Here is a 72,089-nt window from a genome sequence, read left to right on the forward strand (position 1 = left end):
AAGATGGTATCTCAGCTCAGTGAAAACTGTGGCAATCTAGCCCCCTATAACTACAACCATGTGTGGTTTGCTAATTGTCTGTTTTATATCTGCTTCAGTCATGTTTCCAATTGCTTCTCACGTCCATGTTTTGTTCTTCTAGTTAGAAGTGTAAGTTCTTTGAGGCAAAGAGAATTCCTAGTAGGTGCCAAGCACTTTATACATACTACTTTATTCTGAATTCTTTCAAAAACACTGTGTGATAAATTATTCCCATTTCACAAAGAAATTGAGGCCCCAGGAAGGCAACTTTACTTGCCAAAGTTCCTCCAGGCAGCTTAGTAGTGGAATCAGGATCTAAGCTCAAATATGTCTGACTCCCGTGTCCTTTCTCTTTCAACCGTGTCATCCTGCATTGCTATCTCAAAGTCATAAGTCAGGCCTTGGTATTGCTTTTGGATTCCCCATAAAGCTTCTTATCATTCTATGTACAGGGCAGGTGCTTAACAAATTCTTGTCAATTGAGAGAATGATTTCTGTCTCATGTCCTTTTTTAGAACAATCCAAACCAGCCTGTGAAAAGCTTTGATTTCTATTTCCTCTCTTTCATTTTGGTTCAACCTCTTGGATGCCATGGTTGTGTTGGAGCTGCCAGAAACAGGGGAAAAAAAAAAAAAAAAGGGCAGAGACTTCTTAACGGGCAAATCATGCCTTTTAACTCCTCCACTTTTTGTTGAAAGGGTCTTCTTGCTCAGCCCCGGGGTTGTACGAGTAACTCTCTGCAGGGAGGAGGGGGTGGGAGTCTGTGTGGTTTTGACAAGGGTGGGCTAGAATTTACCCTGGAAATCTTGACTAAAATGTTTTTGTGGGTCCAGGGCACAGTTGGGTTCACACCTAGGAAACTCTCTGAGGGTAAAGCCACAGCTTGGTTAAATCGGGTGACTCACAAGTGTGAAGGTTCATATTTTAGCACCTGGCAATCAGGGGCAAAATTGAACCACTTAAAAATGAACACTGATGAAAAGTCAGAACCAATGCAAGGCCTCCAGGCCACAGCATATGTTAGAATTGTAATTGCACCTAAGAACTGAATTACCTTGTAGCTCATCTTTGATTTACATTAAAAGAAAATGAAGCAACAGCTCTTGGCAGGCCCCGAGTCTTTCAGTCCTGTCTAGGGGTCATGTTCTCTGCTTGAACACATTTGTTTTCATGAGCCCTTTCCGAAAAGAAGCTTCATTATGGTATTTATTGGGTAGTGTTGGAACAGCGCAATTCCAAGGTCCTAAAAGCTTTAACATAGATTTCTAAAAATCCAAGCGTCAGAAAATTGCAGGGTAAGAAAAGACAACCATAGTTGTACAAGTAAGCTTGTAATTCAATTTCTCTTTTGTTTGAAAATTGTTCTTTATTTTCTTCAGGTAAAAATGCAACTGTGTGTGTGAGGGGATTAGGGAAGAGAAGAGGGAAAACGTCCTACTATGTCTTGGTGTTGAACTCTACACAGCCATGTCACTGAGCAAAAAGGGAAGCTGGTGACTGCAGCTGCCTCGCTTCATTATTTCTCTGCCTGAGAGAAGTTACAGATTTCTTAGGAGTTTTGTATAATTTTTAGCATTCTTTTAATGTTTTTATGATATTCTTTTTGGGATCCTTCCAGGACTAACAATTTATAGACATGATTACAGTAACACAAATGGGAATATCTTATGCAGGGGAAATGCTGGCGGTCGGTATATACTTATAGTTCATCTGATTACTCTGCCCCCTTTAACCAGCTCTTTGGCCCCTTCATTTGGCTGATGTTTCACAGATTTTTTTTTTTAAATATGCTATTTCAATTTTTCACCTTTTACAGCTTTTCAGAATTTTGTTTTTCCCCAGTTTGAGACACTTTTGCAGTAAATAGTGAAAGTTATGCAATAACTAAAGGTTATGTGTTAATAATACAAATGTTGGGTAACCACTTTATTAACTTCCAGACTCTGTATAAGGTGGTGGAAGGTATTGGTGCCTGGAATCAGAAATGAAAAAAATAGGAATTGGATCCACACTAAACCTAACCATTTAGAGCTATTTCTTCCCACTGGACTTCTCTGTGAAGAGAATTGTGGTTTTGTCTACCATTGGATCCCCAGCTCCTCTCCATGCCTGGGGCATAGTAAGAACTATATAAATAACTGGTGAATGAACGAATGAATGAATGAGGCAAGAAAAGAACTGTGCCTGACCATAGTACTCCCAGACCGTAGCATAGGACTCAATACTAGTACGTGCTCAATAAACAGTTATAGACTTGAATGTCTTCCTGGAGCTTAAAACATCAAGTTGTTGGGCTTTGTGAAATTCATAAATTATTTATTACATGATTAGATTGGTTTTTAGAGAGTAGATAATATTTCAAATTGGTGATTCCCAGACAGGATAAGATCTGGCCTTGTTTACTCTATGAAACACCCATGACAAGCTAATTCTTGTATAGGAGCTGCCAGCTTGCCTAGCTTTGAAGGGGCTAACTCTTGACTTCTTTACTTTCACACTTACACCTCTTTTTTTTTTTTTTAAATTGAAGTGTTGTTGACTCTTATAAGCCTTTTTTAAGTATATTCAAAAATCAAATCCATCCTTACTTTGCTAAGGAATAGGATGAGGTGGGGGAAGTCCCCATTATGAAGCCATGTTATAGAAATTAGAACATCTGGTAGTACCTAGAATATACCCCCCTGGACACAGTGTAATAAACAGTGGGGGGAAATGGATTGAAAGTCTGAAGGCTCTGGTTTTGGCATCTGTTTTGCCAAAAATTCTAATCACTTGCTTAACTTCTCTGAGTCTTTTTTTTCTTGCCTGTAACAGGGACCTCTTTTGAAGAAACAATATCAAAGAAATCGTGCCCAGAGTAGAAAAAATTATAGCTGGATGGTACACATATCTGTTTTAAAACACACAGTCACACAAAGAATACCAATTTGCTCATAAGTCAGTTCTTAAGAATGAATGTCCAATGTTTTGTTAGAGAATTTGGAAATTCAAATAGAAGTATTTCCCGTTCCATCTGTTAAAGGAACCTAAAGATGCAGAGTCTAACAGAATTACCTGATGTATAAGAAAATGTCTTTTAAGTTCATGATTTGTTCTATTTCCCCCATTTTCTTCTTATTCCAGGCAAAATATTTGCCAACTCAATCCTGGAGTTGCATAGGATTCCTTTGCCACCTTATTCATTCAATATGTGGCACTTTAGTTAAAATATTTTCTCAATGTTCTATGAAAGAAATTCTAATCATTACACATCAACAGGAAACCACCATCTTGATGTTAGAGAAGAAACAGGAAGCACTGCTTATCTCTGGTTGTCAAAATTTCTGAAGCACTTACCTATTCTGCTGGGCCCATACTTAGACATCAAAGCTGTCAAATCATTTATGGCATTTCCCAAGACTTAACCTAGTTCACCATAATACTTCCAGGTTGGGAGAACTTTGCCAAAGAAAACATTCTCACTGCAAAAGTTCACACACATGCCAGGAAAAAATGGTATATGTTTTCAATTTTGGCAAACATGCCCATAAATACACAAATACACACATGCTGGGGAAGAAGATGGAAGGAGATGCAATGATAGCCATTGCTCTCTTTAGGTGGTGGGTACAGGACCTCCCTGTCTTATCTAAATTATATCCAATAAGCATGTATTACTTTTGTAATCAGAAAATGTTCTGTTTTTTTCCTCTTATCTGTGTTACCTAAATTATATCCATAGACATATGTTACTTTTGTAATCAGAAAAGGTTATACAAAGAAAGATTATTGAAAACTACATTAAATGAACTTTAGTCTTTTGAAGACATTCCATATTGATAATTGTAGACTCTTGGGATGCCTGGGTGGCTCATTCCATTAAGCATCTGTGTTCGGCTTGGATCATGGTCCCAGAGTCCTGGGAACGTCCTGCATAAGGCTCCTTGTTCAGTGGGGAGTCTTCTTCTCCCTCTGCCTGCTTCTCCTTCTGCCTGCTGCTCCCCTTGCTTGTGCCCCCCCCCCACCTCGGGCAGATAAATAAATAAAATCTTTTAAAAACTACTTTATAAAAAAAAATGAACAAAAAACAACAAAAAAGAAAATTATAGAATCCTGAATGGAAGGGACTCATCTAGTCTAAATACCATAATTTAATGGAGAAACCAAGATTCAAAGAAGCAAAATGACTCACCTGTGATCTGAGGGTAGAGGTGGGCAGGGGAGGTGGGGAAAGAGTGGATTAGAAGCTCAGGTAGGAGCTCTCTGAGCTACTGTTGCAGAGTCCTTTAATACATATGCTGTAGGGGGTCATTCTCCAGATTAAAAACGACTCTAAGATCTTCTCCAAGAGCTCATAGAAGGAAAGAATTTTTTTTTAAAGCTATAGTCAAATATCCTGTCCCACTTGACTTGAATATGTTCACTCATAAGAAAACAAATTTTGTCATCTCTAGGAACAGGTGAGCTCACTCACACTACACAAGTGGTTTGCTCTACAAGGCAGATTCAAGGTCCAGCATCTTCCCTCTCCACCAACCTAAAACAGATACCAACTATTGAGAAATGCCTTTACCCATAGACAGAAGGGAGTCTGACAATGACTAGAAAAAAAGAAAGCCAGATTTTGATGCTGGAAACAGGAGTCAAAGCGGAAACATGATAATCTGTGGGAGAGGTTTTTTAAAAATTTCATTTACTCCTTTCCAGGAAGAAACACATATTGAGAAGTGAAAATATTTGTCTAAGACGATAGCCAGTAGATAGCATAGGCAAAATCTGAGCCCAGCTTGCCTCCTGCTAAACTAGTTTTTTAAAATCTTTCCATAGCCATGAAACCCTCTTTATTAGGACGTATAATACCCACTGCATAAAATGAGTGTAACTGAATGTTAAATTGGAAGTTTTGGCCCAAGTACAAGATGATCTCACAGACTAACGGATGGAACTTTCAAAGTAGCCACTAACCTGTTAAGAGATTTGAGATGGGTACTGTTTGGTGCCCCACCCATGGCCCATTTTCTGGGCTAGTGCATCCCTCTCCCAGCTGCTACAAACATTTGAGTCGTAAAGGCTCACAGCTGCCGCCTTATCTGGAGAATTGTCCTCGGCTGAACTACCAGTCTGCCCCAACTCACCTGGGAGACAAGCCCTACCTCATGATTGAGACATGGAAGTCCAAGGGCTGACCTTAAGGTACAACTCAGGTTGTATACCACCCAGAGCTACCCGGAATCTGGTCAAAGCCTATTTCCAACTGAGATCACAATCTTAGTTAGATTCTCCTTCACTGCCCCATTTTGGTTCCCCTCTTTCCTTTCTTCTGAAAATACTTCTTCAGGAAATCACTTAAAACAAACATAAAGGGGGATGCCTGGGTGGCTCAGTTGGTTAAGCAGCTGCCTTCGGCTCAGGCCATGATCCCAGCGTCCTGGGATCGAGTCCCACATCGGGCTCCTTGCTCAGCAGGGAGCCTGCTTCTCCCTCTGCCTCTGCCTGCCATTCTGTCTGCCTGTGCTCGCTCTCTCTCCCCCTCTCTCTCTCTGATAAATAAATAAAATCTTTAAAAAAACAAAAAACAAAACAAAAAAAACAAACATAAAGGTTGCCAGATTTTAGGGAAAATAAACAAACACACAAGATGCTCAGTTAAATTTGAACTTTAGGTAAACAGGTAATAATATTTTAGCATAAGTGTGTTCCATGCAATATTTGAAACATACTTTTACTATAAAATTATCCATTGTTTATCAGAAATTCAAATTTAACAGAGCTTTATCTTATATTTTATCTGGCAACCCTAATAAGAATTTGTATTTCAGACTCTGCTTCTTAGGATCAATAGCATGTCATTCATACCAAATATATTAAAATATCCAGTCATGGAGATTGGAAGGGTTGGGTAGAGGATTTCATTGGTATTCCCTCTACCTTCCCACATACATAAGTGGAAGGGTGTGGTGTCCTATCCTCTAATCCCAAGCGAGAGGGAGAAGGCTTTTAGCAGGACTCCTAGGAGTTCTTCACTCCTATTTCTGCAGCTGTGGGTCACAGTGGAACCCCTTACCCAAGACTTCTAAACAGCTTGAGACAGCAGGGTTGTTGGACTCCGTTGGGAAACAACTGCATTGCCTCTTGGTGGCAGTCAAGGAGTGTGAATTTCAGGGACCAGATGTGGAACTCCTGGGAGGAATATGGAATAGGGATAATGTTTTAAAGGGATCATGCACTAGAGGGTGGGCTGCTAGAGAAGGAGACCCCAGTAGGTTGTAAGGTGTACAGGGGGTGCTTCAGAAGCAGCCGGCCAAAAGGAAAACATTGCTTAGGATAGGAATTGTAAACCTTCTCTCTAAAGGGCCGTATGGTAAATATTTTAACTTCTGGGGGTCATAACGGCTCTACTGTAACTACTCAACTCTACCACTGTTGCTTAAGGGCAGCCAGAAACGTTGTGTACATGGTTAGGTATGGCTCTCTTCCATTAAAACTTTATTTATGGGGCACCTGGGTGGCTCAGTGGGTTAAGCCTCTGCCTTCAGCTCAGGTCATGATCTCAGGGTCCTGGGATGGAGGCCTGCATCGGGCTCTCTGCACAGTGGAGAGCCTGCTTTCCCCTCTCTCTCTGCCTGTATACTTCTCTGCCTACTTGTGATCTCTCACTCTGTCAGGTAAATAAAATCTAAAAAAACCAAAACCAAACCAAAACAAAAAAACCCTTTACTTACAAGAACAGGCAATGAGCAGGATGTAGCCCACCTGCCATAGTTTGCCAACTCCTGGTTTACGACCAAAAAAAAAGAAGCAATTAGAAGGACTAGTAGGGGATACAAAGAACCTATGAATTCCTCCATAAGAGAGTCCACTTTAAGTGTCTATGTCTGTAGCTAGTCAATAGCTAGTGAAATTATTTCTGTTTTCCTTCCAACTTTTTTCTTCCCACACTGCAGCTTTTGAAAGGTTAGAAACTCAAATTGGTAAACCAAAGAAGGGTGGGGGAAAGAGACTCAACTTTAAATAAAGCTTGGAATTTTGATAAAGGCACTGAGCATTTTTAATGTTGAACTGAGATGGTCATATATAACGTGACTATGGAATTTTTTGTTGACTTTAAGTAACCAGAAAAGGCAGGGTCTGGTTAGTTTTCACCCAGTGACAGAGAAAGTATTCTCCTTTAAATAAAGTTTATTTTTAAAAATTTGTTTGAGAGAGAGAGAGAGTGTGGTGGGGTGGGGGACAGAAGGAGAGGGAGAGAGTGAATCCTCAAGCAGACTCCCCACCAAGTGCAGAGCCTGATCTCACGACTCTGAGATGGTGACCTGAGCTGAAACCAAGAGTTGGATGCTTAAACAACTGAGCCACCCAGGTGCCCTCCTCTGAATATATTTTAAAGGGATAGTGAGAAGCAGGAATAAAGAGCCTTTCTCATGCCTTGTATATGCTCTACTTGCTCAAGGTACCTCTTGCATTTATATTTGTTGGTCCTTATCTGGGATGTAATCTGTAATGTTCTCAATGTTGGGGAATCTCCAAGGAACCCAAGGAACCAAGGTCGAAAAACGGAGACAGGAGCGCACAAGTAAAAACATTTCTGCCCTTAGTTCTCTGCACTCTCCTCTGCTCCAATCAGAAGAACAGCATAAAAAAAGAAGCAGAAATAGGAGCCTATTAGGGACATGTGGAGAGCAGGAAAGGGGAAGGTGATGAGCATCCCTTTCCCTAACGGCAGTAGTGGGCTGGTTGGGGGAGGTTAGAAACCTCACCTTTGAAGGGAGATTTATTTTTGCTAAGATGTGACTTAATATTCTACATTTTAGTCTTTGAATTAAGATTGTTGGTGATTTAAAGGGGCTGCAGGACTCTCTGGTAACTAAGATGGAACAGAAAAGTTACAGCCTGCCTTCCTTTGCATCCAGAGGTGGGAAAGAACAATTATCACAGAGCTAGACTGAGAGATTAAAACTAATTTCTGTGATACAAACCAGCATGCTAGAAAAACAGGTAAACGTGAAATGGGAGGGATTCTGAGAGTCCTGTGTGTTGGCCTTCCATCAACTCAGCTGTCTCCCAGCCCCCAGGAGCTTCCTAGGAAAGTTGGGATTTTTTTTTTAATTTTTTACTTTTTAATTCACATTCAGTTAGCCAACATATAGTACCCATTAGTTTCAATGTAGAGTTCAGTAATACATCAGTTGTGTATAACACCCAGTGCTAATCACATGACCTGGCCTCCTTAATACCTGTCACCCAATCACCCCATCCCGCAACCCACCATGCCTCCAGCAACCCTCAGTTTATTTCCTGGAGTTAAGAGTCTCTTATGGTTTGTCTCCTTTTCTGATTTCTTCTCATTCAGTTTTCCTTCCCTTCCCCTATGATCCTCTGCACTGTTTCTTATATTCCACATATAAATAAAACCATATGATAATTGTCTTTCTCTGATTGACTTATTTTGCTCAGCAAAATCCCCTCCAGTTCCATCCACATCAGTGTAAATGGTGGGTGAGTGAGCCATCTCCTTCTGATGGCTGAGTGATGTTCCACTGTGTATATGGACCACATCTTCATTATTCATCCATCTTTTGATGGACATCTGGGCTCTTCCCTCAGTTTGGCCGTTGTGGACTTTGCTGCAATAAACATTGGGAGCAGGTGCCTCTTCAGATCAACACATTTGCATCTTCGGAATAAAAAACTAGTAGTACAATTGCTGGGTCGTAGTGTCACTCTAGTGTAACAGTATTGAGGAACCTCCATACTGTTTTCCAGAGTAAAGCCAGGGTTTTCAACACACCGTTTGCTAACCACTACAGCACGTCTACTACTTCCGCACCTTGGAGGCCTAAAGAACACAGCTTAAAACTCCCTAAAAGTGTGATTATCCCAGTTAATTACTTCTTGGCATTTCATTGGGAAGTGCCACAAACTGACATCAGAACCTATTCCACAATGAGGCTGTATTTCAGGGATCGGCAAACTTCTCCTTAAAGGGTCAGATAGTGACTATTTTAGGTTTTGCAGGTCATAGAGTGTTAGTGGCAGCTCTGCCCATCTGCTGTTCTAGCTTAAAAGCAGCGCATACATAAACAAATGTGCATAGCTCTATTCCAATAAAATTCTGTTTTAAAAAAGCAGGCAGTTGGTTTGTGGATCAGAGTTTGCTGATTCCTGCTATACTGTGCTAAAGCATGCATTCCCTGTTTTTCCATAAGAGCCAGAACCACCCTTTCTGCCAGCTCTGTTCCCTGGCTTTGTGGTTTGGGTGGTTCGGGCCCCATTTTTGATCCAGGGCTGGACATGTGGCCAGGGTCTGGCTAAATATCATGCATATCCTATATCTACTATGATTGTCTTAGGGGTGAACACCTGAGTCAAGGCAGTCAGAGTCAAATTAAATCAAATTAAGGAACTTTTGCTTGGATTTCGGTTAAGAAAGATGTATGACTAGGATGTTTGGACCAACATGTGACAAGAGTTCCTGTCTTTGGTGGGATTCCCCTCATACAAGGATTTCATTCCTAGGAAAACCTGAGGGGGTATAAGGAAGTCAGTCTGAGAAGGTAGGGAAGCCAAGCAAGGATGCAGTATCAAGCCAAGCCCTGTAGCTTTGGCTGAGTTCTGTGGGAGGTGAGGCGGCTCCGGAAACAACGTCAGCTGCAAAGTCATTCCTGTCGGGGGTGAGGGAGTTGGAGTATTTATACCTTGCACCTATGAGTTGTGGTTAAACTGCCCCCGGGGAGTTTAGAATCCCAGGAACATCTAGCTCTCAGAGCAGCAGCAGGCAACGCTAGCTCCAGAGCCAGATGGCAAGGAAGCACAAGTCTGTCAGAAGCGAAAGGACAGCAGGTTAGGGTGTGTAAGAGCCATGTGTAGTAAGCCAGCAGTTTCTGCTACGCGGCTAGGGAGAGAAGTGGACAGAGAAAGGAGCAAAGGGAAGACATGGGGAAACATGACGTCTGAGGACATTTTTGAACCTGTGTCCGGTATTCCTAAAAGCCTAATGCACCCCCGGTGACTTGCACATATTTGGTGGAGGTAGGGGCACTCTGAGTTTTCTATTAGCTCTCTGGATAGAGACCAACGATTCATTAGTTTCCATAACACGAAGTGGGAAGAAAATAAACCTCAACAGAAGGTATATTGGCCTTTGGATATCTTTGGAAATATCTTCTCTCAGCTGAGCTCTTGTATCTCCATTTCTGTTTTTAATAACAGCCCGACTGTAGAATTGCCAGGGTAGGAGTCTTTCACACCCTTCTAAAAATCCAGCCTCCGAGAATGAGGGAGGGTCTGGCAAGTCTGACCCCAGCTGGGGATGAACCCCAGGTGCACTCAAGACCTTAATAAATAATGGAGCACAAGTAGAAGGAGCAGCAAGAAATGTGGGAAATGTGATATCTCAGTTCTGAGGCCCGGTGGACCGATGTGGCCGTCCTGGATAGAAACAGATTAAGTGTGAGAAATCACTCATCCCTAATATACAGTCGTTTCATAGACTTTGCTATCGTGAGAGGCATTCAGCTTCAGTAAGTCACAGACAACAAAATGTGCATTTTTTCACTTCAGAGGATTTAGCCAGTTGATTAACTATAAAAAGGGGGAGGCTGGTAGGTAAAAGACTAAGCTTTCACTTCAGGGAATTCTGGTGGAGCCCTCCAAGAGACTGAGTTCACATGGCAGCTGTGGGACTCTCCTGGATAATAGCTCACATCAGAAAACCACCGTAAAGGATTTGGCAAGCAGGGACTAGCACAGGGGTATGGTGGGCAGGGAATTTACAGGAAGTCTCTCCTCCTATCCTCACGGTTAGGGGAATTCTTAAAGCCATGGCAGAATAAGTGGAAGTCCAGCACTGGGTCTCATCTGAAGTCACCTCATGTTTTGGGGAAAACAACAAACGTATAGTGCTACAGAGAGAGATGATGGTCATGGAAATACTCTTCCTCACTAACCCGGTATGTTTATTCCTCTTTTTCTTACTTTTAAGTAAGTCTGCTTGTCACCAGGAGAGGAAATCAGGAAGACATTCAGAGATTTACTGATATCACTGTAATCTGGGCTGGATTTATCAACAGGCTGATTGGATTAGGTGTAACCCTGTTACATTGCTAGTGTCAATGTCTGTAAGTTGTTGTTTTTCTAATGTTACTATTCCAATAGAAGATCCCAACTTTATTACTCAATAGCTGTGTGACTTAAGCAAGTAACTCCTTAATCTTTAAGCCCTAATAATCCTATTATAAAACAATAAAAGCATATATCCCATAGGGGTCATTTTGAGAATTAAATGAGATAATCCATGTAAGGTATCTTCACATGCTAAGCACCAAGTAAATCTGAGTTAGGATAATACAAATTATTATGGTTATTATCATTACTAGGGCAGGTCTGAAACTGAAAAAGGTGGAGGGCATTTTCCATTGTCAGTCAGACTTCCAAGTTCACCTTTCATCCCCCAAATTGGCATCAAAGAAAGAACCTGAACTTTGGAGTTGAAGATCTGGGATACATTCCAGCTATGTAAACGTAGACAGGTTACTTGAAAGTCTCACTTTATCTACAAAGTGAGGAATGCCCATCTGGATGGGTTGAAGTAGAGATTAAACTTAAAATGTCTATACTGTGCCAGGTGCACAATAGGCACAGATTAATATTCTACCTCATGACTGCAACTTCCTGGGTGTCTAGTGGCTCTGGTTTTCTTGGGAGGCTTAAACCTCTCCCTCCCCAAGTAAAAACCTCAGTTCAACAGATTCTGGGTTTTGTTTTGTTTTTCTTTAAATTTGTTTTTTTAAACACTATTACCGTTTTTATTATTTTTTTCTTTCAAAATTTTATTTAAATTCAGGTTAGTTCACATATAGAATTTTATTAGTTTCAGGGGTAGAATTTAGTGACTCCTCAGTTTCATATAATATCCAGTGCTCATTACATTAAGTGCCTTCCTTAATGCCCATCCCCCACTTACCCTATCCCCCCCACTTCCTTCCAACAACCCTGTTTGTTCCCTATAGTTAACAGTCTCTTATGATTTGCCTGCCTCTCTGTCATTATTTTATTTTTCAACAGATTCTTTTTTAGTTAATTAACATAGAATGTGTTATTTGTTTCGGGGGTACAGGTCTGTGAATCATCCATTGTACCCAATTCATAGCACTCACCATAGCACATACCCTCCCCAGTGTCCATCACTCAGCCACCCCATATTATCATTATTTTTAAGTAAGCTCTAGGTCCAATGTGGGGCCTGAACTCAGGACCCCAAGATCAACAGCCGTATGCTCTATTCACGGAGCCAGCCAGGTGCCCTTCCAGAGTTTGTTTTACTCTCTTTCAATTTTATAGAACAAAGCTGTAAAAGTATTAATAATATTCATTCAAGAGTTGTTTTTGATTACCTACTAGGTGCCAAGCACTGAGTGTACAACAGAGAATAAAACGGATGAATGTCCCTGCCCTCTGAGAACAGGTCTTCCGTTGACTTGTCTTTTACCAGCAGAAAACTAAGTAAATAGAATATACAGCATGTGAGATGAGGATAATTCTTAAAAAAAAAAAAATTTTTTTTTCATTTATTTATTTGAGAGAAAGAGAGAAAGGGAGGGAGCACGAGCAGGGGAGGGTACAGAGGGAGAAGTAGACTTCCCACTAAGCAGGGAGCCTGATGTGGGGCTCGAAACCAGGACCCTGCCTGAGCCAAAGGCAGACACTTAAACGACTGAGCCATCCAATTGTCCCAATGAGGATAATTTACTTAAGGGTAAAAAAAATAGAGTAGAGAACAAGGATAGGAAGCCCGTGTGTGTGTGTGTGTGTGTGTGTGTGTGTGTGTGTGTGAATTCTAAGGCAAGAACCCAGGAAGGGCTGACTGAGAATTTGACTTTGGGTACAGACTTGAAGAAAAAGAGCAAGTAAAACATGAAGGAGATAGGCAGAGAGAGGTAGGTAACCTCCAATCCCACAATCCTTTTATGTAACACGTAACCTATTTGACAGCATTTTTATATCAAATTCGGCATTACTAGCTTTCACTCCTAAATTAAGGCTTACTCATCTTTGGCCAGGCTTCTAACACTGCAGATGGGATTCAAAACTGCTATTGGAGGAACCAGGTTAATACCTGTTTCTAAGATGATAGCACTGGCGGAAACATTCACTTCCCCAATAACTATAGCTGAAAGCATACTGATTTTCAATGCTTTCCCTGTTCTCCGAACTTTGGTCAAAAATCTTTCCTCTAAAAAATGTCCTCAGTTGTATTCAACCCAGTTTGATACCCTGAAAGACCATGGTCCAGAGGCACAACCAGGAATTAGAATGATACCACATCACTTACACAATACTTGGAATGTTCCAGGCTCTTCAAGTGTTATATATTGTTACCTCATCTGTCCTCTCAACAGCCTGTGAGGTAGGTTCCTTTATTATCACCATTTTGCAGATGAGAAAACAGAAACAGAAGATTAACTTGCCCAAAGTCATGCACCTTATAAAGTAATAGATGAAATTTTGAGTCCAGTTGTATGTTTAAGAGTGATTTTCAACCTTTAATATGCAGTCGAGTGGCCTGAAAAGTAAGTTAAACCCAAATGGCTGGGCCCCACCCACAGAAATTCTGATTGAGTCGGTCTGGGCTAGGACCTGATAATTTGCTTTTCTGACATGTTCCCAGGTGGACCGCAGTTTGAGAACTATTGTGTTACGTTACACCGCTTCAAGATGGAGGGGACTCTTTTCAAGAGCTATGACAGAAGAAAAAAAATGCTGTCCTTAAAAAAGCATCTCCCTTCTGTCTGTGGGTAACAAACTGGGGAATCAATGTTTACATCAAATTCAACTGAATTGGCCCCGAGCTCTTTTTAGTATCTCCCAGCCCAGTTTACCATATAAGACAATGGTACCTATAATTTTTAAGGAAGGAGGAGTCTGATCAGAGGTATCTGAGAGTTTTGAAGGTCCCAGAAGTGCATACATAGAAGGTAATTAAAACAATAACCCGCAGTTAGTCAGTCCTCTGGGTCTACACCTTCTCTATGTCCATGTCCCTTTGTGATCTGATACTGCCCCTCCTTCCAGTGAGAATTGGGATCTGTTTTCCTGCCCCATTGAACAGGAGCCAACCTACTGCTTTGACAAGTAAGGTGTTGCAGATATGGTGCTCAGTTTTGGGGCCTTGGTCTTAAGAAGCGTTGCAGTTTTTGCTCTTACCCTCTTGGAACCTTGAAATCACTAAGCAATGAAGAAGCCCAGTCGAGTTTCCTGGAGGAGGAGTGGCTTCCCCAGAAACTGAGATGCTCCAGCCTAGAGCCAGGAGGAGGGGCCACAGACAAGCTGACAGCAGAAGTGATTGAGAAAGTTTCCTAGGTTTTCTTTCCATTTGCTGTCTTTGCTTGCTCCAGCCCTACTCACCAGCGACTGCTAAGAAACTTCAATCGCAGATTCTAAATGTAACTACTTGCCTTGGTTTTGGAATGTTCCATCTTTATCTGCAGTTGGTTCTGGTATCAGGCTATCCATAAGCCCGAGAGCTGTGTTTCCCTGTGTGTAGTAGGCCAAGAATTTAGGCCACGACACAGATCATCAGTATGACATGGAGCTATTCCTTTTTTTTTTTTTTTTTTTTTAACTTTTGTTGTAACCCTTCTGGTTGGGTCAAGAATAATTACACTTGCTAACTGAGCTTCAGATTAGTACAAAGAGAGTAGACTTTAGACCAAGAACTTTGAGAGCCAATTTATCTAACTAGGATTTAATAGCATTATTTTGTTTCCCGTGAGTGTGCGTGTGCATGTGTGCACATCACCTGTTTTATAGAATGATCCTGGTTTTTTATTCGTTTGTCATATAAAATTTTATTTTCACATAAATGTGATCGTTTCAAAACCATATTCACTTGTAGAAAAAAAGTAATAGCAAATGATAGCACCAGAAGCAAATACATGTGGCAGAAGCTGTGAAAAAAAGGCAAGATATGGCAAATAACTGAGATGCTCAGACAAGTGTCTCCAAATTGTGGTGACCTCGCAGACCTCCACGCTCCACTTTTCAAAGCCTGTGCACTGCTGGTCAGAGGACAACTGTCCTGGCTCCCAGCTTGCCTTTCCTTGTTCTTTCTTCCATCCTCATCCTGGGCTCTTGGAAAGGGGATCTTCCAGGCTTTAAAACCTATCAGAGAAAAGGGAAGCACTACCATTTATGGAAGCCCTTTCCCTTCTGTCTTCTTCCCCACTTAGCAGGAGGACATGACTATATGGTCTTTTGAGTGAAAGGATCTCAGACCCTTAAGGCTCTTTCTCTCCACTCCACCCTTTTTAAAAAGATGTTATTTATTTATTTGAGAGACAGACAGAGTACGCACAAGAGAGCACAAGTGATGGAGAGGGCAAAGCTGGCTGCTCATTGAGTGCATAACCTGACTCCAGGGGTCCCAGGATCCTGGGATCATGACCTGAGCCAAAGACAACTGCTTAGCAGACTGAACCACTCAGGTGCTCCTTTCTATTTCCTTTTTTTTTGTTTGTTTGTTTTTTTAAGATTTTATTTATTTGACAGAAAGAGACACAGCGAGAGAGGGAACACAAGCGGTGGGAGAGGGAGAAGGAGAAGCAGGCCTCCAGATGAGCAGGGAGCACGATGTGGGGCTTGATCCCAGGACTCTGGGATCATGACTTAAGCCGAAGGCAGACACTTAACCAACTGAGCTACCCAGGCGCTGCTGCTGCTGCTGCTGCTGCTGCTGCTGCTTCCTCTTCTTCTTCTTTTTTTTTTTTTAAGGTTTTATTTATTTGACAGAAAGACTCTTTTCCTTTTTGAAATGTGAATGTACTGTTTAGGGCTGAATGTATCTTTTTCTTAGGAAACTCTTAAGACCCTGAATGGCTGAGAAGGCTGGGTAACTTGCAGCTGTCACGGGCTTTAGAGGTTCATTTGATAGCATCAGCCCCGCTCACCCGTCTAGAAGGCTGTAGCCCAAAGAGTGAAATAATAGGTCAGGACCAGAGGGGGAAAGATTGCAAGAAACTCTCTTATGATGCATTTGGGTATGTAGGACGGGCATAAATCCAGTAGAAAAGCAGAGACAGGAACTCTCAATGTTGAAGCCATTTACATGGAGTCCTTTTCATGTGCCAGGTACTGTTATATGGACTGGGGATAGAGAAGTCAACAAAATAGGGGACCTGTTCTAGCAGGGCTCACGTTCTAGTAGCAGAGACACAAAGTAAACAAATATACAAAATAATACAGAGAATAATACCAGATAGTGATAATTGGTATGAAGAAAAATTAAGCGGCTGCTTAAAGGGATTGCAAATGAGTGTGTATGACTGTCTACAGGGTGTGTGTGTGTGTGTGTGTGTGTGTGTGTACAGGGTGCTAGTTTAGTGATCAAAAAAGCCTTTCTCATGGGAATATACTTGAGTAGAGATAGGATAAAGTATTTCTTAGTTAGAGATTGTTAATTAGCCGGATATGGGCCAACTTCAGATTACAGATGTGATTTGCATTGAAGACATGCTTGACTTGGTCAGTATTTCACATAAAATCTGGATTTTTGGTTTCTCTTGAAATAGTAGTTCCAGAAGCAACACTGGGCCCACTGGAGAGTGCTTTACTCCAGTAAAGTGAGTGACAGCTGCCGTCCCTGGATGAACCATGTGCTCTCTGACTGGCCTGCTTCTCTCACGTACTTTCCCTGTTCTACCTCTGCAGACATTTGAGTTTGTTGACTTTTATTCTGAGATCAGAAAACAAAACAAAACAAAAATTAGCAAGGATTATTTCTGCCTTCAAATATTATTAGCAAAACAGACTCTTCTGTGTTTTGACATATACATTTGGAAGACTATGCTACAGCCTATTTCCAAAACGCATCATTCAGTCAATAAACATTCTTGCTGTATAGGCTAGGAGGACAGAACAGAAAAAAAAAAAAAAAAAACCAGGATGATGAAAGCTCTATCTTCTGCCCTCAAGGGACCCGCAGTCAACTGGGAAAGACAGATATTTGAAGAAAGAATCACAGTGCTATGAGTAAGAGAGTGCTAAAGAAGCACTGGGTTAAGAATTTAACTCTGCTGGGATGAACGGTGGTTATGGGGGTGGGGGAAGCATTCTAGAAGAAAAAGGTATGAATAGGGCACGGAGGTGAAAGAGAACTGGGGCTACCCCTTGTGACTGGAATTCCCCCCACTCCATCTTACCCATAGTCCTACACTCTACTGTGCCTTCTTTCTCTAGAGCTTTGAAATTTCCCTTCTTATAATCTCACCTTTATGGAAGGCAAGGCAAGAGGCAGACAGCTTCCCTCCCCTGTTCTTGAAGAATCTGGGGGCAATGCTGAAGAAGAGAGTTCAAGGATGTTTTGAGTTTGCCACTTCTCTCCTGTGAAATACCTCAATAATTCGGTTGACCAGTGGTCTCCACATGTCAGGGTCAAGTGACACCAACAAGCTTCCTGCTATTTTTCATAGCAAGTCATGAGAAAATGTAATGTCTTGAAACAATTGATGAATATCTCTAGGTTCTGTGTGTTGATTTGGCTCACTTGGTGGTTCTTCTTTGGGGTGTTCTATGTAGTTGCAGTCTTATAGGGCTGGGGCTGGAGTTATCTGAAGGCTCAGCTAGGCTGGTTGTCCAACATGGCTTTTTCATTCATATATGTGGTGCTCTAATGCTTCTCCTTAAGACTCTTGGTCAAAGAAGTCATGAGACAGTCCAGAGTCAAAGGGTTAGAAGAATAAACCCCATCTTCAATGTGGAATGTCATGCATGTACTGAGGGAGAAGGAACTGGTGGCAACTATGGAGACAGGTTACCTTAGTCAGCATAGGGAGACATCTTCCCAGTGCTCAGATAAGTTCTGACAATGTCAGGTCAATGGAAGGAGTTTCAAGGCTTGGGACTTCTTGGGGTTATTCCTCTAGAGGAATTTAGGGGTTGTTAACTGTGAGATGTCATTAGTAGACTTCACTAAAATCAGAAGTCTGCAGTGATACCTGGTTAGCCTTCCTGTTCCTCAGTACACTCCTAGCTCCCCAAAAGGGAAATTAAACTCTACTTGTAAGTTGGAAGTATTCTAAAAGCTCTCTGAGGTGACCATGAGATATGGAAGAAAAAGCATGGCCAGTGAGACATGGATTTGTTTATAATTTCTGCCACACAAGTTAGCCTGGTGAGTTTTCTTTCTTCCTTCCTTTCCTCCTTCCTTTCCTCCTTTCTTTCTTTCTTTCTTTCTTTCTCTTTTATTTATTTATTTATTTATTTATGAGAAAGTATGAGCAGGGTGGTGATGAGAGAGAGAGAAGCAGGCTCCCTGCTGAGCAGGGATCCTGACTCAGGGCTAGATCCCAGGACCCTGAGATCATGACCTGAGCCAAAGCCCTATGCTTAACCGACTGAACTACGAGATGCCCCTTTAGCACAAAAGTGTTTAATTTTGATAAAATACATTTTATTTTATGTAATGTGTTTTTGGATTCATATTTGAAAACTGCTAAACCCACGTTGTGCAGATTTTTCTCTCAGTTTTTTCTCTTAGAACATCTATAGGTTTATATTTTACATTCAGTCTATGATTAATTTTAAGTTAAGATTTACTTTAAAGAGAGCACATGCATGAGTGGAGGGAAGGGCAAAGGGAAAGAGAGAATCTTAGGCAGGCTCCCTGCTGAGCACAGATCATGACAGGGGTTTCATCCTAGAACCCTGAGATCAGGACTTGAGCCGAACTCAAGAGTTGGATGCTTAACCAATTGAGCCACCCAGTGGCCCCAATTTTTAATTTTTTATAAAGTATGAGGTATTTGTTCAGATTTTTTTGACTAAACAAAAATTAAAATGTTTATTTATTGAGATGGAGATATTGAAGAGGCAGCTGAGTCGGGCATTCAAGTCTGAAGTTCAAAGGGAAGACACAAATGAGAGATACAGATTTGAGAAGATTTAGTGCTATTTCTTTGATGATATTTCCCTCTCATTTTCTCTACCCTTTCTGAATGCCTATTAATCAGATTTTTAACCTCTTAGGTTGACCTTCTTATTCTCTATCTTTGCTTTCGTGTGTCTAATTTCTTACCTTGAGAGGGCTTCCGTTCTCTGAGGGATTTCCTTGACTTTTTATTTTCTCCATTTACTTGTTTACTTATATTTTCTTATCATAGTTTAACCTTTCAATTTCTTTGTTTTTTATTGTTCCTTTTTCTATAATACTTAGCTCTGGGTTTATCAATTTAAGATTTTCTCGTATTTCTCCAAAGATATTAATTCATACCTTTGAGGTTTTCTCCTGTTACTTATCTTTGAGATTTGAGTGAATAAATGAGTGTGTATGTGTGTGTGTATGTTTTAGAGAAATTTCTTCATGTGTCTAATGATCCTTGATTGCCATAATTATGAATAAGATGTTAAAAATCTTTTAGAAGCTATTATAGACTTAGTTATGTTCTCTCCAAATTCTTATGTTGAAATTCTAATCCCCAGTACCTCAGAATGTGACAATATTTGGAAATAGTCTTTGAAGAGGTAATTAAAGATGGGGCACCTGGGATGCTCAGTCAGTTTAGCATCTGCCTTCAGCTCAGGTCATGATCCCGGGGTCCTGGGATTGAGCCCTGCATTGGGCTCCCTGCTTAATGGGGAGCCTGCTTCTCCCTCCCTTCTGCCTACTCCTCCCCCGCTACCCCCACTTGTGCTCTCTTCCTCTCTCTCCATCAAATAAAGAGATAAATATAATTTTTTTAAAAAAAGGTAATTAAGGTAATATGAGGCCATATGGGTAGGCCCTCATTCTGTATGCCTGGTGTCCTCAAGAGGAGATTAAGACCCCAACAGAGGGAGATCATGTGAAGACAAAGGGAAATGAAAATGATCTACAAGCGAAGGAGAGAGATCTCAGAAGACACCAACCCTGCTGACACCTTGTTCTCAGACTTCTAGGACTCCAGGAAAACAAACTGCTACCGTTTAAGATACCAGTCTGTGGTATGTGGTTATGGCAGCCTTGGCAAACTAACATAGAAGCTGTCAGACATAAGGCTGTCATCTCTTAGGGTTATTTGCTAGAGAACTGGCTGTTTCATTGGTGCATATCTATTTCCCTCCCCAAAACACATACACACAATTTCAGTATGTAGTAGTCATTCAGTATCTCTAGGGATGAATTCTTCAACTCCTATTGGAGGTGGGCACCTAGTTAAGCTTGGTGGTCCAGTCATTCAGGATGCAAATTTTTCACTTGACTGCCCCTTTTACTATCTTGTTACCTTACTGTCACATTCTGCTGTGTTTGGTGCTTCTGAACAAAAGTCTTCCCTTCCACTTTTTTTTCTTTCTTTCTTTCTATTTTTTTTTCTTTTTTAATTTTAAATAGGCTCCATGCCCAGCACAGAGCCCTATATGGGGCTCGAACTCAGGACACTGAGATCAAGACCTTAGCTGAGATCAGGAGTAATATGCTTAATCCCTTTCACTTTCACTGGAGAATAGAATCTGGCTGTCAGTTGTGGGGAGTGGAGCATTTGGCTGCTGGTATCTCTGCATGGGGAGGGGGAAGGTGGTGTATGAATACACATCTGGAATTCCAAGCCTTCCATGCATGTGTTTCACTTTAAGCCTTACCCCTGGCCATGTATCCCTTTAGTTGCTCACAAGGTCTCCGGGTCAAATCCGTTCACTTTTTTTTTTTTTTTTTTTTTTAAGATTTTTATACTTCTTTGACACAGAGAGAGAGAGAGAGAGAGAGAGATCACAAGCAGGCAGAGAGGCAGGTAGAGAGAGAGGGGGAAGCAGGCTTCCTGCTAAGCAGAGAGCCCAATGCAGGGTTTGATCCCAGAATCCTGAAATCATGACCTGAGCCAAAGGCAGAGGCTCAACCCACTGAGCCACCCAGACAACCCAAATCCATCCACTTCTAATTGGCTGTCCCCTTGAGTATGAATTTGGGATTAAGCTTTTTCTTCGGCCACATCAGTTGCCACTCTACCGTCTGCCTTCCATCTTCCCAAAGTGTGAACAAGCATCCCCTTTTCCTCACCAGGAAATACCTTTTCTTCCTTTACCACTATGTTGTTGGAGGAGATAAGGGAATGCATTCAATCCATCATTTGTTGCTGTCCAGGCAGTGTTTGGAAAAAGGAGGAAGATAAGGTGATTGTAAAAATATATTTTTCTCACTAGAAATCAGAGCTGATCATGAAAATAAAATTCTAAAGACTTTTTAAAAGTTGGTTTTATAACCAGTAGAAAGTAAAAGAACTGAATTGCACTTGCTCTCTTTGCATTTGTTTCCTCACCTGTCAAATAATAGGGTGAGACTGTGTTACTGGTTGTTTATAATTCGGATCCCTCAACCACAGGGCCAAAGATCCAGATTCATCCGTAGGTCTGGGGTGGGGACAAATGGGGGTCCAGTTGGGGGCAACGGGGACCGATAATCTTTTGGGGCCCATGACGCTTGGATATTCTCTGAGTCTGTGAATTTCATTTCTATTGCTTGATTCTCTTTTTAGCTGGAAACTGTTTTATGAATAACAAATATTATAAATATTTATTTGGACAATTGTAAGGGTGCCTGGGTGACTCAGTTGGTTAAGCATCTACCTTAGACTCAGGTCATGATCTCAGAGTCCTGGGAGTGAGTCCTGCATTGGGCTCCCTGCTTTTCCCTCTGCCTCTCAGCCAACTCATGCTCTCTCTCTCACTCTCTCTTGCTCTCAAATAAGTAAATAAAATCTTTTAAAATTTAAAAAAAAATCGGACAATTGTAGATCTAGTAAGAGTCTTAAACTGAACATCAATATTACATAAAAATGGGCCAAAGATTAACAGGGGAAGGATATAATGGATGTTGTAGCTGGGAGGGCTGGAATGGGGGTGTTGTGAGTAGATGATTTATGATTTGGAAAAAATGTCGAAATATATTTTTATATTTGGAAAGCAAAATGCCTTTCTCACATAATAATTTGGAACATTAAAAGCTATTGTTTTTTTTTTTTCTTATCTAACATGATGCACAGGAAAATGTCATTTCTGCACATAAATCTCACTAGTCAAAATGGAAGTCAGAGGTGGTGGGAATGGTGTCATGAGATTTTCAGGCTTATCCAAAGGGGTCATGGGCTTAAAAAGGTTGCAGAGCACTGCAGTAATGAGATGGACTGGTTTCTGAAGAAAAGTGAGAAAAGAAAACCATTAACTCCAACTGTCACTCTTCCAACTGAATATTGAAACCACTTGGGAACAAATTTTGAGTGAGGTTTACAGTCATAAACAACGTTGGTGTTTTTGAGGTTTGCTTGTGAATCGCCATTTAGCGGTACCACATGCTTCCTAGAGATGTGTTTAATTGTCATATTTTAAAACCTTCAAACGTGTTAAGTTGCCTGTTACACGGGGCTAACTTATTGAAAGGTTTCTGTTCACTTAGATTAGTGGATTTGTGTGTTGTGTTTTGGCTTCGTGAACAGAAGATTCAGGAGACTGGAATTTCCATTCTACTTTCACAATGACGATGTATAACGGGAACAAGTCACTGAGTATTTTATCTGTAAGTCTTTGGATAAAATGTACTGCATCCAAGGGTGACTTGGCTCAAAATTTGTCACCATCGACTGCCAAGGTTCATTTGACAGACTTGGCCAACTTGGTAAGTTTCTTCCTCATTCTTTCTCCTTCTGTATATTGAAGATAAATGAGGGCATGAGATCCAAAGTGCTAGTTGCTTGTTGTAGTGATAGTCATGGTAGTAATGTAGTGATAGTCGTGGTATAATGGTAGTGGTATTCTTATTATATATATCCCTCCTTAATGTCAGAGGGGAAATGAATGAAGGAGACCGGAACATTCGATCATGTGTTAAAGACAGTGGGTTTAGAAAAAGAAAGCTGATTTTGAGCCCTAATTCTGCTGGCTCTGTAACTTGGTCAGGATGGTTTAAGTTCTCTGAGCTTCAGTTTCCTTGTTTATAAAATTGAGGTCACAATAGCTACCTGATGGCATCGCTTTGAGAACTAGATGAAATAATGTTTTTAGGAATGAGGACTGTGCCTAGCATTTTGTCCCAAAGATGATGGGAACCACTGTAAACTTTTCAGTAAAAGAATGATATGATTAGGTTTATGTTTCAGTAAATGTGAAGGATCAGTAGGGAGCACATAAAACTGGAAAATGAGATTTGAAGCAGGGAAACAGGTGAAAAAGTTGGAATATGACTGAAAAATTACATAATCTTAAATATAGCAGAGGAAGAAGTGGTGAAAATGAGACATCCTTGAGTGATGGCAGTGAGGCCTGGTCTCATTGGTCTTTGTGCCCCTGGCACCAAGCATGAAGCCTGACCTACAGTTGGGGCTGAGAAAATATTTTACTTGATTGTAGAATTGCCTCAATTTGATTCATTGTCATAACAAAAGGTAATAAGGTGAGAAATTCTGTTGTTCTAACTGATGTGTGTGTGTGTGTTTTTTTTTTTTTTCATGTTTCTGCTTTCCCCCAACTCTCTCCCTCTTTTCAATTTGGGGAGCTAAACATTTTGCCTTCTTATCCTTGGGAAAGAGGCTCCATGGGAGAAAGTAGACTTTAAAAGTGTTATCAAATTAACAAATGATCATTGTTTCAAAAAATCCTCATCTCATTTGGAAGAATACATGATGAATTAGAGTCAGTGTCTCCTTCACAAAAAAAAAAAAAAAAAAAAAAATTCTTGCCCTGAATGATGGAGAGAAGCAAAGGGGGTATGATTAGATCTGGTGGCTTTCTAGGGTAATGGGGGTGAACCAAGGATTCAGGAAACTGGATAAGCTTGAGGAGGCTCAAGTTTCTGTCCCTGGGTAGTGTCTGGGGGTGTGAGTGGCAAGAGGCAAGTTCCAGCCCCACCACTGTCCTAAGGGGGCAGCCCTACTGTTGTCTGGGTAATGTAAGTTTCACTGAGTTCCTTGTTTAGAGCATGGCATTGCAACAGCAAATGAATCTAGGACTGAAGAATATAAGTTTCCCACAGATCATAGCAGTGCCCTACAGTGGAATTTTCCCACACGGAGGTGTGACTCAAAGGAGAATCAGGGTCTTAAAGAGGCCTACTGATGGGAATGACAATGAAGGGCAAAACGGTGCCATATTGGCCTGCCAATGACCAACGACTGAGGTCTGGAAGGGAACCAGGACCTCTGAGTGGATGATAGTATAGACACCCACCAAAATCAGATATTCTCTCCCACTCCATCCTGATACTTTGACCCTTTGAGTCCTGTGAACCTAGTGACCCCCAAAGTTCTGATGCAGCCCTGGGCAAGCCGAGGAGCTTGCATTTGAATTAACTCAAATTATGTCTTTACTATGCAAAAGTGTGGGGACTCACAATATAAATTGAGTTCGGTTATAAAAATATGAAGAAAATTTCTTGGGCACCTCATTTTGTCAACTGACATTCCAGATTCCTATATGAATAAATTCTTGGAAAAATTAGGAGAAGTAGAGTTGGCACTGATTTTAAGTTGCTGCATGAACACATTCTATGAGGCACAGGTCAGAACCCACCTGAGGTACAGATTTAATCTAGGAACCCACTCTTCAGGATTATTGCCAAATTGAGCCTGATAAGGATGGAAAGAGAATAAAAATCATGCAATATGAAAAATCATGTGAAGAACTGGGATCGTTAGCTGGGACTCTAGCAGTTTTCTAGCAGTGAGGACTAAGGCTGGAATTCCTGCAATGTTTGTGTAGCACGGGCTGTTTTCCAGCTACTATCTCAAGACCTTCATAAAAGTTAATTTCAGTTCTTATGAAAAACCAGAGCAATAAGTACTATTATTATCCCCATTTACCAGGTGAAAAAATAAAGATGCAAAGAAGGTACATAATTTGCTCAAGTTCATATAGCTGATATGTGACAGAGCCAGGATTCATTGGCCTCACTTCTCTCACTGTCATGTTCTAATTAGTGTGACAAAGAACTTTATTTACAGTCAGAAAGGACTATGAGCCACAGGAGCAGTGATTTCACTGAAAGTGGGTTAGGCAGGTGTCATGGTTGGTATCGAGAAACTCTGAGGTCTCTGATTCTGACTTCTAGGAGGCTATTTCCTTGATACTTTACTGGCTAATTAAATTTTTTAAAAATTTGGTTTGAAATGACCTTTTTCTCCCCCAAGTGGCATGTGAGACTTACTCAACAAAAAGCAATAAAAATCTAGCTCAGGTGATGTAGCTCTTGTTCTATGTACATAATCATCCTTACAAATACCCTATTGAAAAATAGCAGACTTTTGTAAGTGAAAATATTTTATTTATGTAGTTACAAAGCTAATTGAGGATGACTTGGTGAAATTTTTTCAGATTCTATCATGCTTAAAACAAAAATCTTTTTTGGGAGGATGACTCTATTTCCTGATTGTTGATTCTGTTGGCTGAATTTCTAGGGGTTCGTTTTTCCTACATGTTTTGGAATTTTGGTTTGAGAGCTCATCTTGTGGAGGAGGGGGTCCTCTACCCATTCCCACTTCTATCTGCATTCACTTCTGTCTAACCTGAGATTATCATGATCAATCTATTCTTCCATCTCATTATAACACTGGAAGTGTCACAATTGATTGTCCATGAGGATCTGTCTCTTAGGAATATCAAGAGTTTCAGTACTTCTGGAATGCATTCAGAAGGTGGATGAGTACAATGAAATGAGGGCAAACTCCAACTTGCTTTATGTAACACTGACCTTTTCAAGCATGCAACTACATAAAATTCAAGAAAGGGTTATATTGTATTTTAGACTGAACATTATCAACAGTGGTTTACCATTTTGGAAAATCAAATTACTGACAGTCTAAACACTTAGGTTTTTGAGTTGCCAATACCGTGCATGGCATTAATTGGCTGCTGCAGCTATCTCTTTCACTGTGATTGCTACACAGAGTTGCAAATATCTAACAACTTCCTTACACCTTTCAATGTGACTGTGACCAAGCATTTACATATTGAAGTTATAAATTCCTTTCCTTCTATTTATTCTTTATCGTAAAGTTAGTCTTATAGTGATTTTTAAAAATCTGTATATAGGTAGGTTAATTTATTGTTAAATTTCATTTGGGGCAGAACAGAGGGTACTATAAATATTTATTATAAAATGGAGGTTTGAGGATTTAAAGAGCTTTCGTTTTGTTTTAAGTTTCTATCATCCCCAAAACCTCAGAATGAAACCAAGCCCAAACCTCTCAATTAGAAAACCAGGGCTTCCTTGAATCTTGACTCAGGTTTACTAAAAGAATATATGACACTTCACGAAAGTTGGTAGGTGGTAAGGTTTCCAGGGAAGGCATTGTGAAGCATATATCAGGTTTAGAAAAAACCAAATATCAGGATTAGAAAATTTTACTGTCTCAGAATATTGGCAGAAACTTTCTACTTAGCATGTGTTAACGTACACATTATATAAGCAAGTGCTGTAGCAAGCCTTCAGTATTCATACACATTTCTGTTAGAGTATTTATGTATTTTTTTTCTTTCTCTTATTCTCTTACACGGATGAGTAAGGATGTCTGATAAGGATATCAGAGGATACATTCTAGCTCCAAGACAGGGGAGATCCGAAAAACAGATGACCTTCCTTTTTTAAACTCAACATTGCTTTCCGTTGACTTGGTGGAGGTTCTTTGCCTTTATTCCATTTTTCTCCTTGAAATACCTTTTCTCTCTTTATTTCCACTCTTTCAAGTCCTATGTTATACATTGAAAGAATAAATGGACAAAAATGTCTAATGAAAAAAAGGGAAGCAAAGCTTAATGAATGAAGAGTCATCTTGCCAAATAATAAGATGTTTTATTATTTGGCCATATTGAATAAAATACCATGTTAAAGTACAAGAATAGGTACAAATAAAAACATTATTACAGAAGAAGACTATCAAAAGCTGTTATGATAAAAATGATAAATGAGTAAAGATTATTATATAAAGGGTGAGTACACAATAGATAAAACTTGGAAAGTTAGATTCTTACTATATATCATGTATCAAAATAAATCTAACAGAATTTAAAAGTTTTATTTAATGTAAAAGATGGCAGAAAATATGGAGGATGATGAGTGTCATGATCTCAGAGAGGGAAGTAATTATACGAAAACATAGAAAGCAAACCAATGGAGAAAATCACAAAGGAAGAGATGGTTCAAGTTAACTACTTTAAAAATTTTGTTCTTATTTGTAGTGACAGTATGCCTGTTGTTAGTTCCTACTCTATGCTCATGACGTGGTCTTTAGGCCCTATGAATGTGTGTCTCCAACATGAGCAGATCTGCTGCTTACAGGTGTCCAGGTTGGGTTCCATACAAGGTCACAACAACTAAGAGAATGACAGTCACATTGGAGAAACATTTATTATTTTGATCTATTTTTATATTTTTATTATAACTTGTTTTAGGTTTCAAAGATAGGCTATTTGTATATTTATTATAACAGTTCCCTAACTAATCAAGTAAAATATCTTTTTGTAATAGAATACTAGATACTGTTTTGCTTTGATAGTGAAGGAATGAGCTTAACATACAAAAGACTTTGTTGATGTAACAATAAACAATGCTTCTAATACTGGAAGCTATTTTTCACAAATTTCATGAGCTCATCAGAAAATACCTTAGAATGAAAAAGAAAAATTCCCTGGTGGTAAAATGTAGCTAAATTTTGTGTCTTATTTTGTAGTTAACAGTATTGTCTCTTGTCTATTTTACGAAAATGATATTGCAGAGTTTCCATTGAAGCCTAATAATGCTTTCATCTGACATGAGTCACTATAGAATGAGTAATATTTATTTACCATTACCACATAATGATCTAATTATATCATAGCCATTATTATGTTGTGATATTTTAATTGCTGTTAAAGCTTAATGGCTCCTAAAATGAATAAAAGTTAAAAATTTTACACATTCTAATGTATAAAATGATCACATTATTTCTGCCCAACAGGGTATCATGATCAGAAAAACAGAATGAGAATCCACCATCCAAAAAAACAAAAAAGAAATTATTTGGGTCATTGAATATCAACGGGAAGAAATAAAAGGAAATGATTAGTCTCAGGAGAATCTAGCAGACTTCACAGAGGGGACAAGTGGTGAGTTTACTCTTTATTTCTATGTGAATGGGAATGGATGAATTTCTTAAAAAAAAAAATGAGGGAGGAAAAACACCCACATAGAATCCATTAAATGAAACACACTTTCTGTTGATCCAGTTAAAGTCCTTGTATTTGAATACTGAAAGCAGAACTCTCTCGTTGAGATTATCCATCTCCAACAGGACAACTTTATCTTCTCGAAGAAAGCACAGATAGGAAGTTTTTGAAAACTTCTCATATAAGAATTCCAGCTAATGTTGAAAAAAAAAAAATCCTAACTCTTGTTACTTTTTTTTTTTTTAAGTTGAAGGAAATCTTCCAAAAAAAATATATATCTATATCTATATATATTATTTTATAAATCCCTTATGAAAAGAAAACAACTGAATAAAGAGAATGGAAGCACAGAATGACAGATTTTGTCACTTGTCATAAAAAAAAATGAAAAATAAAATGCATCACTATCATTTTATTAAGTGTTTAACTTTTGAAAACAATAATTTTGATGCTATAGGAAATAAACTATTTGAAGATGAGAAACTGTTAATGTGTCAGTAATAAATGTATACTATAAATTTTTATGTATTTAGCAAAACATTTGAGCATTCAGAGAATTAAATGAACAACTGAATGACAATAGGAATCTCCTTCATTTAGTAGAAACCATAGCAAAATAGGATAACATCATCACTGACACTTAAGCATAATACAATCATCAACACCAAATAACAATATGGCACATTATGTAAGGGATGAAATATAAAACCAAAAATCAAGATTATAGCAGATGGAATTAACAAGATTATTTAATGAGGTGAACAATGCTAATTATTATTCGATCATTTTAGATATAATCAATGGTGTACTGATAACCTCTCTTAAAAAAGAAAATCTGTTTGTGGCACTTGCTGATTTCAATGTTGCAAACACTCCTAATAAGGCTGATTTCAAGCTCCTAATAATTTAACAACCGGTTCACAAAACTCCTGAATATTTAATGGTAGGCTTTCACCAGCCAGTGCAAGCTAGCTCCTACATACCACATACACATATAATCAAAGCTCCGTAGAACAGACGATAACTGGTGTTAGATCTGTGAATTTAAAAATGGAAGTCATGTTATTTCTAAATGTGACAAGTTGGGGGCAGCTCTGTCCAGTAGGCGACTTAAGTAAAGAATAATTATATATGTATTTTTAGTAAGCACTTACAAGAGAAAAATCTGGAAATCTAAATCCTGGGTACAATAATAGCAAAAATGTGCAAGGAAAACAGCAACTTGCAACAGTTGATGTTTGAAAATGATAAGATATTCTGTATTCTGATTTCTGTGCATTTTTTTAAACTGGGAGGAAATGACACAGCAAAACTCTCTGGTACCTCTGAACAGCTTTTTATATGGCACAAAGTATAAAACCACTTTTCAGCCTCAATAAAAATTAAAAAGCACTGGATACACATTTACTAAACATAAGTATTTAGCCATTGTTGAATTTGGAATAGGAAATGCAGTTGGTAACACAATGTTACTAAAAACACAAGTAGAAGAGGGAAGATTCAGTGGGGGTGGGGTGTGTGAAATGGGTGACAGGGATGTAGGAGTGCACTTGTCGTGACGAGCTCCAGGTGATGTATGGAAGCATTGAATCACTCTATTGTACACCCCAAACTAATATAACACTGTATGTTAACTGTACTGAAATTAAAATAAGAAACCCGATTTAAAAATTTAAACATTAAATTTTTTTTTTTTTTTTTATTTGACGGACAGAGATCCTAAGTAGGCAGAGAGGCAGGCAAAGAGAGAGGAGGAAGCAGGCTCCCCACTGAGCAGAGAGCCTGATGTGGCACTCGATCCCAGGACCCTGGGATCATGACCTGAGCCAAAGGCAGAGGCTTTCATCCACTGAGCCACTCAGGTGTCCCAAATTTAAACATTTTTAAAATTAAAAAATATCCATTGATAAAAATAAATAAAAATAAAAACACAAATAGAGGCAGGTTAAAAACTCTTAAAGTTTTTTGATGACACTAATAAATGCATATGTTCTAGAAAAGAAGCCAAAGAATACTTGAAAAAATATCAAAAGTTATATGTATTTGTTTAGCTCTAATTTATCATATTTTAAAAAGTATTAATGTTGTAAGCAAAATGTTGCAGAAACTGAAATTCAAGACTTAAATAATACTCTTCAAATGTCATCAAAGAGATTAAGAAATTTATTTTCTATAAAAGTATGATTGTGGTTTTTATGAAAAATATATTATTGTTGTTAAAGATATTACAATCTCTGGATGTAGATGTGAATCTCAAAACCTACAAGGAAAAAGACCAAGTTTGACTGGAAATCCCACAATCAACCCATCTTTGTAAAAAACCAAAATTTCCAAGTGAAGAATTTTGTTTTCTGTATCAGATACAATAATATTATCATTAAAGAAAGTTTTATTTCTTATTTTATTTTTTCTTTTATTTATTTTTAATTTTTTAAGTTTAATTAGCCAACATGTAGTACATCATTAGTTTTTGATGTAGTGTTATTTATGATAAAAACTTTAAAAAAAAGTTTTATGATGCCAAGAAAATACTACACCTATTTTGGTGCTCTAGATAACACCATTTGATGAAATATGAAGAAAATGAAATAGTACACCTATACAAAAATTTAAAATCTATCGATGACTGTAACAGCAAATGTGATATTTATGGGTCACAAATATTTGAAAAACTAAAATCTTTAAGCTGTTTTCTAGAATCTACATAGATTTCCTCTGAAATATTGCAATTTGAATATCGAAATGTTTGCAGCAATAACTTACTGAATACGTTTTCAAATATTCTGATATTTCTCAGGCTATAAGTAACTTCCAATTTCAGTTGCCAGTGACGAATATAGTTTCAAAATTAAAATTTGCTTAACACTAGTTAAGGTTTGTACTATCTGAAGAAAAGTAGTGAGCAAATCAGAGATTATTTCTGTGGAAAATGAGATACTGGATCAAGTAAGCATTGAAATCATCATAAAGAATTCATTTCCATAAAGCAACTATTAAAAACATATATTCTGACTGTGCTATTTGTAACCATTTTGATTAATTTTTTCATTTTCTATTATTTTATGCTCAATAATCTTATTTTTGTAATTTCTATAAAATATCTTTTATTTTGTAGAAGTAAAAGATAACTAATAAGTTTTATTTAAAGAAAGAAACATTTCTAATTTGCTCATTATGTGAACCAGAAGTATTCTTTTTTTTTTCAGTAAATCAGTATCTTTTTTTTAATAATTATTTTTATTTTTTTATAAACATATAATGTATTATTAGCCCCAGGGGTACAGGTCTGTGAATCGCCAGGTTTACACATTTCACAGCACTCACCATAACACATACCCTCCCAACGTTCATAACCCACCACCCTCTCCCTACCCCCCTCCCTCCAGCCACCCTCAGTTTGTTTTGTGACATTAAGAGTCTCTTATGTGGGGGCACCTGGGTGGCTCAGTGGGTTAAAGCCTCTGCCTTTGGCTCAGATCATGATCCCGGGGTCCTGGGATCGAGCCCCATGTTGGGCTCCCTGCTTGGCAGGGAGCCTGCCTCCCCCTCTCTCTCTGCCTGCCTCTCTGCCTACTTGTGATCTCTGTCTGTCAAATAAATTAAAAAAACTAAAAAAAAAAGAGTCTCTTACGTGAACCAGAAGTATTCTTGATTAAACATATTTATTTATACATGGTTGTGTGACTATTTATAAAAATTATACAAATATACATTTAAAATGTGACAAAAATGAAAAATGGAAATTACTGTAGTTTATGTTTTATTATATTTATTTCTGTATTGTTAGTACTAATGTATTTTATTTATGGCCTAAAATGTTTATAAATAATATTTTCTTAATAGCACTGTGATTAAATATGCTTCACTAAATACTTTTAGCTATTTTTGAGAAAGTATCCAAAGGACTGTTTCTTTTTCCTTTTTTTAAAAGATTTTATATTTAAGTAATCTCTGTACCCAAGATGGGGATCGAACTCACAACCCTGAGATCAGGAATCTCATGTTCTTCCCACTGAGCCAGCCAGGCAACCCCAAAAGACTATTTTTTGTGTTTATTTTAATATCAAGTTTTAATGGCTGTTACAACTGAAAATTATCCCTCAGAAGGATGTTAGTAAAGAGCTTCAGTATAAATGTTAAGCTCAGTATCTATCATGAGGCTTAGGGGAAAAGATTTAAGTAGTGAATGAGTATCATGGGAATACATCTATGAAAAATTAGGGATTCGTCTTGACATATTAGATTACATATAGACCATTTTGCCAATCAGAGTGACTATATGCTACCAATAGATAGTGAAATAAAATGTATAAATAATATGCAAGTCTATAGCTATATACAAACAGTCTTCTTATTAATTTTAATTGGTCTGACCAATCTCTTGGCAGATCTGATGAGCTTCTAAAGTAGGTAACAAGAAGTGGAGTGTCAGCCCCAGCTCATTTATGTTTGCACTGATACTAGTGTATTCAGCCCACATTTATTTGCAGGAAACTTCTAGACACTTCTGTGTATTTGAAGGATAATTAAAAAAAAAAAATTTAAGTAATCTCTACACCTAGCATGGGGCTTTAACTCGTGACCCCAAGATCAAGAGTCATATGCTTTTCTTTTCTTTTTCTTTTTCTTTTTTTCTCGTTAAAGATTTTAATTATTTACTTGACAGAGAAAGAGAGAGAGAGAGAGAGAGAGCACAAGCAGGGGCAGCTGCTGGCAGAGAGAGGGAGAAGCAGGCCAGCCACCCAGGCACCCCAAGTCATATGTTCTTCTGACTGAGTCAGCCAGTTATCCCTGAAGGATAGTTTAAATAAAGCTGGGTACTATAAGCTGTAGATCTTTTTAGTCACATATAAATGGCAACACATGGAAATCTTCCAAAGAGGGATAAAGGGCAGCACCATCAACCTTTCATGTTTTAGGGACATCGCCTGGGTGGCTCAGTGGGTTAACCATGTGCCTTCGGCTCAGGTCATGATCCCAGAATCCTGAGATGGAGCCCCACATCTGGCTCCTTGCTCTGTGGGAAGCCTCTACCTCTGTCTGCTGCTCCTCCTGCTTGTGCTCACTCTCTAAACTCTCTCTCTCTCTGACAAATAAAATTAAAGCAAACGAACAAAAAACCCTTCCATGTTTTAGAGCAACATCTTCTCTTGGTTATCCCTTACACCTGATAGGTGATTCAATCGAAGGATCCCAGGGTCTTGATATGTGATCCAAAAAAAGGATCCAAAGGTCCCAGGGTTTGTGTCTATATTAAATATTGGCAAAGTTTAATTTTTATATTTTTTAAAGATAAATAAAAAGAAATATTTCGATAATTTCTCTCTGCTCCCCTAGTGAATCATATGCTTACCCCCAGGGGTATGCCTTGTCCAATACAAACCCAGACAATTGGAATTTCCCTCAAACTAGGAAAGGCATAAGGATGTTGTGCTGCCAAAAAGATGATGAATATTCACTATAATTATGAATTTTTTATATTATCACTGAATATGTCACCAAAAAAACCCCAACTAAATGGATTTTGCTAATTGGAAATTAAAAATTTTAGAATGCTTTTTTGCATGTAAATACTTAATGCTATATAATAAACTGAGAGTTTTACAGTAAGTTTGATAGGAAATGGGTTAATATCTTATTTTCTCACAATCAACAAACTTAACATATAAAGACTTTAAAAAAATTTTTTTTAAACTGCTGGAGAAAGTTTTTTAAAGTCACAAGGCATAAACAGATGATTCACAGAACAACAAATGACTGAGGGACCACGAGAAAAAGCCTCGTAAGTAATCAAAGAAATGTAAAATAAAACATAAGACTATCATTATCCCTCTAACAAATTATCTACGATAAATGGTCTCTAAAGATAGTCTTCCATAATTCCTCCATTGCTGTACATACATGTTATACCTCTCATCAAGAGGTGGCATTTCGGGTTGCCTGGGTGGCTCGGTTAAACATCTACCTTCAGCTCAGGTCATGATCCCAGGGTCCTGGGATAGAGTCCCACATTGGGCTCCTTGCTCAGCAGGGAGCCTGCTTCTCCATCTGCCTGCCTCTCTCTCTTTCTCTCTCTCTCTGGCAAATAAATAAATAAAATATTTTTTTAAAAAAGAGGTGGCCTTTATTTCTTTTTCTTTAGAATTTGGGCTGGTCTTGTCACATGCCTTAATCAATAGAATGGGGTAGAAATGATGCTGTGCATCTAATATGTAAAGATGCACATCACTTGATTATATGATGGTTCTATGTTTAATTTTTTGAGGAAACTGATACTGTTTTCCATAGTGGTTGTTCCATTTTACAATCCCACAAATTGTGCACAAGAGTTCTGATTTCCCTACATCCTTGCCAACGCTTGTTATTTTCTGTTTTTTTTTCTTTTATTTTTGTAATAGTCATCCTAATGGGTATGAGGTGGAATCTCATTGCTCTTCTGATTTGCATTTCTCTTATGATCAGTGATGTTAAGCATATTTTCGTAGGCTTGCGGGTCATTTTTATATCAGCTATCTATCATCTATCATCTATTCAAGTCCTTTATCCTAAAGAATTGAAAGCAGGGTCTCCAAGAGATACTTGTATGGCCATATTTGTAGTAACATTAGTCACGATAGCCAAAAAGTGTAAGCAACCTAAATGTTCATCAGTGGACAAATGGATTAACAGAATGTAGTATATATGTGCAAATGGGTATTATTTATACAATGGGATATTATTCAGCCTTAAAAAAAAAACGAAGCATCTTGTTATGCTGCAACATAGATGAACTTTGAGGACATTATGTTAAGTAAAATAAACCAATCATGAAAAGACAAATATGGTCTGATCCAATTATATGAGTTGTCTAAAATGGTCAAATTCATAGAAACAGAAAGTAAAATGATACTTAGTAGGGGTTAGGGGAGGAGGAAATAGAAGGTTGTTTAATGGGTATAGAGTTTCAGTTTTGCAAGATGAGAAAGTCCTGGAAATTTGTTGTAAAACAATGTGAATATATTTAATGCTAATGAATTGTTCAACTTAAAAATTGTTAAGATGGTAAGTTTTATGCATATATCATTTACTGCAGTTAAAAATTTAAAAATTTAGTAAATTTAAATTTGATAAAATGTGACTCTCCAGGTGGAAAGTCATAAAGATGTTGATTATAGTGCTATTTCTAGTAGTAAATTAGTAATTTATTATTGAAATATCTATCAACAGAATTAGGGCTAAGAACATGAATTGTGATATATCTATATGATAGATTATTTCAATGATGTAAAAAATCTATGAAGCTGAGTGAATATAGAGGTATGAGAAGTGAATATAGAGATATAAGAGAAAACTCTTTAGTGTGATCCAAATACATAAAAAATACATACACATATGTATGTATAGATGTTTGTTATATATGTAATATAATCATACATAGACATATTCTTTGCGTGTGTGTGTGTGTATTTACATATCATGTCTGTTATATATATGCATGTAACCAGTTTATTGAGGTAGCCAGACTTGGTAGGTTTCAAGTATAAAGTAACTTTATTCTTCCACGCAACTGCCTTTTTCAAATAAACTCTGGAGACTCAATCTTCTGTCACCAAGATGAACTTGTGAGCAGATCCTATAGCTTGTATAGTCGTTTGAAGATATTAAAAAGCTTAGCCTCGGGGCACCTAGGTATCTTGGTTGGCTGAGTGTTGGACTCTTGGTTTTAGCTTAGGTTGTGGTCTCATGGACTGTGGGGTCTGGCCCTGGGTCGGGCTCTGTACTCAGTGGAGAGTTTGCTGGAGATCCTTTCCCTCTACCCAACCCCCTCAACTCTCTCTCTCTCTCATTTAAATAAACCTGTAAAAAAAAAAAAAAGCCTAGCCTATGCTAGCTTCATAACTTTAGTCTCTTGTTTTGTGACACTTCTTTCCTGGTCCAGCTTAGGAAACCTGCAGTAGAAAAAGGGGATTGCTTGGTTGCTTCTCAATTATCCACTTTACTTTTTCACCTCCCTTCATGCTCACTCAAGTGTCCCTCTATCCTGGTGGATTGAAGGAAGGTAGGGAGGAAAGGAAAGATCAGAAAAGATAACTGCCATCCTCCCTTTGACATGACAATGGTTTAGATGCTGATTTCCAAACAGTGTCTTGGTGTTCTCTAAAAACCATCTTCCTGGCCCCGCCCACGTAATCCTCTTGTCTTCTTTGCCAACTTCCCTCCAACTTTCTCCACTCACGAAGATGCGTGCCATCCTTGCCTAGCTTCATACTACTGTCTTCTCAGCCTTCTCCAGGTGGCTTGTCTTCATTATAGGTACCTTCTTGGAGGTGGACCATTTTGAGATGATTGCAGTCATGGTCCACGAAGACCAGAAAAACAGGGATTTTTGTTTCACTGAACTCTCAAAGTGCATGCAGATGCTTTTTAACTTGGGTGTTTTGTTTTTGTTTTTGTTTTTTTTCCTCCTAGTGCCACTGATGTCTTCCCTTAGCCTCTCCTCTCCAGAATTTTTCCAGGAGGGAATCAGATACTGGTACTTGTGTCTACCAAACTCCAGAGAACCCTAGCCAAGCCATCCAAGTAATTTTCTTGAATCTTCATATTTGGATCAAGGTGAGAGAGAAGCACACCTCCTACAGATGTTGGGAGGAGCAGTACATCTGTTGTTCTAGGACAGCTCTCTCTCTGAGGCAGGTTTCTCAACTATAACACTATTGATATTTTTGGCCAGATAAGTATTTGTTGTGGGAGACTGTCCTGTGCACTGAGCATCATCTCTGACTTTTAGTCACTAGGTGCTAGCAGCACAGCACCCCACCCCCTGCACTAGTTATGAAAATAAAAATGTCTCCAGACATTGCCAAATGTTTCCAGTTGAGAGGCATTGACCTAAAGGCATTCTTTCTATAAAACTTCCTACTTATTAGGGACTTCTTCACCTTCTTCTTCTTCTTCTTTTTTTTTTTTTTAAAGGATAAAGTGGGTGGTGGGTTTATGCTGGCAAAAGAGAACCCCAAATACAAGTTCTGCATAGATGGTACAGTGTTTTGCTTTAGAATGTGGGGACACTTGGTATGCTGAAACCCCAAGATAAGAATAATTCTATTTAACAACTTGTTGTTCCACATACAATGACTAAAAAAAAAAAAAAAACACCTAAGTGATAGAAGAGATAAGAAAGCATACCAAAATATTAATAGAGACTATCTCTGAATGGTAAAATCATTAGTGATGTCTTAAAATTATAACTTTAGTATTTTATACAATGAATTTATAGTTCATGTATGGAAGTATTTTTTTTTTAAGATTTTATTTATTTATTTGACACACACACAGAGATCACAAGAAGGCAGAGAGGCAGGTGGAGAGAAAAAGAGGGAAGCAGGCTCCTGCTGAGCAGAGAGCTTGATGTGGGGCTCGATCCCAGGACCCTGAGACATGACCTGAGCCAAAGGCAGAGGCTTAACCCTCTGAGCCCCCAGAAGTATTTTTTTTTTTTTAAATAAGACCAAACAAATCATACCAACTTGGAAGACCATTTCCTTCATGATGACTTTCCAGATCACCAACCTAGAAATCCTTTTTTACTTCTGGAACAATAATTGCAGTTGACTTCTCTCAAACACCATAACCCTATACATGCACATAATCTTCACAGTCACCCCATTAACTAGAGACTTTGTTCTTCTTGTTTTGCAGATGAAGAAACTAACTTTAGAGAAGTAAATAAGTTGCCCAACTGGTCTAATCCTGGAAACCAATAAGACAGAGCTGTCACTCAAGACTGAATTTGTCTCTTCAGTCCAGTTTTTGCCCCCCATAATATTGGTCACTGGGCACCTAGAACTTAATGGTGTTTTACGTGAATTTAAATATTACTAGAACTTTTTTTTCTTTGTCTGCATAATATTCTCCAACAAATTATAAACAGTTTCTTTTAGAGAATAGGCTATTGAGCTTTCATTAAATATCTTCATACAGGGCCACAGGGTATGTAGATTACCGAAGTAGTGCTTAGGTAGAACAAAATGGCAATCACTTATAAGTTATATATAAACATGAGACTAACCCATAATTTCTACCATAATTATTCAACATCACTTTCTAATGGCAATATCATAAGTCATGAACATGACATGAAGATATATGATTAAGGATATATAATTATAATGATGATATATAATTAAGCAGGTGACCTGCTGCCTAAATATTCATGTTTTTTATATTCATGGAAAAAAAGAAACAATTAATATATACTGTAAAAAAACACATTGTTAGTCATACTAAACAAATTTTAGGACAAAATTATTATGTAAACTGAACATATCCATTGTACCAAATTATTTATAATGCAAACTCAACATAATAATAATGGTAGATCCTATGATGATTAAAAAGAGAGGTAACAGATGAGGAGGCACAAGGCCTTGAGAGACCCATGCCAGAGCTTTAATCTTGAAGAAACAAGAACAAGCTGATTTCCACTTAATGCAGATGAGACACCTGAGATATGACAAGACTTTGGTCCTGGTGGCCTAACAGCTGGCTGAGAAGGGTGAACAGGTTGCAAATTTTCAATCCTAGAACTGTGTGGTGGTGGTACAAACAGGAACTGATAGTAGTCAGAATAGGTACAATGCATCTTCTTTTGGAAAATTATTGCAAACAGCAAAGTTAATGGTAAAACTCAAGGGTGCAGACTTTGTACCAATGATACTAAGAAATGTAGTCTATGGACCAACATTGGCATTACTTTGGACATGCTATTTCTTGGTCCCTGACCTAGAACTAAGTAATCAGAATCTTAGGAATTAGGACCCAGGAATTTACATTTTAACCTGCTCTCCAGGATGATTCTAATGGATGCTAAAGTTTAAGAGAAACGGTCTATACCACCGCCACCACATTTACCACCCAAACAACAGGAAGAGGCTCCTTAAGAATCCATTTAAAGTGTAAATTTCTAACTGTGCTGTCAGAGACAGTAAACATGAACACCATGTGGCCACTGAGCACCTGAAATGTGGCTGGTCCGAGTAAAGATGTGTTGCAAATATAAAGAAAATGCTGGGTGTCAGAGACTGAGTATGATTAAGGAATGAAAAATATCTCATTAATAATTATTTATATTGACTACATGTTTAAATAATAATATTTCAGATATATGGGATTTGATAAAATATATTATTTGTTTCATCTGCATCTTTTTACTTTTTGACAGAGTTACTGGACGTTTAAATTTGCATATATGGTTGGCATTATATTTCTATTGGACAGCATTGTTCTATTTAATTGCCTTAAAAAAAGGAGATTTCGAGGAGGAGTCAAGATGGCGGAGAAGTAGCAGGCTGAGACTACTTCAGCTAGCAGGAGATCAGCTAGATAGCTTATCTAAAGATTGCAAACACCTGAAAATCCATCGGCAGATTGAAGAGAAGAAGAACAGCAATTCTGGAAACAGAAAAACAACCACTTTCTGAAAGGTAGGACCAGCGGAGAAGTGAATCCAAAGCGACGGGAAGATAGACCCCGGGGGGAGGGGCCGGCTCCCGGCAAGCATCAGAGCAACGGAGCACAAAATCAGGACATTTAAAAGTCTGTTCCGCTGAGGGACATCGCTCCAGAGGCTAAACCAGGGTGAAGCCCACGCGGGGTGAGCGTGGCCTCAGGTCCCACAGGATCACAGAAGGATCGGGGGTGTCTGAGTGTCGCAGAGCTTGCGGGTATTGGAACAGGAAAACCGCTACAGAGACAGAGCCGACAGTAAGATCACAGCTTGGGCTTACCTTGAACCGGTGGCAGGCTCAGTGAGCTCGGAACACAGCCGGAAGTCAGGCAGACGGGAGTTACTGGGCGCTGTTCTCTGAGGGCATACTGAGGAGTGGGGCCCCGGGCTCTCGGCTCCTCCGGGCTGGAGACCCGGAGGCCGCCATTTGTATTCCCGTCCTCCGGAACTCTACGGAAAGCGCTCAGGGAACAAAAGCTCCTGAAAGCAAACCCGAGCGGATTACTCACCCCGGCCCCTGGTAAGGGCGGTGCAATTCCGCCTGGGGCAAAGACACTTGAGAATCACTACACCAGGCCCCTCTTCCAGAAGATCAACAAGAAACCCAGCCAAGACCAAGTTCACCTACCAAAGAGTGCAGTTTCAATACCAAGGAGAGCAGCAGAATTCCAGAGGAGGAGAAAGCAAAGCACGGAACTCATGGCTTTCTCCCTGTGATTTTTTTAGTCTTGCAGTTAATTTAATTTTTTTCTTTTTCATTTTTTTCTCTTCTTCTGCTAAAATTTTTTTTAACTTTTACCCTTTTCTTTTTTAACGTTTTTTAACTAGTTTATCTAATATATATATTTTTTCTTTTTTATATTTTTCTTTATTTGTTTTCTTTTTCTTAATTCTTTTCTTTTCTTTTTTTTTCTTTTTTTTCTTTTCTTTCTTTTTGAACGTCTTTTTATCCCCTTTCTCCCCCCTCACGATTTGGGGTCTCTTCTGATTTGGTTAAAGCATTTTTTCCTGGGGTTGTTGCCAACCTTTTAGTATTTTACTTGCTCCTTCATATACTCTTATCTGGACAAAATGACAAGGCAGAAAAATTCACCACAAAAAAAAAAGAACAAGAGGCAGTACCGAAGGCTAGGGACCTAATCAATACAGACATTGGTAATATGTCAGATCTAGAGTTCAGAATGACAATTCTCAAGGTTCTAGCCGGGCTCGAAAAAGGCATGGAAGATATTAGAGAAACCCTCTCAAGAGATATAAAAGCCCTTTCTGGAGAAATAAAAGAACTAAAATCTAACAAAGTTGAAATCAAAAAAGCTATTAATGAGGTGCAATAAAAAATGGAGGCTCTCACTGCTAGGATAAATGAGGCAGAAGAAAGAATTAGTGATATAGAAGACCAAATGACAGAGAATAAAGAAGCTGAGCAAAAGAGGGACAAACAGCTACTGGACCACAAGGGGAGAATTCGAGAGATAAGTGACACCATAAAATGAAACAACATTAGAATAATTGGGATTCCAGAAGAAGAAGAAAGAGAGAGGGGAGCAGAAGGTATACTGGAGAGAATTATTGGGGAGAATTTCCCCAATGTGGTAATGGGAATGAGCAAAAAAATTCAGGAGGTTCAGAGAACGCCCCTCAAAATCAATAAGAATAGGCCCACACCCTGTCATCTAATAGTAAAATTTACAAGTCTCAGTGACAAAGAGAAAAATCCTGAAAGCAGCCCGGGAAAAGAAGTCTGTAACATACAATGGTAAAAATATTAGATTGGCAGCTGACTTATCCACAGAGACCTGGCAGGCCAGAAAGAGCTGGCATGATATATTCAGAGCACTAAACGAGAAAAACATGCAACCAAGAATACTATATCCAGCTAGGCTATCATTGAAAATAGAAGGAGAGATTAAAAGCTTCCAGGACAAACAAAAACTGAAAGAATTTGCAAACACCAAACCAGCTCTACAGGAAATATTTAAAGGGGTCCTCTAAGCAAAGAGAGAACCTACAAGTGGTAGATCAGTAAGGAACAGAGACAATATACAGTAACAGTCACATTACAGGCAATACAATGGCCCTAAATTCATATCTCTCAATAGTTACCCTGAATGTTAATGGGCTAAATGCCCTAATCAAAAGACACAGCATGTCAGAATGGATAAAAAAAAACAAAACCCATCTATATGTTGCCTCCAAGAAACTCATTTTAAGCCCGAAGACACCTCCAGATTTAAAGTGAGGGGGTGGAAAAGAATTTACCATGCTAATGGACATCAGAAGAAAGCAGGAGTGGCAATCCTTATATCAGATCAATTAGATTTTAAGCCAAAAACTATAATAAGAGATGAGGAAGGACACTATATCATACTCAAAGGGTCTGTCCAACAAGAATATCTAACAATTTTAAATATCTATGCCCCCAACGTGGGAACAGCCAACTAGATAAACCAATTAATAACAAAATCAAAGAAACACATCAACAATAATACAATAATAGTAGGGGACTTTAACACTCCCCTCACTGAAATGGACAGATCATCCAAGCAAAAGATCAGCAAGGAAATAAAGGCCTTAAATGACATACTGGACCAGATGGACATCACAGATATATTCAGAACATTTCATCCCAAAGCAACAGAATACACATTCTTCTCTAGTGCACATGGAACATTCTCCAGAATAGATCACATCCTTGGTCCTAAAGCAGGACTCAAACGGTATCAAAAGATTCGGATCATTCCCTGCCTATTTTTAGACCACAATGCTCTGAAGCTAGAACTCAACCACAAGAGGAAGTTTGGAAAGAATCCAAATACATGGAGACTAAACAGCATCCTTCTAAAGAATGAATGGGTCAACCGGGAAATTAAAGAAGAGTTGAAAAAAATCATGGAAACAAATAATAATGAAAATACAATGGTTCAAACTCTGTGGGACACAACAAAGGCAGTCCTGAGAGGAAAATATATAGTGGTACAAGCCTTTGTGAAGAAACAAGAAAGGTCTCAGGTACACAACCTAACCCTACACCTAAAGGAGCTGGAGAAAGAACAAGAAAGAAACCCTAAGCCCAGCAGGAGAAGAGAAATCATAAAGATCAGAGCAGAAATCAATGAAATAGAAACCAAAAAAACAATAGAGCAAATCAACAAAACTAGGAGCTGGTTCTTTGAAAGAATTAATAAAATTGATAAGCCCCTGGCCAGACTTATCAAAAAGAAAAGAGAAAGGACCCAAATAAATAAAATCATGAGTGAAAGAGGAGAGATCACAACTAACACCAAAGAAATACAAACTATTATAAGAACATACTATGAGCAACTCTACGGCAATAAATTTGACAATCTGGAAGAAATGGATGCATTCCTAGAAACATAAACTACCACAACTGAACCAGGAAGAAATAGAAAGCCTGAACAGACCCATAACCAGTAAGGAGATTGAAACAGTCATTAAAAATCTCCAAACAAACAAAAGCCCAGGGCCAGACAGCTTCCCGGGGGAATTCTACCAAACATTTAAAGAAGAAGTAATTTCCATTCTCCTGAAACTGTTCCAAAAAATAGAAATGGAAGGAAAACTTCCAAACTCATTTTATGAGGCCAGCATCACCTTGATCCCAAAACCAGACAAGGATCCCATCAAAAAAGAGAGCTATAGACCAATATCCTTGATGAATACAGATGCGAAAATTCTCACCAAAATACTAGCCAATAGGATTCAACAGTATATTAAAAGGATTATTCACCACAACCAAGTGGGATTTATTCCAGGGCTGCAAGATTGGTTCAACATCCGCAAATCAGTCAATGTGATACAATACATCAATAAAAGAAAGAACAAGAACCATATGATACTCTCAATAGATGCTGAAAAAGCATTTGACAAAGTACAGCATCCCTTCCTGATCAAAACTCTTCAAAGTGTAGGGATAGAGGTCACATACCTCAATATCACCAAAGCCATCTATGAAAAATCCACTGCAAATATCATTTTCAATGGAGAAAAACTAAAAGCTTTTCTGCTAAGGTCAGGAACACGGCAGGGATGTCCATTATCACCACTGCTATTCAACATAGTACTAGAAGTCCTAGCCTCAGCCATCAGACAACAAAAGGAAATTAAAGGCATCCAAATCAGCAAAGAAGAAGTCAAATTATCACTCTTCGCAGATGATATGATACTATATGTGGAAAACCCAAAAGACTCCACTCCAAAACTGCTAGAACTTGTACAGGAATTCAGTAAAGTGTCAGGATATAAAATCAATGCACAGAAATCAGTTGCATTTCTCTACACCAACAACAAGACAGAAGAAAGAGAAATTAAGGAGTCAATCCCATTTTCAATTGCACCCCAAACCATAAGATACCTAGGAATAAACCTAACCAAAGAGGCACAGAATCTATACTCCGAAAACTATAAAGTACTCATGAAAGAAACTGAGGAAGACACAAAGAAATGGAAAAATGATCCATGCTCCTGGATTGGAAGAATAAATATTGTGAAAATGTCTATGCTACCTAAAGCAATCTACACATTTAATGTAATTCCTATCAAAGTACCATCCATCTTTTTCAAAGAAATGGAACAAATAATTCTAAAATTTATATGGAACCAGAAAAGACCTCGAATAGCCAAAGGGATATTGAAAAAGAAAGCCAACGTTGGTGGCATCACAATTCCGGACTTCAAGCTCTATTACAAAGCTATCATCATCAAGACAGCATGGTACTGGCACAAAAACAGACACATAGATCAATGGAACAGAATAGAGAAAACTAGTCAAAAAGGAAAATTTTAAACTGAAAGATTAAAGAATCATGAGAAAAAAACTCGACTTCTATACACTATTTTCCCTTAATGCTGGAGTTTTGCAGTTCTGTGTGCTTTATAAACTCAGTATTCCCCTGATGTTCCATCTGTTCTTCTGGGGAAGGGGCCTATTGCACTGATTTTCAGGTGTCTTTGCCTCGGCTTAGTTACACCATACCTTGCCAGGGGGCGAAGGTCAGTGTAAGTTGCTTTGGATTACTCTATATGGCTTTTGTCCTTGAAGGATTTCTACACTGCTTTAGAGGATGAAACAAAAAAAAAGAGAGTGCCCCAATCTGCAGCCCTGGGGCTGAAAGATGACACCCCCCTCCCCTTTGTAAACCCTTAGGCAAAAGCAGTCTTCATTTTTGTGTGTGCCAAACTGCAGACTCCTGCAGCATGTACCCTCACCTATCCAGCCGGGGAGGTGAGGAGGTCACCGTGGGCCTGCTACTTGCAGTGCCCCTGCTAGGAAAGCAGTCGCCCAAGTGTGCCACAGTTCATAGTCAATAGAAAATCGAGCTGAAAGCCCACTCCTGGGCTCACAGATTGAAACCAGTGTCCTTGCTCCAATGCTTGGAATCTCTGCTGACTCAGTCACCCCTGTTCTTTCTGTGAACCTGGGGATCCTGAGACCACATTGTCCCACCTAGGATTCTGCCCTGCTTTACCACCTGAGAACCTTTCAGGAGGGACATCTCTCACTGGAGCAGGCTTTTAAAGGTTCTGATTTTGCACTTTGCTGCTGTATCACTTCCCAGTAGCCAGCTTGTGGGGGCTCCCTTCCACCACCTACTGTTTATCTTCTAATATATCCCCTCCAATTCACTTCTTTGCACCTCCTACCTTGCAAATGTGATTTTTTTTGTTTGTTTGTAGAATTCCAGCAATTCTTTTCTTACATCTCTGGTTGAATTCATAGGTGTTCAGAATGATTTGATAGGTACTTAGCTAAATTCAAGGGACTAGATGAAAGGCAGTCCCCTACCCTTCTACCACCTTGCCTCCCTTTATAGCTACTGTTATTACCCCCATTATAATGATAAGGAAAACTGAAGCTCAGAGAGAGTGCTCAAAGTTACCAGGTGATACGTGACAGAGCCAGAAGTCAATTCAGGTCCATCTCTCCCCAGAGCACATACTTTTACATATTTCCCTTTACTTCTTCTACTTGTTAGACAATATACTGAAAAAGAGAACTATTTATTTTCAATAACATTTCTGTACATTAAAACGATGCATTTGTTCAAGCTATATTAAGTAGAAGCAGATCATTAGAAAGAAATAATGACAGACTCTATGTATAATATGTGAATCCATACATATTTAAGATATAAAGCCACTCAGAAATTTAGACACAATATTCTTTGGTTTTGCATCCAATCAAGGGCTTCTTTTACTGTTCCCATAATAACTCTTTATGTTTTGTTTTGTTTTTAAGTAGGCTCCACACCCAACATGGAGACCAACATGGTGCTTGAATTCACCACCCTGAGATCAAGACCTGATCTGAGATCAAGAGTCAGAGGCTCAACTGATTGGGTCAGCCAGACATCCCTCCCAGAATAACTCTAAAGGTTGGTTATATCACAAAGAAATCTCTCCAAATTCATTTGGCAGTATTTAGATCAGAAACAAATCAAGAGAAACCAGCAACTTCATAACTTTTGAAATACTCCATGCTATGTCCTATCAGTGTCAAGGTCTGAAGTAGCCTAGGTCACAGATAGGCTATTAGTTAGTGTGGTCTTTTTTAAATAAATGATTCTTTTCACCAGAATATCTGCTAATCCATGAAGAAATGACACCTTTTAAAATGTAAACAGTCACATCTTGGGTTATGGACATTGGGGAAGGTATGTGCTATGATGAGTGCTGTGAAGTGTGTAAACCTGGCGATGATTCGCAGACATGTACACCTGGAGCTAATAATACATTGTATGTTAATAAAAAATTAAAAATTAAAAAAAACCAGACATATCATCAGTCTTTCTTTTAATGCCTGACAGAGGAGTCAGGGAGATTGCCACCAATATGCCATTCATTCTAACTGTTCCATAAATATTTGCAATTGTTGCATCACCAGGGCAAACTTCAAAATCAAGGGGATGCAGAACAACAAAGATGTCCAACAATAAGCAACAGCCTGTTTGAATATGTATTAAAAATGAATAAAGTTTGCATTCCATCATCCATGAAATAATCTAATAAAACACCAGAATATGGAACTATGTACTGAAGAACAGAAGGAGGGAGAATATCAGAAGCAGTAGCAAAAATTGCAGTGGTGTACCTCATGGCACCAACATCTATAAGCCTCTTCATCAACTGGAATAAACTTGAGTTCTTATGATTAACAACAACATTGCTTTTTATTAGTTCCATTTGAAACATATCTGGTTAATAATAGTGTCAACAAAAATTGGTGTTCTCTTAAGAGTTTGCCCCTAATAACAAATTTGAGTTGGCCATAGCCAGTTAGCTCCAAGCTATTCATAACTTCAGTGGTGGCCTGCACAGATGTTGGTAAATGTTCCCAGTTGCTTTTGGATCAAGTCTCCTATGGGTTTTGGGACCAAATGGACCCTGTCCACCAATGGTGTCATCAAGGAGATGTATAAGTGAGTCACAGAATTCAATCAATCGGAACTTCTAGGATAGTGATTTTCTTCTTCACAATGTTTATTTCCTACATTACAACCACAGACTTCTCAGGTTCTGAGTTTATAGGAAGACATTAAAAATAAAACAGAACAAAATTCCCCTGTTTTGCTTATGGAGTCCTCACTCCATATACATTAGTAATACCATCACCAGTCAATAATATAGACCTAATCTCTCCCAAATCAACAAAGGTCAACTCCAATAACACAATCTTCAAAATTGAGTCATGAATGATTCTTGTTGCAGTAAAGGCTGACAGCCAATTTATTTATTAAAAAACTGCGGGTTGGGGCTAGGGTGGGAAATGACAGTAGTTATGACCACATAAAGCATTTTTGCAGCTTATCCTCAGGTGACTTCGTGGGAGCTGATGTCTGTGGACTTTTATGAGCTCTATTTTTTTCATCAAGTCCCTTAGAAAGCCAAATTTCAATTGCCACTTGGAGTTCCCAGAGCTTGCATGTGACAGCCCCTATATTTCCATAACTCACTCAGACTCTCATCCAACATAAAATGTAGGGGGCTAATGTCTAATGACAGTTTTTTCCACCTGGGAAATACTAGCTTTCATTTGCTTGAAAAGTTCAAGATGAAGAGGAAACAAAGCCTCCTCCTAATAGCAGAAACCCATAGAAATGTGAGTCCCCCAGTCTAGCCAGCGGTGAAAAACATCAGCATAGCTCTAGTCTTAGACCCAAATTAAAACCATCAGCTCAGCCTGACTGTGATGTGGCCATAACATTTCACCACATTAAATGTGTGATAACTGTGCCTGAACAGGTAATGTGATCTGACAGTGTTCATTGTCACCACAGAGCTGTCATGTCTGAATTTTTTTCTCAATCCCAGAGAGTCGATGTCCATCATGAGTCTTTATTCCAGCCTAAATTTACTAAATTTACTATGATGGTAATAATACATATAGGGATAGAAGAAGAATCCAAAGCAGAGAAAGCAAATTATTATTTATTGAGTACTCACTATCTATCTGTGGCAGACAGATCCTACCATGACCCCTACTGATTTCCCACTTCCAGAGGCCTTTCCTTTGTGTCATCTCCTTCCCTTGAGTGTGTGCAGGACCTGGGACTTGCTTCTACCAATGTGATATGTCAAAAATAATGGGATGTCACACCCTTGATTAGGTTACATTATATGGCAAAGGTGATAGGCTGTCATTCCTGTGGTTATATTATGTTACATGAAATTCCTTTTCAGCAGAGATTCTCCTTGTTGACTTGGTGAAGTAAACAACCATACAGAAGAAGCCCACGTGGCCAAAAAAAAAAAAACTTTTTTTTTTTTTTGGATGGTCTCTAGGAACCGAGGACAGCCTCCAGCTGACAGCCTACAGAAAGCCTGGGCTCTCCATTACATAGCTGCAAGGAAATGAATTCTGCCAATAACTTGAATAAGCTTGGAAGCAGGTTTTTTCCTCAGGGGAAAATGAAGTCCAGTTGGCACCTTGGTCACAGCTCCATGAGATCCTGAACAGAGCATGATGCTAATCTGAACACGAACTTCTGATTCATGGAAACTGTGGGATAATGAATGCGTATATTGTTTCCAGCTGCCATATTTGTGGTAATTTTTTTTATAGCAGCAGTGGAAAACCAATACATTGCCATGAACCCTGTTTCTGTTCTATGTCTTCCATCTTGCCTCATCACCTCCATAACCTTAGGAACTCTGATAACTAGGCAGGATGTAACTTTGAAAATTTCTTGCCCTTGTCTTACGGAAATGGTCACACAAATTTCCAGGATTTTGCCCATGAGTTGAGGAAAATCTATCTTGATATTTTGCATCTAATATGTAAATAGTCATATATGAATTACAACAGTCAACCCTCCTTCAAACGGTTTGATACAAATTCTGCCTTCTAGGATATTAACAGATGCCACCAGTGCCCTGGATCTATCTCTCCCTACTCATCATGCCTGTTCACCTATGACTCCCTGCGGCTAGCACCTGTGATCCTGATACCTAACCCTGTGTGGTTAGCTAACACTAACACTAACTAACTAAACACTAACCCTCCACAGCTCATGGGTGGGGCAGGCCAAGTGTTCTGGGAAGTTGACATCTTTGAGAACATCCCTTAGGCAATGGTGAATGGAATGGGAAGATAAAATCTCCAGCTCCCTTGGTCCTCAAGTGTAGCTGCTCTAAGGAGTATTTTACATCATTTTCCACAAGTGCCCAGTGGAACCGAGACCCAGGTGCCCCAAATGATAGCCTACTCCTTAACACACTCTGTAATGTTTTCTTTCCTTTCCTGTCTCACTTCCCAGCTCTTACTAGTGGATCCTGGAATTTCCTCCCCAAATAAATGATTTGAACTAATTCCTTTTCTCCAGGTCTGCTATTGGGTGAGTGCAGCCCAAAGAAGTAGGGGCACTTCATGTCACATGGACATTTGGTAGAAACCCAGTTAAGGACAAAAATAAATACAGAAGTTGTCTTGAACAGCATCCCTAAAGACTTGTAGGCAAAGTATGTGTAAAAGGAGAAATAAACTGACCAAAAACTTACCAGATTCTATTTGTCAAACTCAGTATTTACTAGCCAAACTTCGATAAATAATTTGACCCCCAAATACAAATTTTAGGAAGACAGTGTGCTGGATAATAGACACTGAAATTCTCCACTGGACAGTTTTCTCCCCTGTTGTGGAATCACATGCTAATATTCTGATTTATACATCAGTTTCTTAAGTTTGGTTATTGTGAGTCAATTTCCAAGTCTTGTTAACTTGCACAGCAATCACTGATTACCGAAATTATCATGGTGATCATTTCACAATATATACAAATATTAAATCATTATGTTGTGCACTTGAAACAAATACGTTTTATGTCAACTACACATCAATTAAAAAAAAAAAAAAAAGAATCAGACTCCAGAACTGCCATTCCAAAACTCTCTATCTGGGCAGTCAGGCAGATTCCTTTTATAGATTTACCAGTTACTTCAACAACCCTCATTATGCAATCAAAACCACACCAAATCCTGGAAAATCATATCTTGAGAAAGCATTTTTATTTCTGTTTCAGCGTGAAGGAATACCAGAAAGGGCATCACTAAATAAATAATGGGTATTCCAACATGAGCCGATAAGAATGAGAACATGCCTGTTTTCATGTCCCTTTTCTGCATGTGCAACTTGGTAAAGACAGATCTTTTCTCACTGCAGCTTTGGATCCTCCCACCCTCAACACCCAGTTCCATTTTTTTTTTTTTTAACTTTCAAAATAATGCCCTTAACCACACTGACACAACAACTTGAACAATATTGACCAAAAAACCTCAAAATAACAACAACAAAACCCATACACTACTTCTTCAGGAAATATAAGTATTTGTTGACATTAAATTCTAAAAGAAATTTGTTGTCTGTTTATAAGTGATGCTAGATAACATAAGGGTCAATCTTCAGTCTAAGGGTAACACATTCAACTATAGCAGACTGAAAGCATTTCTAGTGGGACAAAGCTAAGGAGATCATGGAACGTTGACATCCTTAAACTAGGAGCCGGGGATTCTCAGCCAGGATCCAGAGCCCCCATGGGGACCCCATTAACTCTCATGAGAGTTTCTTTACATGCCTTGCCTGATGACTAAATAAATAGATCTACACTTATCTGTATGGTTGTCTTCTTCTTTTTTTTAATAGGTATAGATAGATATTTTTAATGATAATACTTTTGGATTCATGGTGGTGGTTAATATTTTTGGTGATCACTAAGTATTTTCTCAGTCAATGGTCACTAAACAAAATTGTCATTTAGAAAAAGCCTTGATAAATTTTTTTTGGCTAATAAGGAATCCTCACATATTAAAAGATTAAGAGACATGATTTAGATGGCCCAAATGGGTGGCATGGTCCTCTAGATATCTTCCTTAAGAATCCATTTTTCTTTTTAATTAATAATTTATTAATTAATTTTTTTAAGTAAATTCTACCTCCAACGTGAGGCTCAAACTCATAACCCTGAGATCAAGAGTTGCATGCTCTATCGACTGAGACAGTCAAATGCCTCAAGAATTCATTTTCTGAACTATTTTTTGAATGGTGAGACGGAGTAGTGAGTTCAATGTTACCTTCTCTGGTGGTCCTTGAATTTAGAGGTTCTGAACTTTTGCCCAAAGTGAACCCTGTGATATAAGGTAAGGATGACATTATGTTGTGAAAATTCCCAAGTCTACTGATGTGGGGCTTATCCTGTGACCTGTGGTGTTGGTGTTAGAGCATAGGGAAAGAGGAAAAATGGATCTACTTGAGGTTTGGCCCAGTACTTGAGGTTTGGTCAGTACTCTGACCAAGACAGAGTAATTCTCCCATAAAATATGGAAGAAGAAAGCTCAGCCCTGTCTAGCAACCTTGGTTCTACCCCAGTATTTCTAGCAGCTCTCTCTGGGGTTCTAGAACTTGTGTATTCAATAAAACCTGGTTTCCTAAGCTCACAAGTGTTAACATAAGTCAGGAGTTCACAGGACTCTGCAGAATAATAATCTTTCTCATTAATACAGTGCTTCACACCTTTGTATGTATGTTCTCTTGATCTTTTCAGCAACCCTATAAGGTGGGAAGGGGAGAATTACCCCATTTTACAGATATGATAAGCACCCTGTCTCATGTGGGTTGCCTTTCTCAGGGCCACTTAGCTACCAGTGGCAAAGACCTTAACCCTTCTAAGACTAGCCAAGAAGACAATTTCAAGTCAAATATAAAATGACATAGTTACCTTTTGAGAATCACAGACTCTTCTCCAAATCAGAATATGTAATCATACTGTGCTCTTATATACCTTTAAAACCACACACATGCCACATGAAATGTGATATTTAACAAAACATATTTGGGAATCCAGGAGTTGGAAAAATAACATCTAGTATTTAAATCTCATTACTTAGTATCACTTTGAATATGTTCTTATGTACATTATACTTTATGTAGATTGTTCCATTTCATCACCATTGTCCTCTAAGGCATTTTATGTCATTTTTAAGATGGGAAAACAGGCCTGGAGAGTTTAGGTGACTTGTCCACAGTCACACAGCTCAAGCACTGGCAGAGGGGGGAATAAGAAATTTGCCTGGTTGCCATTTTCTCTTATTCCTCACTTCTTCCTTGAGCCTAAATATTCCCTCAAAAGAACCTACATTTTTCTTGGAACATTAATTATCCTTTGCCCCTATACCTAGAATATAAATATTTAGGATCTTAGACTCTCCACTTCTGGTTCATTTCCCCATGCACTACTTGAAATGTGTGAATTATCCCAGCAGATCTCAGACAAAGGGAAGTCGAAATGGACTTACTTATCAGGCCCTTTTCTCTCACTCACTAAATATCTCATTACCATTGACCAGCCGGATGTCAGCATGTCACACATTATTCCAAGAGCAGAGCAAGAGCCCCTCAGGTCGGCAGATAATCAAGAAGCAATGTTATGAGAGTTGACATCTTATGAATAATTATTTTAAAAATCTGTTCATTTCTCTTCCTTCAACTCCAGATAGGCAAGTTGGTCCTACCAAGTTGCTCAGTCCAACTGTGATGAGAACATCACTTAAACAAGGTGCCAGTTGTCCTTATTTATTTCTTTTTTAAAGTAAGTTTATTCAAAGGTTATATTTTGTGAGAGTGGATGGTCAGGAGAGTATAAGGCAAAAAATACCAAGATGCCCTTCAACGGATGAATGGATAAGGAAGATGTGGTCCATATACACTATGGAGTATTATGCCTCCATCAGAAAGGACGGATACCCAACTTTTGTAGCAACATGGACGGGACTGGAAGAGATTATGCTGAGTGAAATAAGTCAAGCAGAGAGAGTCAATTATCATATAGTTTCACTTATTTGTGGAGCATAACAAATAGCATGGAGGACATGGGGAGTTAGAGAGGAGAAGGGAGTTGGGGGAAATTGGAAGGGGCGGTGAACCATGAGAGACTATGGACTCTGAAAAACAATCTGAGGGTTTTGAAGGGGTGGGGGGTGGTAGGTCGGGGTACCAGGTGGTGGGTATTATAGAGGGCACGGATTGCATGGAGCACTGGGTATGGTGCAAAAATAATGAATACTGTTATGCTGAAAATAAAAAATAAATTTTAAAAAATTCCAAATGTCAAACAGACAACTGCTGGACTCCTCTGGGAATGCTTCTTAGACTTACTGAGCCCCAATTTTGCTCTTAGACTTACTGGGCCCCAATTCTCCTATTTCACATAGGTGCTGGTATCAAGTTTTTGTTGCTGGGATGGCAAAGGGTGGAAAGTGGATAATTACTACAGATGTGAACACAGTAAATTTTAAGCTCATTATAACTCTGAAGGACAACCGACTAAATTTTGAGATGGATAAGTTCAACAGTTAAGCCAACTAATGACTTCCAAAATATTGTTTGACTTGAAGCTCCATTTTCTCTGAGAATATGAGATCCAGGCACATTAAGTTGCCAGGTTAAAGAAGGGGTATAGTCATTCTCTGTTGCCTTTAGGAAGCTGACGTTGGCTTCTGCCCTGGGAGGGTCGCATGATGGCTTAAGGCAGCTCTTCATCCTCCAAAAGCTACTTCTGGTAGCTTTTGAATGAAAGCTGCTAGTTGAATGAAAAGAAGTATTTTGATTTGCTGGATATTAATAACTCTTCTCAGTGTATGATACATCATTTTGAATGAAAGCTGCTGGTTGAATGAAAAGGAGTATTTGATTTGCTGGATATTAATAACTCTTCTCAGTGTATGATACATCATTAATTTAGGGGAAGTTTGGGGAAAAGGAAAACAGCACCATATAGCACCATATAAGATGTACACATTGCTTATAATGCCCGTCTTTGTTTCAGAAACATAAAGATGAAAAATATCAACAATGAACCTCTACTACAGTATTTCTCAATGAGTGGCCCCAAGACTTGTGCATGCATATTCCCCCACACTACAGAATTGGGAGCAGGGAGTGGGGAGGGTCCTGGAGCCTCCCATTTAAAAGCCCACGCAGGCATAATCTAAAGCCACTACCAGAGCCTAGAACTTGAGACAAATTAAGATATCTCCACCAAACACATTTTCCAAAGACAGCCCTAGCTCCAAACAAACATCAAAAAGAAGTATCTACAAAAGGCACACACTGGAAAGAGTGTGCGGAAGGTGGGTGGCTCACTGCTTTGCTCTTAACCTGGGGTACTGATGCCTTCCTAGCAGGAGGATGCCTCCTTGAGTTCCTCCAGGACAGGTGCAGTGGAAGACAATTGGGCTTGAGAATCAGGGCACATTTCAATTCAATGACTCCAGCATTGTCATTTGCTCTCCTTGAACCTCAGTTTCCCCTTCTGTTGTGTGCACTCTTGGATTCCCACAGTAGGACAGCAAGGAGGAAACTTATCTCTGAAGAGTTAAAGGACTCCCACAAAGGTCACAGTTAGGGAACGGCAGAAGAAGAGCTACATACAATTTTGGCTTTTGGTCTGTAAACCCAGTGTTGTATCTACTGCATAAATGCTGAGACTATGCATTTATGTGACTCAGGCTTTCTTGGGAGTTAGAGGAGAGATTTCCAGGTCTAAAGTGACCAGCTATCTTGGTTTACCTTGGGACTGAGGGATTCCTGGGACACAAGAATTATAATATTAAAATCAGTAAAATCTCAGGCAAATGAAGACAAAGTGCTCATTGGAGCTGGACCATCACTTTTTTTTTTTAAGATTTTATTTATTTATTTGACACACAGAAAGAGAGATCACAAGTAGGCAGAAAGGCAGGCAGAGAGAGAGAGGGAAGTAGGTTTCCCACTGAGCAGAGAGCCCGACTCGGGGCTTGATCCCAGGACCCTGAGATCATGACCTGAACCGAAGGCAGAGGCTTAACCGACTGAGCCACCCAGGTGCCCCTGAACCATCATTCTTTTGCAGTGGTTCTCAACCCTGGCTACAGAATAGAATCACCTGGGGTGTTAAGAAGGCTGATGCTGTGGTGCCGTCCCAGACCTTTGAATATGAATCTCTAGGTATACCTGTATTATTTTTTTAAAAATAAATCTCTGAAGTCCATTTAGATGCATGGTGAAGATTGGGAAAAATTCTGATTTAGAATATACTATCAATGACTTTCTTTCTTCAGTTGACCACATAAAAGGGACAAGTTTACATAATTGTCCACAATAAAGGTGGAGAGATTGGCTCAACGAAATTTTACTAAAAGAGATATTGGAGAAGTTTGGTTTCCTCAAGTATGTAACAGCTGGAGTGAGCCCTCAATTGACAAAAGTCATCCAGTCGGAGTGTTGGGGGACTCCAAGGACCACAGTGCCAGCTACAGCCTCAGGACTTGTGTAGAGAGACAGATGCTGCTCTGGAAAACCATTTTCCATAGGTTGGCATCCAGTCCCCCTGGCTCGCCTCAAGGATGAGGAAAAGCATGGTGAATATGGTGTGATAGCAACAAATCTCTGTGGAGTGGGACTTTTCTTCTCACTACCAAACAACATAAGCATTTTTGAGAGGTTTAATGGAATCTGACTTTTTTTTCTTAAGAATTAAAAATTTTGGAAAGGCTCAAAGTAAAATCTTGGGAGGAAAAAAGAGTCATTTCTGAACTAAGCTTCCTATGAAATCGAGAATATCACTTAAAGATTAGGATACCTGACATGCCTTGTTTTTCCTGATCCTGTGGCGTTCTACATCATCAGCTATCTTTTGAGAACAGACTAAAACTGTACTTGTGTGAACAGCACAAAGTTGAAAATAACTTCTCACTTAGTGTTTTAAAATAGCACATCAGAGTTCATTGATGTCTATTCTATGTCATGATTTGCCCCTAGTTGATGACAATGGCCAAAGTGCCACTCAAAGTAAAATGTCAACCAGTCTGTATATTGTTGCTTTCTGATCACTGTTTTTTTTTAATTGGAAAAAAAAATACAGTTGAGTGCAATTTTGAGCAAAAATTCTATTTCCCAGCAATTATTTTCATTTCTGTGCTTCCACATTCCTCTTATTTTCAAATTACAGGATCAATAAGAAGATAAGAAATCATAATTTAATACTTACTAAATATCTCTGGAGTAGGATAGTCTTATAAGTTTTGAAGCAATAGAATACATTATAAAGAAAAAGACTGACCAATATATTTCCACAAAATTTAAATCTCTCAGAAAGTATTGTGTGTTTATATGTATGCAGTAGACCTAGTCAAGTGGCATTTAGGATCTTGTCCACCTCCTCCTCATATGCCTTCCTATGCTTCAGAGGTTGGAAGTTAAAAATTATATTCCCCAGGAGTGCCTGGGAGGCCCAGTCAGTTAAGCCTCCAACTCTTGATTTCAACTCAGGTCATGATCTCAGGGTCATGTGTTTAAGCTAAGTGGGGAGTCTGCTTCTCTCCCTCTCCCTCTGCCCTTTCCCCAGATGGCATGCACATACTTTTTCTCTCTCTCAAATAAATAAATACTTTTAAAAAATGACATTTCCCAGGCTCCTTTGCAGCTGGGATGGTAGATTCAAATTAGATTCCCTCATTAATGCCTTCCTATAAGGATATGGAGGCAGAGCCCACATTTGGCTCTTTGCTTTTGTTTTTAGGTCTGGCTGTGGAGATATGAAGCTTTCTGGAACAGCATTCCAGTGTTTAATCCTCACTTGGTGGTTGTCAGGAGACATTTGTTTTGCAATGGTGGTGGCCTCCCAACCCTTGGGTTCAGCTGCAGTGGGGTGTTCTTCCTGGTGGTGACAAATGTGGCTGAAACCTTTAAGAGCCAGGTTGCAGGTTTCATTCACATGGCTCAGCCTAGAGGCTGTCCCTGCAGAACTTGCATGGATTTTATAAGCCATCTAATTCTCTGCATTAAATCCCTTTCTGTTTAAAATATCTAGAGTAATTTCTGTTTTCTGAACTGAGTTATGACTGATACCAACTGGAAAAACATTTTCAGAAAGCAAAACAGAAAGACCAAGATGTTTATCATATGAAATACTGGTAGGAAAAAGAAAAGATCCCAAAAGGGAAAAATGGAAAAAATGGGAAAAAATGAACGAAATGAACAAGTTCACACAAGAGGAAATGCAAATCAGTAGAAAGTATGTGAAGTGGATCTCTTTTCAGGAACTGCCCTGTGGTAGACTCACTCTATACTGTGGCAAAGCTGCCACACCCACAATGAATCCCACTGTTTTGCCACAAGTGGTTAGTTGACCTATAAATCCCTTCTTCAGAAATTTGATGTTGGAAATGAAATCTCTGTGTTTTCCTGGTAGCTGAAATGAAGACACACATAACTTGCCTGTGGACTCAGACATAGAGAAAGCTGGTTTGTAGTGGGAAAGAAAGGTCAGCAAGGAAAAAGAAGGACCTGGAAGAAACCAAGGTAGTAAAAAGATGGAGAGAGAAGGGTCTCCTGGCTTCAGTTTGTTCCTGAGGCTTGGGAAGATATCTCTGGTTTTAAGTTAATGTAATTTGGCTACTTACAAATAAAAACAATAATTTCAACCAATATATTTGCAATATCAGAAAATACACTAAAGATCATTAATTCAACAATTTTGGGGGTATCTTGTGCCCAGAACTTGAGGAATGGGGCTTTGGATAAGACTAAGTTTTCATCTTCATAGAGTGTACAGTTGAGCAAGGAGAGAAAAACTGATCAAGTAACTGTGAGACCGAGCAGATTTTCCTAAGAGTCTACACCAGGATTGATATATCCTTTGATAAGTCATTTAGAATAGAGGATTAGCTCATAATAATCATTTATTCATTTGTAGTTGAAGAAGTCCCTTCTGAGTGTTTGTGATGCTTTGGTCCCTTCTTCAGGCAGAGCACCCTTTTACTGCTGTCATAAAATATCAAAAGCTTGATATTTTATGATAGCATATCATAAAATCATGATATCATAAAAAAAAGTCAAAAGCTTTCATGGTGGAAAAGTAGAAAATCTAACTATAGTATCTGAGACTTAAAGCATAATTGGTCAAGTCATAGAAAGTTTCTACTTATTCCACCAAAAGATTTATGTCCCCGGTCATAGATGAGTATTTTTCCTTCCAGCGACAAATACTAAGTAACTCAAAATTCTAAACCCAAAAACATGTGGACACTGAAGAACTATTATGGTTCTTATGCACACACTCATGATTTCTCCTGCAGGGTCCTGTTTTGATTCCAAAATCTGTACTTGAAGATATTTATCATCGTTTTCTTCCATGAGATCTCATGCCAAGGAGATTTGGAAAAGGGATAAAAATATCTTCTGGAATATTTTTTAAAATCCATATTTTTTTTAAACATGCTAGAGAATTTTCTGTGATTCCTGAGCCTAGTTACCACCTGGATAACACTTTAACCTGTTATAAGATGAGAACTCTTACTAATGCTAGGACAAAGTTTGTCCAGGAGAAATGCATTTGGAACCAGAAAGATTGGGTTCTGATGACATTCTTACTCTATTTCCAAGTTGCGTGGTCTCCTAAATCCTATTTTACGTATCTGTGAAAGCAAATCTTGTACTTATCTTGTGTTCCAAATCTGTGATTCCTGTTGACCAATAGCTGACAAAAGGAGAATAAAAATGCAATGGTACAAATAGAAGATGGAAGGAGAGAGCATTCTGTGTAGTTGCTGCATTGCCTGCAGACTACTAGTCGGTGTGAAACCCTGAACTAGAGGGAGCGGAGGATGAGCCAGGCTCAGCTCACACCAACAAACATGTTATAGCCAGAGGATTCTTCACCCTGGTTAAATACCAGATGAATTAAAGGCTGTTGCCAGCAGCTGTGAAGAATGTCACTGGAATGCCATCTGATTGCCCAATGAATGCTGAGTGAAGAGTGTCGTCTCCGAAGGGAAGGTCAGCCGCATTTCCAATGGTTCAACTGTGGGGTTTGGCTGGAGGCACCTACAGACACACAGGTGCTGGGAAATGTCTCTTTCTTGCATTGTGCACTGGAACAGGCCAACTCCACGCTGTCAGATGAAGTGTAGCATGGACAGCCTGGGTCACGATGGGAAAAGACAACAAATCTGGGGCAGGCAAATGGGCTCTAGGGAGCAAAGGAGTATGCCTATGTTGGAACTCTTCTTTCCCTTTCTTTCTTCTTTCCTACCTACCTACCTTCCTTCCTTCCTCTCTCTTTCTTTTCTCCGTCTTCTTCCTCTTCTTTCTCCTCTTCTTCTTCACCTTATCTTCTTCCTCGTCTTCATCTTTGTCATCTTCTTCTTTTATAAGAGAGGACCAATTGTCTTGTCACAGTGGCTACAAGTTTTTTATTTTAAACATTACTTGAGAGAGAGAGACAGAAGGAGAAAGAAATCTGACCCACTTATTTGGAATCCTGAGTTCTCTCAGGTGGGGACAAGCAGGTGGCTGAGGATTCCCTGACTCTCTTCAGCCAGAGCTGCTCGATTTTCATTTGTTTGTATGTCAAGCTTTAATATGGGATGTTAACAAAGAAATTATGTCATTGATCAAAATAAAATGGTAAGTAAAATTTGAGACCAATAAATTAGAGCTTCTTATTTCAGTGGGTATAGGAATCACTGGGAAACCTTGTTAAAATGCAGATTCTGAGTCTGCAGGTGGGACCTGAGCTTCTGCCTTTCTTTTTTTTTTTTAATTAATTTTTTAATTTTTTACTTTTTATATAAACATATATTTTTATCCCCAGGGGTACAGGTCTGTGAATTGCCAGGTTTACACACTTCATAGCACTCACCAAAGCACATACCCTCCCCAATGTCCATAACACCACCCCCCTTCTGCCAACCCTCCTCCCCACAGCAACCCTCAGTTTGTTTTGTGAGATTAAGAGTCACTTATAATTTGTCTCCCTCCCAATCCCATCTTGTTTCATGAGCTTCTGCCTTTCTAACACATTCCCAGGTGATGCCCAAGCTGCTGACCCACGGACCACTCTTTGAGAAGAAATGTACTAGATAAACATTCTAGATGAACATCTCATAGTACCCATATTACTCTTAGGATATTGCCTATTTTTCTATTTGTTTTTATTTTTAACTTTTGAGTATGTATTATGTTTGTTTATTTTTATAGTTTATTTTTCATGAGATTTAATTCCCATGTTTTTCAATTTACTCTTTTAAAGTGCACAGTTTGGTGGGTTTTTTTGAATATTAGTATATATATTTAGTATAGTATACAGTATATTTAGTACATATATAGTGGGTCTAGTATATTTAGAGTTGTGTATCCACAACCATCTAATTTTAGAACATTTTCATCATGCCAAAAGAAACTTGTGTGGTTAATTTTATGTGTCAACTTGAGTGGGACAATTTTTTTTAGAAAATAATCTCTACATCCAACATGGGGCTCAAACTCATGATCCCAAGATCAAGAGTCATATGCTTTGCCAACTGAGCCAGCCACGCATCCCAACTGTGCTAATTTTGGGTCAAATTGTTGATCAAAAATTATTCTAGAGGTTTCTGTGAGTTTTAGTAGACTGAGTAAAGCAGACTGTTCTCTCTCATGTGAGTAAGCTCCATCTAATCAGTTGAAGAAGCCAAATTGAACATCAGCTCTTTCTGGATCTTAATCCTGATAGTCTTCAGACTGGAACTATACCATCAGCCCTCCTGGGGCTCCAGCTAAAAACTGAACTTAAAAATCTTGGGACTTCCACAATGAGATATCACCTCACACCAGTCAGAATGGCTAAAATCAACAAGTCAGGAAATGACAGATGCTGGCGAGGATGTGGAGAAAGGGGAACCCTCCTACACTGTTGGTGGGAATGCAAGCTGGTGCAGCCACTCTGGAAAACAGCATGGAGGTTCCTCAAAATGTTGAAAATAGAACTGCCCTATGACCCAGCAATTGCACTATTGGGTATTTACCCTAAAGATACAAACGTCGTGATCCAAAGGGGCACATGCACCCGAATGTTTATAGCAGCAATGTCCACAATAGCCAAACTATGGAAAGAACCTAGATGTCCATCCACAGATGAATGGATCCAGAAGATGTGGTATATATACACAATGGAATACTATGCAGCCATTAAAAGAAATGAAGTCTTGCCATTTGCGACAACATGGATGGAACTAGAGTGTATCATACTTAGCGAAATAAGTCAAGCAGAGAAAGACAACTATCATATGATCTCCCTGATATGAGGAAGTGGTGATGCAACATGGAGGCTTAAGTGGGTAGGAGAAGAATAAATGAAACAAGATGGGATTGGGAGGGAGACAAACCATAAGTGACTCTTAATCTCACAAAACAAACTGAGGGTGGCTGGGGGGAGGGGGTTTGGGAGAAGGGGGTGGGATTATGGACATTGGGGAGGGTATGTGCTTTGGTGAGTGCTGTGAAGTGTGTAAACCTGGTGATTCACAGACCTGTACCCCTGGGGATAAAAATATATGTTTATAAAAAATAAAAAGTTAAAAAAAAAAAAATCTTGGGACTTTCCAACATCCATAATTATGTGATCCAATTCCTCATGCTAAATCTCTTATAATAAATTCTTATATCCATCCTAATTGGTTCTGTTTCATTGGAGAACTGTGACTAATATAAAACCCTACAACATTACTTCCTACCTCCAGCCTCTAATTAGAAACCTGTAATCTACTTTCTGCATCTGTATATTTGTCCATTTTGAGCATCTCATATAAATGGATTCATAAACTATATGTCCTTTTTTTGAATGCCTTCTTTCACTCAGTAAAATGTTTTTAAGACATCTATGTTGTACCATATATCATATGCTGCCTACCTTTTTTCCAACTCAGCTTCAGAGCTCACCAGTGGCCCAGGCACAGGAAAAGACATTGTTAATTGCTATATCTTCAGCACCAAGAACAGGGTCTGGAATGTGATAAGCATTAAATGAATAATTGTTCAACGAACGCATGAAAGACTACACTTGCTGAGCTAGGGATACTAGAAAGCAGTTTCAAGGGATATAGACAGGGAGCGTGGCCAAGAGGTTTCCAGATATGTACAGGGAGTGTTTGGGACAAGGTGACTGTGGTTGTTTTAGCGTGACTTAGGGGCTTTCCAATGAATGCATAAACTCAATTTTCATCTAACCCTTTACCTGAGTCAAGTTTTCAGAGCAGCTGACGTACTTTAAGGCTGTTCCAAGAAGACAAAGTTAATTTATGCATTGATTATGGGAGTCCCTTTTGGCTTTAAGGATCTGCCATGAGAGTCTTAAGAAATGTAGAATGAATGACATAAAATTAATTATGAAAAATGAGGTCACTTTCTTCTGAATTCAATTCAGTTATATGCTGGAAATATAAATTACACATCCACCATGCATAGAGTACTGTGGATATAAGAAAGAACAAATTAGATTATGAAGTTTGTGGTCAAACTTCATTATGAAGTCTGTGGTCACTATTTCTTGAAAAGAATCTTTGAAGCATTTAAAACATCTTTGAAAAAGGAACAATTTACTCATACCTGGTAGACTAAAATCTCATGAATCCCACTTCCACCATTTTTCTTCTAGAAGCTATAGATATCTATATAATAACATTTCATATTTAGATAAGCACTGAAATAGGATCAGAACACTAAAATCTTTTAAAAATTTTTTTAATTTTTTAAATTAAATTTAATTTTTTTTCAGTGTTCTAAAATTCATTGTTTATGCACCACACCCAGTGCTCCCTGTAGTACATGCCCTCCTTAATACCCACAACACTAAAATCTTAAGCAGGAAACTTGAGTCCAAATTCTACGTGCCTTTGATTGTGTTCCCTTCTATTTTCTTCTCTACTTCCAGAAAGGGACAATTTTTATGCACAAATACAATAATCCTTTCACCCGCTTAAAATCCTTCTATGACCAATTAACTGTAGCACAGTCACCTCTTCGTTTATGGAGTGGTCACAAAATCTATCAGCTATACGTTTTTTGCAAAAGATGTTCCAGAAATGAAACGATATAGAAAGGCTCAAAATAAAGAGAACAGACAATGGCATCAACAAGTGGTGTGCAATTCAGCTCAGTGCTTCTGTCAAGCTTGGTTCCAAATGGTACCAGGAAGTGTGCAAGATGCAACCTGATTATAGGGCTGACATGAAAAATAGCTCAAAGGTCTCTTCACAGAGTGGCCAGACCCTTAGGTCCTTCCTCACTATGCAGCCAAGCAACCGGCCAAGTCTCTGCAACTGCCCATGTGGCATGAAAGGTGCATATTCTAGAGGACTTGAAACCTGGAAGAATAAATCTTGAGCACTTCAGGAACAGTATGAAACAAAGAAGTGGGGGAGCAGAGCAGGGTTGAGAACAGAAGATAAATTTCCTCACACTGCTCATTAAAATGCTAGAAGTTAGAAGGATGGCTGTCTCCACTGTGGAGTAAGTGAACTGGAAAACTAGCATTCAAGGGTCTTTCAGCAACCATGGCATTTTGTAGCCCCTTCACTATTCAACTAACTTGCCCATGTACAAGTTCCAATCAGCACTGCAGTGCCTAAATATGAGGGGACAGTCAACAGTCTTTAGACATTTGGGGGAAATCTAACTAAACGAAAAGGAAATTCACCAATTTCCTTTTGGGAAAAAAGATCCCCAAATAATTTAGAGGTAGTGGAAGGTTTCAAAATAATGATTATAACCTGAGAGATAAAGGAAAACAATGTATTGATAAATAATGAAAAGACATAATCAGTAGATAAAAAAGATCTCTTGGTAATTGAGAATGTTCCATTAGAAATTTAACATTCCATAAAAGGATTCAAAGATAAAGCTAAGGAAACTTCACAGAAGCTAAAATAACTCAAAGAACTAATAAATAAGCAAATAAATATAATATGAGAAAGAACACATGAGAACATTAGGAAATCAATCCAAGAATATGGCATTCCACTGTTAACAGCTATTGAAAGAAAACTGGGGATATGGAGGGGAGAAAATTATCAAGAATAATTACAAGAAAACTTTCAAAACCAAGGGCACATCTCAGATTGACGTTTCCATCAAACAGAGTAAAAAAGATTCATATCAACATCCATCATTATAAAAATCTCAAAATTCTGTAGGTGAAAGGAAAATGCAAAAATAGGTCATAAACAAGGACATGGGAATGAGAATCACTAGATTTCTTAACCAGAAAACTAGATGCTAGAAGATAGTGGAACAGTGTCTTCAGAACTAAGGAAAAATGGTTTTTAAACTAGAGTTTCATACCTAGCCAAACCATCAATTAAACATGAACCTAATATTGAGGAAATCAGACTTACAAGCATCTCCCATTCATCGTTCTTATGGATAATCTTGGAGAACGTGCCTCAGTAAAATGAGAATAAAATGAAAAGTGAAAATATGAGATCCCAGGGATATGGGTTTTAAATAAGAAAAGAATGAAAGGAAGCCTCTTGGCAGCACTCTGAAACTGGCCTAGAGACCAATCAGTCCAGATGGAGTTGGAGGCTGGGAAGCTGGGGTGAGGAAGTAGCCAGGACAGAAATGTAGTAAAGAGATTATTTGCTGTGTTTTAGTGTTTGGAAAAAAAGGGATAGGCTTCTCTCAGAGCCTTTGGAAAATCATTGCCATACATGCATAGACTACTCAACAAAAGAAAGAGGCATGATAAATATTAACTCCAGGAAAAAACAAAGAGTGCACCAAAAAGAAAAGACTACATGGCTGATAGCAAACTGTATTTTTGCACAGTCACAATATTATAAAAACTGACTATAATTTAGGCCAAATTATAATATATGAAGATGCTGGGTTATATGGAGTTTCTATAACAAAGCAAAGCATAACAGAAGTTTATAGATAATAAGAGGTTATAGATGATATCTAAAACTGATAAATCAATAAATAACAATAGAAATATTTTTTAGTGATAGGATAGTAAGGAAGGACGAAATGCAATAGTAAGACTTGTCTGTGGTTTCCTCTAAGAAACAGAACTGGAATAAATCAAGAAGTAGAGCAGGAGACAGTTGCTTTTTCTGGGGTGGGGGGTGGGTGGCAGGTATCAACTCTTCAGTAGTAATTGATTTTATGACCTTTGTGCTTTTATTTATTTATTTATTTATTTGAGAGAGTGAGAGAGAATGAACAAATGGGGAGGGCCACTGAGGGAAAAGCAGATTTCCTGCTGAGCATGGAGTCCAACATGGGGCTGGATCCCAGGACCCTGGGATCGTAACCTGAGTGCAAGTCAGACGCTCAAACAACTGAGCCCCCCAGGGGCCCCACTTACATTTATTTTGTAAAAATTGTGCACTAATTTTATTATTTATTTATTTTTTTAAAATTTTTTATAAACATATAATATATTTTTTCCCCAGGGGTACCGGTCTGTGAATCGCCAGGTTTACACACTTCACAACATTCACCATCATTATGCACTAATTTTAAAAAGGAAAATACATGTATAAGTACTAAACTTATTTTTTTTTTTTCTTAGAAAACTCAAAAGAAAACCAGTAAAACTAAAGAAAGTGGAGGAAATTAGTAATGATAAAATAAAATAAATCAAACTTAATAAAACTAAAGCTTGTTCTCCTGAAAGCCCAATGCAATAGTAAAATTTGGGGAAAGCCTGTTCAAGAAAAAGAGAAAACAACTCACTAAGCAGTAATAGTGATAAGAAAAAGGTCATAATCACTAAAATGGGAAATTAAAACAAGAGTAAGAGGATGACTTACACATCTTGGCAGCAAAATATATCAAAGTCTAGAAGAAATAGATGATCTTTTAGCAAAATCAAGGGTAGACACATGAGTAGATCTGGAACCACCGAAGAAATTGAATAGGTAACAATAAGTGATGTGCAAAATTCAGACAATTTTCAGGGTCAGTCCATTTAAGGCCCAAGAGAAAGAACTCTTATTATTATCCATTAAAGAAAATTATAGACCAATCTCAGGAATATAATGTGAACATGCAAAATAAAGCATTAACCAATCAAATTCAGTATTACACTAAAAATAAATTATCCTTATAATAAAGTAAAAATTTTAAAACCAAGAATCTAATAATAGTTCAAGATTAGAAAATTAACTAATGTAACTTATTATATTTCATTTAAAATAGCAAAATGGCAGGGTGGCTGGATGTCTCAGTCGGTTAAGCTTCGGACTCTTCATTTTGGCTCAAGTCATGATCTCAGGATAGTGAGATAGAGTCCTGCATCAGGATCTGCACTGGGCATACAGTCTGCTTAAGATTCTCTTTCCCCCTCTCTTTCTGCCTCCACCCCCGACCCAGCCCCCAGCACCCGCCTGTCTCTTTCTCAGAAGAAATAAAGAAAGAAAGAAAGAAAGAAAGAAAGAAAGAAAGAAAGAAAGAAAGAAAGAAAGAAAGAAAACTACAAAAAGATCAAAATGGCATAATTATTGTAATAGATGATTGTTAAAAAGCTTATCATTTTAACATCTGGTTCTGACTCAAATTTCATTAAATTGATCAAAGTGATCTATTGAAAACCTTGGACAAATATTACACTTAGTGGTAAAGTAGTTTGAAACATCTCCATTTATGTCAGGAAGAAAGTACAGATGCCAGTTATTACATGCAGCATTCAATATTATTTTTGAAGTTCTAGTAGATACTTGAGATAAGTAAATAAAAGGGACAAGATGAAAAACAATAGAACCGTTTATACTTTCAGTTAATATGGCTGTCTACAGACAAGCACACATTTGTTATAGTTTGTTTACAAATTGAAAAACCACAACTAATAAAAGAGTTGAGTCAGATAGATGGAGGCTATAAGATGTATAAGTTGAGATGATCCAATGTTTTACTTTGTCTTTTTCCTCTTCCACGGAAACAGCACCAGAAATAAACAATTATAAAATATGAGAAAAATTCATTTCTACAAATAGCAAGAGTAAAAAATCATGTATTATTTATAAATATACTTATCTGAAAATGTGGAAGACCCCATAAATATCCAAGATCTATAAAGACGTCAATATTTTCTGAAGTAACTAAATAAAAACCTAAATGGAAAGGCCTACTTGGAGAAGAATCCATAATGTATCAACTCTCCCCAAATGATTTTATAAATTAAACACCGGTCCCAATCTATAATTCTCATTATTCATATGGCTAAATTCTTCACTTTCTTCAAATTTTGCCCAAATGTCCCTCTCTCAGTGAGGCTTTTCCCAATCACCATATTCAAAACTTCAACCTATTCTCTTAACCTAGCACTCTGACTTCCCTACTCAACTCCTCTATTTTTTTTCTTTTCTCTTATAGTGTTATATGCCTTCTAATTAACAGATCATTATTTTTTGTGTTCATTGTCTGTTGTTGGCCTTAATCTGCTAGAATGTCAATTCTATTATTGCCTGTATTATTCAGGGAGGAATGTACGGTGATTTTGAATGTACAGTGCATTATGACTGACATACAAAGTTGCTCAACTAATTTGCAAATATTTTTCCAACAGAGTATCAACTGTCTTTTAACTCTCTTTATTATATCTTTGCCATATGAACGTTAATTTTTTGTTTTTTAATTAGTAACTTCTACTTTCTTAGTTAATTCAGAATTATATACTAACCATTCATATTTTGGTTCAGCGATTTAATCATTTTTAGAAATAAAAACTGAACTGAATTAAAATAGAAAAACTGAAAAATTCTCCCAGAAACCAATGCACTAGAAAATCCAAGACAATTTCAGAAATTTATATAATTAGGTACCAAAATATAATAGAAATTTGCAGAAATAAAATTTATTTTTATTTCAAAATTTATTATTTATTTTATCTATTTATTTATTTATTTAAAAATATATAAGAATAGGAAAAAAAATAATGGAGAAGAATAGTGAAACCAGAACCTGGTTCATATATAATGGGAATTGAGTATATGATTAAGGTACAGAAAAGATAGATGAATGATTTAATAAAATTACTGATGGAACTAATTATATAGTCAGAAAAGAAAATCAAGTTACATATCTTCTTTTCATCACAAACACAAAAATTCCTGGTGAATTTGAAAATGAAATGGGTTTTTAAAAACTGTTTAAAAACTAGGGATGCCTGGGTGGCTCAGTTGGTTAGATGACTGCCTTCGGCTCAGGTCATGATCCCGGAGTCCTGGGATCGAGTCCCGCACCAGGCTCCCAGCTCCACGGGGAGTCTGCTTCTCTCTCTGCCTTTCTCCTCATTCATGCTCTCTCTCCGTGTCTCTCTCTCAAATAAATAAATAAAATCTTAAAAAAAAAAAAACTAGGCCAAAATTTATATAATTATTATATAATCTTGGCAAGAAACTCATGGAATTCAGAAACAGTAAAGGCAAAATTAGATTTTACAGTGAGAAACAAAATAAAGATTTCACTTACATTATGGCAAATCCACCGTAAAAAAAATAGTTGACGGTCTGTCAAAAAAAATATTTGCCGTCAATACAAGGCAAGAGGTAAACATCAATACTAATTGATGAGCTTGAGAAAATTAATAAGTATAAAGTCCAGCAATCTAATAGAAATGCAATTGCCAATGGATGTTACAAGAGAATAAATGTGTGAGCACAGTCTTTGGATGAAATTCAACGTTGAAACAAGTCCAGGAAAAAGCCATCATGATAATCAGCTCATGAGGGAACTTATCTAAACCACAGAACATGACTCATTTGTGAGAGGCAGTCACCATCATTTTATAAACATTGTGCCTAGAAAGGTAATCGCGATACATAATGCTGACGATGCCAAAAATGTCAGCCCTCATTGACGTCATGCTAAGATGCACTACTCTAGTGAATCTTATGGAAAAGGAAGCCAGCTCCAGAGGAAAGCACTAAGATTCTTTGTGCTTCTAGCGCTCTAGTCTCAGAATACTATTCTCTTATTCTATTTTTCATCTACTTAAAATTGCAATATATTAAGAACATAGTTGAGATGGGCCAGGAAAATTTGGTTCCATTTTTAAAGGTGCAACTTATTACATGACTTTAGAAATGTTATTAGCTTTCTTAACCTCCTTGTTTACTGATTTCCTCACCTGCAAAATGGCAACGGAGACTTTGCTCTGCCACAGACATCCTGGGGCTGCTGTGAACGTTGAATCATGGGACAGCAGCCTGAAACTGGCTATATTGTAATGAAAACCACAGGGAAGAAAAGACACACAAGATTTTGAAGATGACAAAGTCATTTTTAAAGACAAATTTCTTATCTGTTGGAAAAGTTTGGAGAAGATGGGGAAAACATTTGTTTCCTGTTTTATACACAGAAAAACTGGAATATGGAAAATTAAGGTAACTTACCTAAACGCATGCAATAGGTCACTTCTCCTTTGTACATACTCCAATAGTAATTTATATTTATTAAAACCACAAAAGGAAGGAGTCATCACCTTCTTACTCTTGAAATAACAGCATTTCATTTGCATTATGGGCTGAAATGTATTCCCCCAAAATTCGTATGTTTTAGTCTGAGCCCCTAATATCTCAGAATGTGACTGTATTTGGACGTAGCATCTTTAAACACATGATTAGGTTAAAATGGGTCATTAGGGTGAGCTCTAATCCAATAAGACCAGTGTCCTTATAAAAAGAGGAAATTTGGAAAACAAAAGTTTCAGAGGGAAGACCATATGAACATAGGGAGAAGGCTATCTAATCAACATGCAAAAGAATGAAATTGTACCCTTATCTTATACCACACACACAAAAATCAACTCCAAGTGTATTAAGGACTTAAAGATAAGCCTTGAAACTATAAAAATTCTAGAAGAAAACATAGGGGAAAATCTTCATGATATTGATCTTGGCAATGATTTCTTGCATATGACACCAAAAGCACAAGCAACAAAAGCAAAAATAGACAAGTGGAACTATTTCATATTAAATTCTTTTACACAGCAAAAGAAACAATCAACTGAGTGAAAATGAGAGAAAATAGACAAGTGGAACTATTTCATATTAAATGCTTTTACACAGCAAAAGAAACAATCGACTGAGTGAGAATGAGAGAAAATATTTGTAGACCTGTATACACAGTGGGAGAAAATATTTGCAAACCATCTGATAAAGGGTTAATATCCAAAATATATAAGGAACCCCTACAACTCAGTAGCAAAAAAAAACCCAAGTAACCTGTTTTAAAGATAGACAGAAAGCTTAATAGACACCTCTCCAAAAAAGCTAAAAAATTGCCAGCAAGTTATGAAAAGATCCGCGACATTGCTAATCATTAGTGAAATGCAAAGCAAAATCCAATGAAATACCACTTCACACCTGTTGGAATAACTGTTCTCCAAAACACAAAAATAAGTGTTGGCAAGGATATGGAAAAATTGAAACCCTTGTGCACTGTTGGTAGGAAGGTAAAATGGTTCTTACTGAATATAGTATGGAAGTTCCTCAAAAAATTAAAAATAGGATTATCATATGATCTGACAGTACCACTTCTGGGTATATATCCCAGTGAATTAAAATCAGGATCTCAAACAGATATTTTCACGCTGTGTTCATTGAAGCATTATTCACAACCATCGAGATATGGAAACAGCCTAAATATCTACCAGTATATGTGGAATAAAGAAAAAATGATATGCATACAATGCAGCCTTAAAAGAGAAGGAAATCTTGCCATATACAACAACATGATGAATCTGGAGGATCTTATGCTGAACAAAATAAGCCAGTCACGGAAGGACTAATACTGTATGACTCCACTTGCATGAAGTATCTAAAATAGTCAAACTCACAGGGCGCCTGGGTGGCTCAGTCGATTAAGCTCAGGTCATGATCTCAGGGTCCTGGCATCGAGCCCTGCATGACTGGGCTCCCTGCTCTGTGGGGATTCTGCTTCTTCGCTCTCCCTCTGCCCCCTCCACCCTGCTTGTGCTCTCTCTCTCTCTCTCTCAAATAAATAAATAAAACCTTTCAATGTAAAGATTTTGCATCGTCAAAATTCATAAAATAGTCAAATTCATAAAAAAGTAGAAAGGTGGTTGGCAAGGACTGGGAGGAAGAAAAATGGGGGAGTCACTGTACGATGGATGTATAGTTTCAGTTATGCAAGATAAACAAATGCCAGTGGTCTGTTCTATCACATTAGACCTATAATTAACAATACTGTATTGTGTATTTAAAAATTTTTTTCAGGAGAGTAGATCTCAGGTTAAGTGTACCCACCACAATTAAAAAAGTGTTTTTAATATAAAAGAAAAAAATTTAAAAGACGGCCGTCTACAAGCTTAAGAAGAGAAGCCTCAGAAGACATGAACTCTGCTGACACCTCGAATTCGTACTTCTAGCCTCCACAGCTGTGTGAAAATACATTTCTGTTGTAGTTTAAACTACCCAGCTGTGGTATTTTGTTACAGCTGTTCTAGCCAACTGATACAGACCAGTCCTTCTTGTTTTTGTTCATCTGTATTTTAAGGGGATATTTTACCAAGCTGAAACTGCATGAAAGGGATAATGATATCAGTCTGCTTAATAGAATTAGGAAAATCCTTCTGTCTTTATTGAGAACCAGATTCACACCTTGCAATGGACTTTTTGAGCCCAAGGTGTGTAATTTCTAACTGAAGGTGGCAAATATAGAATGCATTACCCAGTTGATGGTAACGTTTTCTATATTTACTTGTCTTAGTTAATCACACTTACAGGCTTAGTATGTTTCCCTAAATCATCAATTGTGTGTGCACCACCAATAAATAAGTGACATGTAGAAAAATGACAGTGGTACAAGTTAGAAACAGGCTGTCTAGGCCCTAGGCATAGGGAAGAAATGAAGGCATGGGGCTTTGATAGGTCACCATAGTGGTGACAGTTCCCACCCGGTGGCCGAGCACCCTGGAATCCTTTCACAATGAATTAGGTTGAACTCCTTGAAATTTGTAAACTTGAAATGAGTTCTAGAGCATGGGTTCTTCCACTATCACCTTCTTCCGGTTTCCAGAGATGGACTCTGATGGAGCCATCCTGACCATGCGGTGACTTGCTGGTGGCACAACATGGCTGCCCTTAGGGCAGGCACTCCTTCCTTGCCTCATGACTG

The 72,089-nt window shown here is 38.3% G+C and overlaps 1 long non-coding RNA gene across 1 annotated transcript; it reads left to right on the forward strand.

The window, feature by feature from the left end:
• Positions 1–22,369: 22,369 nt before the first annotated feature.
• Positions 22,370–46,426, forward strand: LOC309842667. The gene is made up of 4 exons (XR_014299725.1): positions 22,370–22,636; positions 27,948–28,095; positions 39,356–39,617; positions 45,897–46,426. It is a non-coding gene; the product is annotated as an uncharacterized lncRNA (long non-coding RNA).
• The last annotated feature ends 25,663 nt before the right edge of the window (positions 46,427–72,089 follow it).

Source organism: Mustela nivalis (genome assembly GCF_964662115.1).
Source record: "Mustela nivalis genome assembly, chromosome: 1".
In the NCBI taxonomy this organism is placed as follows: domain Eukaryota; kingdom Metazoa; phylum Chordata; class Mammalia; order Carnivora; family Mustelidae; genus Mustela; species Mustela nivalis.